Source organism: Antechinus flavipes, chromosome X (assembly GCF_016432865.1).
Source record: "Antechinus flavipes isolate AdamAnt ecotype Samford, QLD, Australia chromosome X, AdamAnt_v2, whole genome shotgun sequence".
Lineage (NCBI taxonomy): Eukaryota > Metazoa > Chordata > Mammalia > Dasyuromorphia > Dasyuridae > Antechinus > Antechinus flavipes.
The window spans coordinates 60094809-60166897 of NC_067404.1; positions in this window are offsets into that span (position 1 = coordinate 60094809).

A 72089-nucleotide genomic window follows, 5' to 3' on the forward strand; every position below is an offset into this window, starting at 1 on the left:
CGTGATCAAGCATAAAAATGGTAGAGCTATTGGGGCTCTGGAACACCCGTTTACTTTATGGTGTCAAAAACTGAGGCCCACTGAGGAAAAAGGATTTTTCTAAGATCACAGAGCTATTGAATGCCAGTCTAGGTTGGACCACCATCACTCAATCAGCAAGCTTTTATTGCCTACTACATTAGGCACTCTCCATGGTGCTGGGGATAGACAAAACTAAACCGATACCTGTTCTCAAGCAGCTTACATTCTTATCCAATTTCAGGGGCTCCAAATTTCTAGTCTATTTTTACTCCTGGACTGCTGGTAGTGACATGGCCAAGAAGAGAAGCCCCATTTTCTAAGACTTCCTTCTGGAATCTGGGGAAAGAGAACAGGGATTGTAGTGAACAACGCTTCACTTAAATGGAATGATGCTTTCATTCAAAACCATACTTTTGTTTGTCATCAACTCACAAGTTTTTAAAAATCAGTTCTGCTTTAAAAAAAGACAAAGAAAAAAGGACTCCATCTCCTGTGGGGCATTCTTTTGAAAATCTACCAAAAAGAAAAAAGTATGACTCCACAAACCATGCAAATGGAACAAAGTGTTTGTAATGGACAAGAGGAGAAGGCTCTTAGGGCTGGGACTCATTATTGATAAAAGAGAAGCAATCACTCCAAAGAAACCCAATGCTTTTGCAGCTGGTAAGTTATTGCTGCCTTGGGGCACATAAGCCATGGTGCCTGCCCATCCTAGGCTATCTCCTGTGGCTGATCGTTTTCCCCACCATGCATTTGGGAGCTTCATTCTGAAAACAAGATCCAGTGGCTTAAATTATGTCTACAGTCCAAATGATACATGGTATTGTAACACTAGGTTGGCAGCATCAACCCTTAACAAAATTTTCTTTTACCTGCCCCTTCTGTCTTTTATAGAGCATCATCTGTAGGGTCTCGTTCTCCCAAAGCTACTCCCTAAAGGCACCTAGTCCTTTCAGGATTGCTCCTTGAGGAGCACACCAAAGCCAGATCTCTGGAAAAGCTCTTTCAACTGTATCACACTCAAATGCTAGGGATGGTGGAGTATTTGAATCACTGAATCATATAATTTGGAAATAGAAGGAATCTTGGAAATAAATCCCCTCAATTTACCGATGAGACAACAAAGGCCCAGAAAGAAGTGACTTTCATGGGATTATCACAAGCTTTAAAGCAGCAAGGGAGCCTAGAGATATTCTAGTCCAGGCAATCTGTGAACTTGTTTGAAAAATATTTTGAAAAAAAAGTATTTTAATGTAGTTGTTTTCCCTTGTAATACAATGTATTTTATGTCACGTATTTAAGACATCATTCTGAGGAGAACATGGGCTTCAGAAGATTGCCAAAAGGGTCCATAACACCTGCTCTCATCTAACCCCCTCACTTTTCAGGCAATATTCATAGAAGATTGTAAGCTTCAGAGATAGAAGGCACCACAAAGATCATCTAGCCAAACTTACTCATTTTTACAGATGAGGATATGCAGGCTCAGGGAAATAATAATGTACAATGATTAATATTATTACAAGAGGCAATGAGGCTGGAGAGTTGAGCTCAGTCAAATAGTCTGGGGTTGAAGTTCTAATTCTGACATATTGGATATATGGGCCTAAACAAGTCACTTCACCTTTCAGTGCCCCAGGGAGATTTCTAAGAGTTGCAGAGCATGTGCTTAAACTGCATTGGTAAAGGATATTTCCTCACTGAGAGCTCTCTAAATCAACACAAGTCCAGTCCAAAAAAATTGTTATTATTAGAGACTGTATAGCACCACAGTGGAGAGAAAGTCAGTCTTCAAGTCAAGAAGACCTGGTCAAATAAATACCAAAACATAGGCTCATAGATCATAGTACCACAAATGGTGATCACGTCCAATCCCCTCATTTCAAAGAGGAGGAAATTGAGGCCCAGGCATGTTAAGTGATTTGACCAAGATCACACATATAATATGTGACAGAGATTCAAACTTAGCTCCTTTGACTTCCAATTCAGCTAAACCTAAAACAGAATTCATTATCTTTCCATCTTAACCTCAACTCTGTTCCTAACTTTCCTATTCCTACCAAGAATCACACCATTCTTTTATTCACTTTATTTCTACAAGCTGGGAGTCAACCCTCTCCTTTTCCTACTCCCCTACATTCCAAACTGACCTACCTGTTAAACAATTTTGTCTATTTGAAAAATAAAAAGATTTTGCACAAACAAAATTAACAAATCTGAGATAAGAAAGGAATCACTGGGGGTGGGGGGGAATTGGTATCAAATTTCTAAGATAAGGATTTGCTATCTAAGTTATACAGACAACTAACAGGAAATATAAAAAAGCCATTCCCCAAAAAATAAATGGTCAAAGGATATGAAGAAATAATTCTCAAAAGTGCAAACTGTTAGCAATAGTACAAAAGAATGTGTCAAATAATGAATAAGAGAAATGCAAATCAAAACAACCCTGAGGTTACACCTTACATCTAGCAAGCTGGCAAAAAGACCAAAGGCAGAAATAGTGTTGGAAAGACAGGTACACTAATGATTTACTGGTGAAATCGTTTTTTTCCTAGTGCAATGTCATCTCCTGAGGGCAAGAAGCATTTTCATTTATGTTTTTGTTAACCCTGTAGCCTTGTATCATGCTTGGCACTAAGTAGATGCTTAAATTTTTTTTTGTTGAGGGTTAGCTAGGTGGGGAAGGACCCGAGTTCAAATCCAGGTTCAGACACTTACTAGCTGTCTGACCCTGGAGGAGTCACTTAACCCTAGTTGTTTCCAGAAAAAATTTGGACATACTCTGAATTGGAATAATTGTTGAAAAAGATTATTTTCCATTCCTGCCTATAAGTGACAAACCTCAAAACTGAGACTCTAGAGGAGTCAATAGGAGAGGCTTCTGCCAACCTACTAGCATATGAGTCATCATGGTTCCTGATGGAGGTCAAATTTACAAGACCAGCAAGTGCTTAGATATGGAGAGGGAAAGAGAGGGAAAAGCTGAGGATGGCCTCAAGGCTATCACCTTAGGCAGTAAGAAGAATGACCAGAGAATGTAAGGAAAAGGTTGTGTTTAAGAGAAAAAGTAACGAGTTCCATTTTGGACATATATTTAGATGGCTATGGGAAACATAGGTAGAGATGGCAAGCAAGGATTTAGATAGGCAGGGCAGGGGAGAGATGAGAACTCAATAAACAGATATAGGAAGCATATGAAGGGAGATCATAACTGAACCATAGAAGTTAATGAAATCATGAAGAGAATCTACAAAGACACAAAAACAAAGTGCACAGAACCAATCTCAGCAGGTAGATGTGAGTAGCAAGTACATTTTAGACATGGGGAAAGAAGTACAAGGAGACAAGAAGGGACAAGATTAAGAAGTAGCCAACAGCCCAGTCTGATTAGAATATCAGGTATGGCGAGAGGAATATGATGAGTCCAATTGTTAAAGGGCCTTGGTTTATAATCAAAAGAATTCACATTTTATGCTACAAGCAATACCTTTTGATCAGAAAGTGACATCATTAGACTTGTGACTTAGAAGAATTGTTCTAGTAATTGGATATAAGGATTAGAAAAGAGAATGGCTGAAAGCAGGCAGACCAGTGGGGAGGCTATTATCCTAAACCAAGTAAGGGGACATGAAGCTGACCTAGGATAGGGCAGAGGAAATGTGAATCAGATAAATGACATAAAAGTATTTATTAATCTACACAAAGCTTTTGGCTTTCTTAAACCCCTCCCTCCTTCAGCATCTGTCTCTTCTAAGCTATTAGCTTGTATCTATCTACACAGTGGAAAACATAATGAAGACTGGACTGTTAATTTGATCGACTTAGATGACCAAGTTTGAAGGATTCTCACAATGCCTTTGAAGCCGACTGGACAGATCAAGGTATCAAAATTACTGCTCAGCCTCCATTCAGTTTGTGGCTGTTATGAATACCCTATCTCTGCATAGCTAATTGGCTATGCTGCTCAAAATAGATCGTGAAATCCATTCCCACATGAAGCTTTGGAAGAGACCATGGAAAAGCAGACACTAAAGCTGTGTCTATATGATGGCCCAATATTCAGTGGAAAAATAAAAAGTGCCGTCGATTGTCAATGTTATGTCTAGGCGGTGCCAAACATCTGGGTATTGGTAAACACATCCTGGCTATTAACTGAATTGTTTTTATTCTTCATTTAAAAAGCAGCACAGTGTGATACAAAGAGTATGAGAATAAAATTCATCTGTCCAGATTCTGGCCTCTGCTCTGCCATACTTTACAGCAAGTCACTGAGATACCCTGTCAAGACCATTTCATTTTCTTTTTCTCTTTATATCCTCAGCATCTGGCACAAAGAGGTACTTAACAAAGCTTCATATAAGTAGACAGAGTAAGACAGCACAGAAAAAATCAAAATCCTGGCTCTACTGCTTAGCTAGCCTGGTAACCTCAGACAAATCTCTTCCCCTTGGAACCTCAATTTCCTTGTGTGTTAAAATGGGGAGGATATTAGCCATGCCACTGACTACATAGGTTCCAAGGACATAATGGATGTAAAGTGTTCTGTAACCTCTACAAGTTCTACAGAAATGCCAGCTACCATCTGCAAAATAGTGGGAATCGTGCCTGATCTTCATATCTCACATCAAATAAGATCAGGGCTCTGAAGAGAGAATGGGGGTAAAGTAGAAGGCTCAGTCTTTGCCAAAATCAGCCTTTGGGGACATTCACCCTGCAGTAAGAAGCAGCAAGAGGTCGTTTCCAATAACAAGACAGTCAAAATGAAGAAACGCACCAGCTATTGAAGTTTCTGTCTTCTAACTCTACTATTACTTGAGTCTGTGCTCTGCACTAAAGATCCAAAATTTAGGTCGAATTTCTAAGTCTTTACCTAGTGACTGACCCTAATGATATATTAATTTGACCTTAGTGAACTGCCTTTACTCTTTGGTCCAGACAGTAGGGACAGAGGTGAGGGCTAAAGTAAATTTAACTGTGTATTTCCCAGAACTTCTGTGTTTGGAGCAGGCTACATATGGCCTGGAAACTGCCTTAGTCTGTAGAGGATAGAGATGCAGAGGTGCAGATAATTTTTTATGACATATTGATTTATTGTCTATTAATTCTATGACAAACTGTCTCCAATTATTCAAGCATCTACACTTGTGTGCACAATTAAGCCAAGGTCCTACAACTAATGTTTACTGAAATATGCTAAGTCCAGAATAGAGGGAGTTATTGGTTGGACAAAGTGATTCATATTAGGTAAATCTGCACAACTCCACACCCTCTGAATATCAAATTGGTTTAGATATAGAGAGAAGAATGGAGCTGGGGTTCTCTATCCCATGATAACCACAGAGAATTAGCATTGGCTGAAAAGAACATTATAGCCAGTGAGTATGGAACTCCTGAATGTACTTCCTATGGAATAGGAATAGGCTGGTGGATAGCAGTACCACCTGGTGGTTAAAGCTGAATTAAAAAAAAGTGATTTCAACGATTCTTAAATATTTCATAAAAATTTTGATGCATTCTAAATATTTTAATAAAATTTGTACAGACCCCTTCCCTCAGTCTAAAGCATAAAAGTAGATGTGCTAAAACTGTCACCAGATATGGGACTTTAGGCAAGTCACACTCTTCTGAGCTTTAGTTTCTTTCGTGAAATGATCAGATCTGTCAAGCATATTTCAAGAATCAAAGGAGATCCAGTATGTCAGTTTTATATGTTGTAAGGTCAATACAAATGAAAGAAGTTTCATGATGGTTGAAATGAAAATGATTCTGGTTATTCTTTTTTATTATAGCTTTTTATTTACAAGATATATGCATGGGTAATTGTTCAGCATTGACAATTACAAAATTTTGTTCCAATTTTTCCCCTCCTTCCCCCATCCCCTCCCCCAGAGAGCAGATAGGCCAATACATGTCAAACATGTTAAAGTATATGTTAAATACAATATACACACACACACATGTCCATACAGTTATTTTGCTGCACAAGAAGAATTGGACTTTGAAATAGTGTACAATTAACTTGTGAAGGAAATCAAAAATTCAGGCAGACAAAAATAGAGGGATTGGGAAATCTATGAGTGGTTCACACTCATTTCCCAGAGTTCTTTTGCTGGGTACAGCTGATTCTAATCATTATTGAACAAATGGAACTGATTTGGTTCATCTCATTGTTGAAGAGGGCCATGTCTGTCAGAACTCATCATCATATAGTATCGTTGTTGAGGTATATAATGATCTCCTGGTCCTGCTCATTTCACTCAGCATCAGTTCATGTAAGGTTCCCCAGGCCTTTCTGAAATCATCCTACTGGTCATTTCTTGCAGAACAATAATATTCCATAACATTCATATGCCACAATTTATTCAGCCATTCTCCAATTGATGGGCATCCACTCCATTTCCAGTTTCTGGCCACTACAAAGAAGGCTGCCACAAACATTCTTGCAATACAGGTCCCTTTCCCTTATTTAAGATCTCTTTGGGATATATACTCAGTAGTAACACTGCTAGATCAAAGGGCATGCAGAATTTGATAACTTTTTGAGCATAGTTCCAAGTCGCTCTCCAGAATGGCTGGGTATATTCACAACTCCACCAACAATGTATCAGTATCCTGGTTTTCCCACATCCCCTCCCACATTCCGCATTATCTTTCCCTGTCATTCTAGCCAATCTGACAGGTGTGTAGTGGTATCTCAGAGTTGTCTTAATTTGCATTTCTCTGATTAATAATGACTTGGAGCATCTTTTCATATGGCTAGAAATAGTTTCAATTTCTTTGTCTGAGAATTGTCTGTTCACATCCTTTGACCATTTATCCATTGGAGAATGGCTTGATTTCTTATAAATTAGAGTCAATTTTCTATGTATTTTGGAAATGAGGCCTTTATCAGATCCTTTGGATGTAAAAATGTTTTCCCAGTTTATTGCTTCCCTTCCAATCTTGCCTGCATTAGTTTTGTTTGTACAAAAGCTTTTAAATTATTTATAATCAAAATTTTCTATTTTGTGATCAATAATAATCTCTAGTTCTTCTTTGGTCATAAATTCCTTCCTCCTCCACAGGTCTGAAAGGATAGAGAGAACTATCCTATGTTCTTCTAATTTATTTATAATCTCATTCTTTATGCCTAGGTCATGAACCCATTTTGACCTTATCTTGGTATACGGTGTTAAGTGTAGGTCAATGCCTAGTTTCTGCCATACTAATTTCCAATTTTCTGGGCAGTTTTTGTCAAACAGTGAATTCTTATCCCAAAAGCTGGGGTCTTTGGGTTTGTCAAACACTAGATTGCTATAGTTACTGACTATTTTGTCCTTTGAACCTAACCCATTCCACTCATCAACTAGTCCATTTCTTAGCCAATACCAAATGGTTTGGTATAAACTTCTGCTTTATAATATAATTTTAGATCTGGTACAGCTAGGCCACCTTAATTTGATTTTTTTCATGAGTTCCCTTGAAATTCTTGCCCTTTTAATTTGGAACTATGCTCAAAAAGTTATCAAACTGTGCATACCCTTTGATCCAGCAGTGTTACTACTGGGCTTATATCCCCAAGAGATCATAAAGAAGGGAAAGGGATCTGTATGTGCACAAACGTTTGTGGCAGGTCTCTGTAGTGGCCAGAAACTGGAAACTGAGTAGATGCCCATCAACTGGAGAATGGCTGAATAAATTGTGGTATATGAATAATCTGGAATATTATTGTTCGGTAAGAAATGACCAATAGGACAATTTCAGGAAGGCCTGGAGAGACTTACACGAACTGATGCTGAGTGAAACCAGCAGGGCCAGGAGATCATTATATACATCAACCACAATACTATATGATGATCAATTCTGATGGACCTGGCCCTCTTCAGCAATGAGATGAACCAAATCAGTTCCAAAGGAGCAGTAATGAACTGAACCAGCTACATCCAGCGAAAGAACTCTGGGAGATGACTAAGAACCATTACATTGAATTCCCAATCCCTCTATTTTTGCCTGCCTGCATTATGGATTTCCTTCACAGGCTAATTGTACAATATTTCAGAGTCCGATTCTTTTTGTACAGCAAAATAATGTTTTGGACATGTATACTTATTGTGTACCTAATTTACACTTTAATATATTTAACATCTACTGGTCATCCTGCCATCTAGGGGAGGCGGTGGGGAGAAAGAGAGGAATAATTGGAACGAAAGGTTTGGCAATTGTCAATGCTGTAAAATTACCCATGCATATAACTTGTAAATAAAAAGCTATAATTTAAAAAAAAGAAATTCTTGCCCTTTTGTTTTTCCATATGAACTTTGTTGTTATTTTTTCTAGGTCATTAAAATAGTTTTTTGTGGTTATTCTTAAAACCTAGTATGCTTTAGACAATGGTTGCCATTCCCCTGCCCCCTGACAGGAACCAATTCATTAGGAGTGATTATTTTGGACAAACATAGTGCCTTCTATATGCCAGGCAGGCCATATGCCAATTGTTGTGGTACAAAAATTAAAGTGAAACTGCCCTTACCCTCCAGAGTGTTAGTACACATAGTGGGTAGAAGGAAAGCCAACCTAAGAGTCAAAAAGATCTATGTTCAGGTCCTGCCTCTGGATAAGTGACCCTACAAAAGCCACTGCACTTCTCAGTATCTTAGGTGCCAGTCCATGACTCTATGTCACAGAGGGGGTATCTGTCTGCTTTGGTAGAGGGGGTTTTCTCATCAGGGAGTTCCCTATATCAATGAAATTACAAGTCTAGTTTTTATTCCTGTCCCTATCTTTGACCTCAAGATGCCAATGGGAAACAGGAAAAAAAATATATATATATATTATATATATATATAATATATATATATGTATACACACACACACAAGCATATATATATATATATATGTATATATATATATATATATATATATATATATATATATATATATATATATATATGAAATAAATATTAAGTGATTTGTAAGAAGTTACTAAAGCAGGGGATAAGCTAAATAGCTGAGTAGATACAGCATCCGATTTGGAGTTAAGCTCAAATCTGACTAGTTACTAGCTGTGACACTGGGCAAATCACTTAACTGCCATCTGTCTCAGTTTCCTCATCTGTAAAACGGGAATAGTAACAGCACCTACTTCCCATATTTGATGTAAGGATCAAATGAGATAATGACTGTAAAATGCTTTGCACAGTGCCTGGCACACAGTAGGCAATCTATAAATGTTAGGTATCGTTACCTGTAATGTTCTAGTTGGTTTTCTGGAGGTCTTTGGACCAGCCTTCCTCTCAGTAATCATCGCAAAAATAGGCAGGTGGTAAAATCCAAATCCTTTATTATCTCCTTCAAAGTCTTGTTTCCTTGCCTGGGAACCAGGCTAGCTTTCTTGGAGGCCTTCCAGAATATTGGTTTCAATGGAGAAGCAAAGGAGGAGAGTCTGCCACCACGGTGGTGTGAAATGGAGTGAATCTGAGTCTGAGGGCTTGTGCACCAGCCACCACAAAGGTGGACCATAGAATGAATCTGTCTTCTCTGGCTGTGTCTCTGAACCCTTCTTAGTCTGTCTCTGGCTCAGATGGCCCTGGGTCTCAGTGGAGAAATGAAGGAGGATAGGCCAGCCACCATGGTAATGGGAGATGAAATGAATCTGTCTCCGAGTCCCAACCTGGCTGAGTTTGTTCCAGTTTATAGGCTCTATTATAATTAGATCATTTACAGTATAGTGAGTATAAACTAATCATTATATCACTAGGGAACCATTATTTGTTATAAGATTAAATCAATCATACTGAACTAGAGAACTATTACTCACCATACTAAATTAGGTAACCATTGTCTTATCAATTCCACTGAGTTAGCACCTTATAAGAATCCTTGTTTCAAGTACAAGAGTTCTGTTCCATAACAATTCCCACTATCATTACTAGCAAAAACTGCAGCAAAAGTCTCTTGCAGGAGGTAGCACTTGAGCCGAGCTTTGAAGAGACTTGAGGGTTTCCAGGGGAAGTTGGAGACAGGGAGAACATACCAACAATGAACACAGGAAATGGAACGTTCTGTATGGCAAATACCTTTTAGTCCAATCTGGCTAGAAGGATGGGCGAATACATGAGAGGAAGTTATGTGTTAATAAGCCTGTAAAGATATGCTAGAGACAGACTGTGAAGGTTCTCAAAGCCAAACAGATGGATTTATAGTTGATCCTAGAGACAACGGGGAGCCACTGAAACTTCTTGAGTAGGGTATAATGAGTGACATGATCAGACCTGTGCTTCAGGAATATCAATTTGTATCAACATTTCTATATATTATCAGCAAAACCCAGCAGCAAGAAATAGGAAATTCCACTTAAAACAGCTGCAGACAATATAAAATATTTAGGAACCCAGGAGCTATATGAAACACTTTTCCTACAAGTAAAATCATATCTACACAACTGAAAAAAATATCATTTGCTCATGAGTAGGCTGAACTAATATAATCAAAGTGACAATTCTACCTAAATTTACTTATTCACGGCCATACCAAACCACCAAAAATTTTATTTTATAGAGCTAGAACAAAATATCAAGAATTTTTAGGAAATTAATGAAAAAAAATGCAAAGGAAGGTAGACTAGTCATACCAGATCTAAAACTATATTATAATGCAGCAGCAATCATCAAAACTAGCCGGTACTAGCTAAGGTGGAATAGGTTAGTTACACAAGGCACAGTAGTAAATGGCTATAGTATTTATGACCAAACAAGAGAGACATAATATTGTGAAATACAAAACAGATAATTTTGATAACAATAAAGTTAAAAGTTTTTGCACAAACAAAACCAATGCAACCAAGATTAGGTAACCATTGTCTTATCAATTCCACTGAGTTAGCACCTCATTAGAAAGGAAGCAGAGAGCTAAGAAACCATCTTTACAGCCAGTATTTCTGATAAAGGCCTCATGTCTAAAACATAGAGAAAAGTGAGTCAAATTTGTAACAACGCAAGTCATTCTCCATTTGATAAATGGTCAAAAGATATGAACAGGCAGTTTACAGATGAATAAATTAAAGCTATTTGTAATCAAATGAAAAATGCTCTAAATCACTTGATTACAGAAATGCAAATTAAAAACTCTTAAGTACCAAATGCTAATTAAATAACTCTGGGGAACCACCTATCAAATTGGTTAATGTGACAGAAAAGGAAAATGATAAATGTTGGGGAAGATGTGGGAAAACTGGGATATTAATGCATTATTGATGGAGTTATGAACTGATCTGACCATTCTGGAGAGCAATTTGGAACTATACTCAAAGGGCATACCTTTTGATCCAGCAATATCACTACTAGGTCTATACCCCAAAGAGATCATAAGAAAGGGAAAAGGATCTTCATTTTCAAAAGTATTTATAATAGCTCATTTTATAGTAGCAAAGAATTGGAAATCAAGGGGATGACCATCAATTGGGGAATGGCTACACAAGTTTATAATGTAATAGAAAACTATTGTGCTACAAGAAATGATGAGCAGGTTGATCAAAAAAAAAAAAAGACAAATCTTAGACTTATATGAATTGATGCTGAGTAAAGTGAGTAGAACCAAGAGAATACCATACACCTTAAAAGCAACAATATGGGATGAACAACTAAGATTGACTTAGCTCTTCTCATCAATACCACAATGTAAGACATCATGATGAAAGATTCAAAAGACTCATGATGAAAAATTCTATCCACATCTAGAGAAAGAACTATGGAGTGTGAATGCAGATTGAAGGATACCATTTTTGCTTGGTTTTTTATGATTTTTCCTTTTCTGTTTCTTCCTTCATAACACAACTAATATGAAAAATATATTTAACATGATTGCACATGTATAACATCAAATTACTTGCTGTCTTGAGGAAAGGAGAAAGAGGAAGAAAGATTTGAAACTCAAAATCTTATTTGAAGGAATGCTTAAAACTAGCTTTACACGTAATTGGAAAACAACAAAATATTATTTACTAAAAAAAAAAGTATCAATTTGGCAGCCATGTAGAAGAAGAAAGGAGACTAATTAGGAAGATATTGAAATAGTCTAGGTTGGGTGCAGCTAGATGATGCAGTGGATAGAATACCAGCCATGAAATCAGGAGGACCCGAGTTCAAATCTGACCTCAGACACACACACCAAAAAATGTCCAAGTAGAACATTAATGAAAATTGAGAGGGGAATGAACAACTTATCTAAGGGAAAGAAGTGTTGAGATCTAAATCCAAATGCAAGTCATCATAAATGCTGAATTGTCAGGATTCTTGCTTTCTTTCTCTGGTGCACACAATCAGCAAACATTTAATAAGCATTTATGATGTGCCATTCACTGTCGAATTCTAGGACTACAAAAAAAGGGAAAAAGACATCCCTGTCCTCAAGAAACTTAGTGGGAAAGGCAATATGCATATAAAAAATTCATGCAAGATACATACAAGGATTGCAGGATACCATTTATCTAACTCAACTTCTCTCCCCTTAGTATCATGAATCAAACCCAATGTCCTAGAGTTCCTGATTCAGCTGAGGGGTTGGTCAGCAGGGATAATGCACCATTATTATCAATTTGGCTACCTAGATAGTCAAAGAATTGTTTCTATTAAGTAGGATTCATTGGTGCAAAGCAAGGAACTGATTACCAAATAGACTAAGCTAATCCATTCATAAAATAGAAAAAAAATCAGATTTCAAGTTGAGGGAAATGTGAAAGGATCTATTCCACCGACTCATTTCACAAGTTAAGAGATTCAGAGATAAAATGACTTGTCCAAGCGCCAGTCAGGCCATTGCTGCTGAACTTCAATGGCTCTGGAAGAGAAAGTGAGGCTGTCAATTTTGGACAATTCTGCCTTTTCTCAGTCCAATTCATGCACAAGTCAAGATACTAGCTCATGATGTCCATGGGCCTCTTCACAAAGGCTGGACAAAAGCAGGATGAATACAGAGAGGCTTGGAGAGACCTACATGGACTGATACTAAGTGAGATGAGCAGAATCAGGAGATCATTATACACTTCGACAACGATATTGTATGAGGATGTATTCTGATGGAAGTGGATTTCTATGACAAAGAGACTTTCAATGGATAAATGATGGACAGAAACAGCTACACCCAAAGAAGGAACAATGGAAAATGAATGTGAACTATTTGCATTTTTTATTTTCTTCCCGAGTTATTTTTACCTTCTGAATCCAATTCTCCCTGTGCAGCGCGAGAACTGTTCGGTTCTGCAAATATGTATTGTATCTAGGATATACTGCAACATATTTAACATATATAGGACTGCTTGCCATCTTGGGGGGGGGGAGGTTGAGGGAGGGAGGGGAAAAAATGAAACATAAGCGAGTGCAAGGGATAATGTTGTAAAAAAAAATTATCCTGGCATGGATTCTGTCAATACAAAGTTATTATTAAATAAAATAAAATAAAAAAAAAAAAAAAAAAAAAAAGGCTGGACAAAAACAGGAAGAAAACAGCCAGAGGTGAAATTAAAACTGAGATACTCTGCCTCAAAAGACCAAAAGTCATCATTTCAGCCATCATGTAGCCCAAAGTAAATTCTCACAATCCAATTATTGACTTAGCAAATAAACTTGAAAATAACCACTCTTGGAAGTTGCATAGCCCCAACTAGAGATTCACTTAGCTTCTGCGAGCAGTGTCCTTAGTCTGCAAAATGGAGATAATACCTCACAGATACCATCCAAAAACTGGTATTCTTTTTCAGAGGATCAACTAAGATAGTATAGAAAGTATTTTGCTTTAAATCATTATATAAATGTCAGGCATTAATAATAACAATAATAGTTTTTTACTTTCAAAATACATGAAAAGATAGTTTTTAACATTTACCCTTGCAAAACTTTTTGTTCTAAAGTTTTCTCCCTCCCTTCCCCCTACCACTCTCCCCTAGATGGCAAGTAATTCAATATAGGTTAAGCATGTGCAATTCTTCTAAACATATTTACACATTTATCATGTTGCACAAGAAAAATCAGATCAAAAGGTAAAAAATGAGAACAATAAAACCAAACAACAACAAAAAAGGTGAAAATACTTTATTGTGATCCATATTCAGTCTCCATAGTCCACTTTCTGAATGCAAATGGCTCTCCATCACGAATCTATTGAAATTGCCTTGAATCACCACATAATTAAAACAACAAAAAAAGTCAAGTCCATCACAGTTGATCATGGCATAATCTTGCGGTTGCTGCATATAATGCTCTCTTGGTTCCACTCATTTCACTTTGTATCAGTCTATGTAAGTCTCTCCAGGCCTCTCTGTAATCAGCCTGCTAATCATTTCTTATACAACAATAATATTCCATTACATTCCTATACCATAATTTATTCAGCATTCCCCAAGTGATGGGCAGACACTCACTTACCAGTTCTTTTCAGCTATTATTATTATTACTGAAGGAATAGATAAGTAAAATTAGTAGAATTGCCAATGTTTTATGGCTAAATTTTTTTCATTATCATATGAAATTAATAAATGAACCAGACTAACTCTTACAAAGTCTTGATTAGTTATTACAGTTAAGCTGTCAGTTTCTTTGTCATAACATAAAGATGATCAACCAATCAATCAGTAGGCATTTACTAAGCACCTACTATGTGTCAGACAATGGAACTAATAAAAACAAAAATCAGACATCCCCTTTCCTTGAGAAGCTTATATTCTTTTGAGGAAGATAGCCACATAAGGACATAAAATAAATGTAAGAAATGAAAACCTAAAAGTACATGTGTTCCAAAATCTCCCACTACTGCCATCACTTAGCATCCTCTCCTCCTTTGAGACTCACATTATTTGGCTCCTTCCCTACTGCTTAAAAACACTCAAATCTGCCACATATTTTAAAACCTTCACTTGATCCAACGATCTATCATCCTGTATCTCTCCTCTCCTCTCCTCAGAAAAAAGTCTTGAAAAAGTCATTTCCAACAGGTGCCTCTATTTCCTCTCAGCAGTTACTCTTTTAATCCCCCATGTAGTATGGTGTCCAGTCTCATTCAACTGAAACTCTCTTAATTGCCAAAGCCAATGGCTCTTTCTTATTTATAATCCTTGATTTATGTAAAGCACTACTGACCATCTTCTCTTCCTTAATACTCTCTCTTCTCTGGATATTCAGGATCCTGCTCTCTCTTGGTTAACAACTTCTGAAGTAAAATCTTTGCTGATTTTTCATCAATGTCATGCCTACTTAGTAATGGGTATCCCCCAAAGCTCTGCCTGGGTCATCTCCTCTTTCTTCTCTTTCTATAGTGATCTCATAATCTCTGTTGGGTACAATTATTTTCTTTATTCAAATAATTCCCAGATCATGGTATCTGGCCCTAGACTCTCTCCTAAAGTCCATGGTACATCATTGCCAGCTTCCTAGTGAACTCCTTAAATTCAACATGTCCAAAACTGAACTTATCTTTCCTTCCAAATCCTTTCTCCCTCTAATTTCTCTATTAATGTCTAGAGCAACATTATCCTAATCACATAGACTGACGTCATTCTTCACTCTTACTTATCGCACATCTCCAATTCCTTGCCAAATCTTGTTTTGTTGTCTATTACATTCCTCCACTAAACAGTCATCACTCTAGAGCCTTACAACCTCTTTCCTGGACCATTGTAATAGCTTCCTAATCTCTCCCTTTTTCAAGTTTTTCTCCACTCCATTCTACCTTCATTCAGTGCCAACGTGATTTTCCTAAAACACAGATCTGACTATATCAGTGCCATATCTGACAAACTCCAGTGGCTTCTTATCAAATCCAGGATCAAATAGGGCATTTCAAATCTTCACAACTTAGTGGACTCTCCCTCTTTGAGGTCTTTTCCACACCTTTGACCTACCTGCCCCCCACTCTGAAAAGTTCTTCCCCAAGTTTCTAGTGACTTCCCCTCTAAGATCATCTTCTACTCTGTATGTATTTTATTTATTGTCCATTAGAATATAAGCTCTTTGAAATCAGAGGCCAATTTTACTTTCCCTGTATCCTCTAGTTCCCAATACAGTGCCCAACACAAAAAAAATTCCTAGATGTTCTGAGAACCAATACAGAAATTTTAGATAAGACAGGCACATAGGATTATAGCTATAAAGCTAGAAAGGACCCTAAAAGTCATCTAGTCTAACCCTTTTATTTCAGATGAGTAAACTGATGCTCTGTGAGGTGAAATGGCTTGACTAGGGCCATATAGATACATAATTTGAACCCAGATCCCTCAATATTAAATGCAGGGCTCTTTCTACTATAGAGGCCATATAATGTCTGAGTATTTCTGCTCACAAGGCACAATAGAGGATATTAATTTGTACCATCCGGGGCTATTTCCTCTCCTCCCCACTCCGCCCCATCCTCGGTTGAAAACTAAAAAATGTGACTATACTTGGCCTGCTCACGGCTGCTTTCCTTTGGTCTGATAAGGAATGCAGAGGTTTGGGGGGAAGCTGAAAAAATAACTGTTTTTGCACATTCCTTTGTTTCAGAACAGAATATACTGAGGACTCATTCCATCTTTTCAGCTGTGGTCTTGGATAAGTTTTTTTTTTTTTTCTGTTTAAAAAGCAATGTTTCCTTGGGAACCCAAAAACTACAACCTATGAATTTGAGATAGTGTACTTTTAGCAGGACAATGAGGTCTGACTAATCCCTTACTGCCCAAGCCTTGAGGGTTGTCCCCACTCCCTGTAATAACGAGTCCATCTTAGAGGCTTTGGAATTTGATGCAGTTGTCTTAATGGGAAGGACGTGGTGACAGACTCCTCGGCAAAGGGATGGGTCATCCATTATGAAAACTTCAGTTACCTAGTGCCGTGCTACACTGAAGGTCCTCACAGTGAGTGTTATATCATTTGTTATTAATTCCATCACCTGTGCCAAAAAAAATGAATCTTATTTCATGCATCCGATTGTTTGGGCACCGAGTGCAACAAAACATATGGGTCTTGTTTGAAACCATTCCAAATCATAGAGGTCCATGTGCAACTGATAAAGACCAATTTACTGAACTTGGGGGAAGGGAAGACTGATCTCAAGTCCAATCCAAGAAGGACGCCCTATATGTTTTGTAAGTGCTAAACTCAAGGGAAATTACTTCATCAAAACTTGATCCAGACCACAGTAATGAAGACTATGATGTAGCCAATGTTCAACTCTGTTGACTTTACGGTACTGGAATTAATCCATCTGCATTGCAGCTCAATGAAATCATTTCCAGGCTAGAGTGACTCTGAGGCTGACTTCATCTCTTCAGGTCCAGATGCCGAACTGCACAGTCCAGAGAGTTCATGATGTTACTGACGTGCCATTAACTTTCGAGCAGTGACAGCTGTCTGTCTTCACAAATGGAAAGTGCAACTCCAAAACCCAAAAAGATTTTTTCAGTGTCATTCTGCAGGCCTGATACTGACCCTTTGATAACACATGTGACAAGAAAAGGGGGTAGGCTGATCATATCAGGAGAGTGAAGATTGATAGAAAGGTGAACGGTGTTCAGTTGCTGCTTTGATATTTTGGAAAGTGAGATATGATTCCAACCTATCTGTAATACCTTCTCAGTCTGGAAGATTCTTGTTAATGTCCAACCAAAAACCATGAAGGAAGGATCCACCCAATACACGGAATGCCTTCTTCTGGTTCTCTGCTTATTGCATGTATGTGTATCTTAACCGGGAATGGTGATGATGGGTAACACTGCTCTTAAGGTTAGTAAAATTTCATTTTAAGTGTCATCTTGACTGTCTGATCCCAGGGAAATTACTTGATCTCACAGCACCACCCCCCACCCCCAGCAATTCTCTAAGGCTGTAAGTTATAGAATAGTTGTTAATCTGTACTGGTTTAGAGACTCTCCTCATGGGAGTTACCTAAATCAATGAAATCAATGGTCTAGACAAAAAGAATACTTAATATGGTGATGTATATATAATGAGCACTTAATAAATGCTTGTAGACTGAATGAAAAATACCTCAGACAATTTGCACTACTCGCCACCAAAAAAATACAACAAAACAAGGAATTGTCTCGCATGTGGCATGGGTCCTCCCTAGTGGATTCAGGGAAGGCCTTGACCAGGTATCACACTAGCTGAGAGGGAATTGACTGTACCAGAGGTGGGAGGGCTAGCACCACTGAAACCTCTGAGAGAGAGAAGTTCTGAAGTGCTTGGGAGGAAAGTATGTTGTTAACCTGTATATGCCAGAGAAACATGAAATGCTATTACGATTATTGAGTGCCCACCCTGAAACAAAACCAAATACTAAATTGGGTTCATCTACCACTCCTTGTTGCCAAATGCCACAATGAAAACTTTTACCATACTAAAAGCACCTTAACAACCTGCACAGGCTAGAGATAAGATGTTTGAATGAAGTCAGCATTTTTTGCCAAGTTTCTTCAACCCATTCCTATGAAACAACTTTTAAAAGTTCATCAAACCAAATGTTGAGTGGAAAAACCAACAAAAAGTCTTAATGAGCCATTTTTTCAGCCAAAGACAGTTTGGGGAAATAGCAAGACGGGTCTGCAAAATCTAGAGTGGGGGCTGTTTGGAAGCATGATGCCACAGAAGTAGCACTGGAGGCTATGGGATGAGAGGGAGCAATGAGAGACAGCAGCAGGAGGGATGCAATAGAAGAAGGGTGAAATGAGAGAAAGAACAGGGATTATCTCACACAAAAGCAGCATACAAGGAGTTTTCACAATGGAGAGGAAAATGGGAAGTGGAGAACAGCCAATTTTTGAACCTCACTGTCATCTGAACAGAATAGAAGAATACACACACACACACACACACACACACACACACAGAGTTGGATATACAAGCTCATCTTATCCTACAGGAAAGCAGAAGAGGAAGGGACTAAGAGGAAAAGAGGAGAGTAATAAGAGGGTTAGTAAATTAAGGGAGGCAGTGGTCAGAATCAGATTTTTAGGGAAAGGTAGGGGAACCAAAAAAGAGGATAAAAAGAAAATTAGGATAGAGGGAAATACATAATAACTATAACTGTGAAAATGAAAATGGAAGAGACTAGAAAAATAAATGAGAAATCAGAATCCAACAATATGTTATTTACAAGAGACAGACAAACAGAAAAACACAAAGAGTTAAAATAAAGGGCTGAAACAATCTATTATGCTTCAGTTGAAGTAAAAAAAAATAGGAGTAATAATTATGATCTCAAAGTAAAAGTAAAAAATAAGAGAGACAAGCAAGGAAACCACATCTTGCTAAAAGGTACCATAGTCAATGAATTAATATCAATATTGAACATATATGAATCAAATAGCATAGTATCCAAAATTGTGAAAGAAAAGTTAAATGAATTGCAGGATGAAAGAGATAAAAGAACTATACTATTGGGGAAACTTCAATTTACTCTTCTCAGATCTAGATAAATCTAACCAAGAAAGTGAGTAAAGGAGATAAACAGAATTTTAGAAAAATTAGATATGATAGATCTCTGCAGAATATCAAATGAGCATAGAAAGGAGTATACCATTTTCTCAGCTGTATATGCACTTTAAAAACCTGACTATATATAGAGGCATAAAATCCTAAGAAACAAATACAGAAAAACAGAAACATTAAATGCACACTTTGGAACCAGAGTGAAATTAAAATTACATTCAATAAAGGATCTTTGAAGAATAGATTAGAAAGTAATTGGAAATTAAATAATCTAATCCTAAATAATGAGTGAATCAAAAAACAAATTAGAGAAACTATCAATAATTTCATTAAAGGTAATGACAACAATGAGACAACACACCAAAATTTGTGAGCTACAGCCATAGCACTACTTGTGGGAAAATTTATCTCAACACATGTCAACATAAGATAGAAAGAGCAGATTAAAAAAAAAATTACCACTATCCAAAATGAAAAAGGCAAATACACAGCAAGTTAAGATGAAAAAAGCAATGATCAGCAGTTATTTTGCCCAACTAAATGCCAATAAAATTGATAATCTAAATGAAAGGAATGAATATTTCCAAAAATATAAACTGCCCAGATTAACAAAAGCGGAAATAGAATGCTTTAAATAACTTTATTTTAGGGACAGAAACTGTACAAGCCATAAATGAGCTCTCATTGAACAAATACCCAGGCGCAGGTGGATTTACAAGCAAATTCCCCTAAACATTTAAAGAATAATTAATTCCAGTGCCATAAAAACTGTTCAGAGGGAAAAAAGGTAAAGAAGCAGTCCTACCAAATTTCTTATATGACACAAATCTGTTTTATTTATTTGTTTATTTTGGGTGAGGCAATCAGGTTAGGTGACTTGCCCAGGGTCCCACAGCTAATACATGCTAAATGTCTGGAGCCACCTACCTGCCCCACGAAAATGGTTTTTATATCTAAAACGGAGAGAAAAAAACAGAGAAAGAAAACTATGAACCTATTTCTCTAATGAATATTGATGTAAAAAAATCAAATACTTGCAAGAAGATTACAACGATATATTACAAAGCTCATATAGTATAACCAGATGAGACTTATACTAGAAATTCAGGGCTTGACTCAATTACCAGGAAAACTATCAGCATAATTGGCCATATCAAAAACTAAACCAATAAAAATCATGTGATTTTCTCAATAGATGAAGAAAAAGGTTTTGACAAAATACAAAATATAACAAAATAAAAACACTAAATAGCACAGGAAGCAATGGAGTTTTTCTTTTTTTATTATAGCTTTTTATTTACAAGATTTTATATATATATATATATATATATATATATATATGCATGCATGCATGGGTAATTTTTCAGCATTGACCCTTGCAAAACCTTTTGTTCAAATTTTTCCCCTCCTTCCCCCACTCCTTCCCCAAAATGGCAGGTAGACCAATACATGTTAAATATGTTAAAGTATATGTAAAATACAATATATGTATACATGTCCATACAGTTATTTTGCTGCACAAGAAGAATCAGACTTTGAAATAATATACAATTAACCTGTGAAGGAAATCAAAAATGCAAGTGGACAAAAATACAGGGATTGGAAATGCTATGTAGTGGTTCACACTCATTTGCCAGAGTTCTTTCGCTGGGTGTAGCTGGTTCTATTCATTATTGAACAAACAGAACTGATTTGGTTCCTCGCATTGTTGAAGAGAGCCACATCCATCAGAATTGATCATCATACAGTATTGTTGTTGAAGTATATAATGACTATTCATTTCACTCAGTATCAGTTCATCTAAGTCTCTCCAGGCCTTTCTGAACTCATCCTGCTGGTCATTTCTTACAGAACAATAATATTCCATAACATTCATATACCACAATTTATTCAGCCATTCTCCAGTTGATGGGCATCCACTCAGTTTCCAGTTTCTAGCCAATACAAAGAGGGCTGCCACAACATTTTTGCACATACAGGTCCCTTGGTGGAGTTTATTATATTATATTACCAACAAAATACAGAAAAAATAGAAAATTCACTTAAAATGACAACAGAGAGTATAAAATAGGAGTTTACTTGCCAAGACATAACCAGGAACTACAAGAACACAATTATAAGACATTTCTCACACAAATAAAGATAGATCTAAACAACTGGAGAATTGTTCATTGCTCATATACAGGCTAACAAAAAAATTATAATACTATTTAAATTAATTTACTTATTCAGTGCCATATTAAAGAATCAGAGAATTATTATGTAGAGCTACGAAAAATCTTAAATTTCATCTACAGGAACAAAAAGGTCAAGAATATCAAAGGAATCAATAGGGAAAAAAGTAAAGGAAGGTAGCCTAGCAAAATCCAATCTCAAATTATACTACAAAGTGTTAATTATCAAAATAATTTCTTGCTGGATAAAAAAAAATAAAGCAGTTTACCAAATGAATAGATCATGTACCAAAAGAATAGATTAGGTGCAGAAACACATGAACACAGCAGCCTAATGTTTAATGAGCCCAAAGATCCCAGCTGTGGGCAAGAACTGCTGGGAAAACTGGAGAGTAGTCTGCAGAACCTAGGCACAGACCAACAACTCATGGCATACCAATATAGAGCTTAAAATGTGTATGTGATTTAGACGTAAAATTATAAGTAAATTAGGGGAGCATGGAAGAAATTACCTGTCAAATCTATGGAAAGATGAAGGGTTCACAACCAAACATAATTTTTATTACATTAAATTAAAAAGGTTTTGCATAAAGAAAACCAATGTAGACAAAATTAGAAGAAAAGCAGGAAATTGGGGAGGGGGGTTGCCATGAATTTCTCTGATAAAGGTCTTATTTTTCAAATATATATAGAGAGAACTGGGTCATATTCATAAAAATAGGAAGCATTCTCCAAGTCATACAACTCAAAGAATGTGAAAGCGCAGGTGAAGAAAAAAATTAAAACAATCTAGTCTATGAAAAAAAATTGTCCTAAATCATTAGAGAAACTAAATTTTATCAAAATTTGAAAAACATAACAGTAGTTTTTGTTGTGGCAAAGAATTGGAAACTGAGAAAATGCTCATCAACTAAGGAATGGCAAAATAATTTAAGATATATGAATGGGATGATAGTACTATTTCACTATAAGAAATGACAAAGGAGATAGTTTCAGAAAAACCTGGGAAGACTTACATAAGCAAATGCAAAGTGAAGTGAGTAGAACCAGGAGAAAGACCTACAAAATAACAATAATATTATAATCAGCTATGAAAGACTTAGAAACTCTAATCGATACAATAATTCAATGTAACTGCAAAAGAACTAATAATATAAAATGAGATATACCTCCAGAGAGAGGATCAATTGAGAGTACATCCTGGAGCATATTTTCTTGGGTTTTTTTATTTGGAACAATGTTTTTTTTTAAATTTTTATTTAATAATTACTTTATATTGACAGAATCCGTGCCAGGGTAAAATTTTTTTTTTTACAACATTATCCTTTGCACTCGTTTCTGTTCCAATTTTTTCCCCTCCCTCCCTCCACCCCCTCCCCTAGATGGCAAGCAGTCCTTTATATGTTGGATATGTTGCAGTATATCCTAGATACAATATATGTTTGCAGAACCGAACAGTTCTCTTGTTGCATAGGGAGAATTGGATTCAGAAGGTATAAATAACCCGGGAAGAAAAACAAAAATGCAGATAGTTCACATTCGCTTCCCAGTGTTCTTTCTTTGGGTGTAGCTGCTTTTGTCCGTCATTTATCAATTGAAACTCAGTTAGGTCTCTTTGTCAAAGAGATCCACTTCCATCAAAATATGTCCTCATACAATATCGTTGTCGAAGTGTATAATGATCTCCTGGTTCTGCTCATTTCACTTAGCATCAGTTCATGTAAGTCTCGCCAGTCCTCTCTGTATTCATCCTGCTGGTCATTTCTTACAGAACAATAATATTCCATAACATTCATATACCATAATTTACCCAGCCATTCTCCAATTGATGGGCATCCATTCATTTTCCAGTTTCTAGCCACTATAAATAGGGCTGCTACAAACATTTTGGCACATACAGGTCCCTTTCCCTTTAGTATTTCTTTAGGATATAAGCCCAATAGAAACACTGCTGGATCAAAGGGTATGCACAATTTGATAATTTTGGGGGCATAATTCCAGATTGCTCTCCAGAATGGTTGGATTCGTTCACAACTCCACTAACAATGCATTAGTGTCCCAGTTTTCCCGCATCCCCTCCAACATTCATCATTATTTTTTCCTGTCATCTTAGCCAATCTGACAGGTGTGTAGTGGTATCTCAGAGTTGTCTTAATTTGCATTTCTCTGATCAATAATGATTTGGAACACTCTTTCATATGAGTGGTAATAGTTTCAATCTCATCCTCTGAAAATTGTCTGTTCATATCCTTTGACCATTTATCAATTGGAGAATGGCTTGATTTCTTATAAATTTGCGTCAGTTCTCTATATATTTTGGAAATGAGGCCTTTATCAGAACCTTTAACTGTGAAGATGTTTTCCCAGTTTGTTGCTTCCCTTCTAATCTTGTTTGCATTAGTTTTGTTTGTACAAAGGCTTTTTAATTTGATGTAATCAAAATTTTCTATTCTGTGATCAGTAATGGTCTCTAGTTCATCTTTGGTCACAAATTTCTTTCTCCTCCACAAGTCTGAGAGATAAACTATTCTATGTTCCTCTAATTTATTTATAATCTCGTTCTTTATGCCTAGGTCATGGACCCATTTTGAACTTATCTTGGTACATGGTGTTAAATGTGGGTCCATGCCTAATTTCTGCCATACTAATTTCCAATTATCCCAGCAGTTTTTATCAAATAATGAATTCTTTTCCCAGAAGTTAGGGGCTTTGGGTTTGTCAAACACTAGATTGCTATAGTTGACTATTCTGTCTTGTGAACCTAGCCTTTTCCACTGATCCACTAATCTATTTCTTAGCCAATACCAAATGGTTTTGGTGACTGCTGCTTTATAATATAATTTTAGATCAGGTACAGCTAGGCCACCTTCATTTGATTTTTTTTCATTAATTCCCTTGAGATTCTCGACTTTTTATTGTTCCATATGAATTTTGTTGTTATTTTTTCTAGATCATTAAAATATTTTCTTGGAAGTCTGATTGGTATAGCACTAAATAAATAGATTAGTTTAGGGAGTATTGTCATCTTTATTATGTTCGCTCGGCCGATCCAAGAGCACTTAATATTTTTCCAATTATTTAAGTCTGACTTTATTTGTGTGGAGCCTTTTTTATAATTTTGCTCATATAATTCCTGACTTTCCTTTGGTAGATAGATTCCCAAATATTTTATGGTATCAACAGTTATTCTGAATGGAATTTCTCTTTGTATCTCTTGCTGTTGGGTTTTGTTGGTGATGTATAAAAATGCTGAGGATTTATGGGGATTTATTTTGTAGCCAGCTACTTTGCTAAAATTATGAATTATTTCTAATAGCTTTTCAGTAGAATCTCTGGGGTTCTCTAGGTATACCATCATATCATCTGCAAAGAGTGATAGTTTGGTTTCCTCATTGCCTACTCTAATTCCTTTAATATCTTTCTCGACTCTTATTGCAGAGGCTAGTGTTTCTAATACGATATTAAATAATAATGGTGATAGTGGGCAACCTTGCTTCACTCCAGATCTTACTGGGAAAGGTTCCAGTTTTTCTCCATTGCATATGATGTTTACTGATGGTTTTAAATATATGCTCCTGACTATTTTAAGGAAAAGTCCATTTATTCCTATGCTCTCAAGTGTTTTTATTAGGAATGGCTGTTGGATTTTATCAAATGCTTTTTCTGCATCTATTGAGATGATCATATGGTTTTTGTTTGTTTGGTTATTGATATAGTCAATTATGCTAATAGTTTTCCCTAATATTGAACCAGCCCTGCATTCCTGGTATAAATCCTACTTGGTCATAGTGTATTATCCTGGTGACGATTTTCTGTAATCTTTTTGCTAATATTTTATTTAAGATTTTAGCATCAATATTCATTAGGGAGATTGGTCTATCATTTTCTTTCTCTGTTTTCAGCCTACCTGGTTTAGGTATCAGTACCATGTCTGTGTCATAAAAGGAGTTTGGTAGGACTCCTTCAATCCCTATTTTTTCAAATAGTTTATTTAGCATTGGAGTTAATTGTTCTTTAAATGTTTGGTAGAATTCACATATAAATCCATCTGGTCCTGGGGATTTTTTCTTAGGGAGTTGATTGATAGTTTGTTCTATTTCTTTTTCTGAGATGGGACTGTTTAGGATATTTACTTCTTCCTCTGTTAGTTTGGGCAGCTATATTTTTGGAGGTATTTTTCTATTTTATTTAAGTTGTCGAATTTATTGGCATAAAGTTGGGCAAAGTAACTCCTAATTATTGCTCTAATTTCCTCTTCGTTAGTGGCGAGTTTTCCCTTTTCATTTTTAAGACTAACAATTTGATTTTCCTCTTTCCTTTTTTTAATCAGATTTACTACGGGTTTGTTTATTTTGTTGGTTTTTTCATAGAACCAACTCTTAGTTTTATTAATTAATTCAATAGTTTTTTTACTTTCAATTTTATTGATCTCTCCTTTTATTTTTAGAATTTCAAGTTTAGTGTTTGACTGGGGGTTTTTAATTTGTTCCTTTTCTAGCATTTTTAGTTGCAAACCCAATTCATTGACCTTCTCTTTCTCTATTTTATACAAATAGGCCTCTAGAGATATGAAATTTCCCCTTATTACCGCTTTGGCTGCATCCCATACATTTTGGTATGATGTCTCATTATTATCGTTTTCTTGGGTGAAGTTATTAATTATGTCTATGATTTGCTGTTTCACCCCATCATTCTTTAGTATGAGATTATTTAGTTTCCAATTATTTTTTGGTCTACTTCCCCCTGGTTTTTTGTTGAATGTAATTTTCATTGCATCGTGGTCTGAAAAGGATGCATTTACTATTTCTGCCTTACTGCATTTGAGTTTGAGGTTTTTATGTCCTAATATATGGTCAATTTTTGTATAGGTTCCATGAACTGCTGAAAAGAAAGTGTATTCCTTTCTGTCTCCATTACATTTTCTCCAGAGATCTATCATATCTAGCTTTTCTAGTATTCTATTTACCTCTTTGACTTCTTTCTTATTTATTTTGTGGTTTGATTTATCTAATTCTGAGAGTGCAAAGTTGAGATCTCCCACTATTATAGTTTTACTGTCTATTTCTTCTTGCAGCTCTCTTAATTTCTCTTTTAAGAATTTAGATGCTACACCACTTGGTGCATATATGTTTAATATAGATAGTGCTTCATTATCCATGCTACCCTTTAGCAAGATATAGTGCCCTTCCTTATCTCTTTTAATTAGATCAATTTTTGCTTTAGCTTGATCTGAGATCAGGATGGCTACCCCTGCTTTTTTGACTTCACCTGAAGCATAGTAGATTTTGCTCCAACCTTTTACCTTTAACCTGCATGTATCTCCCCGCTTCAGGTGTGTTTCCTGTAAACAACATATTGTAGGATTCTGGCTTTTAATCCATTCTGCTAACCGCTTCCTCTTTATGGGGGAGTTTACCCCGTTCACATTTATGGTTAGAATGACCAATTCTGTATTGCTTGCCATCTTGTTAACCCCGGATTATGCTTTTCTCCCTTCTTTCCCCTTTCCCCCCTTCCCAGTATTAAGCTTGTGAGCACCACTTGCTTCTCACAGCCCTCCCTTTTTAGTATCCCTCCCCCCGCCTTAGAGTTCCTCCCCTTATCTTACCCCTTTCCCTCCCAGTTCCCGTATTCCCTTCCGCTTAGCTTATTCCTTCCCTTTTCACTTTTCCCTTCTCACTTTTCAATGAGGTGGGAGAAGTTTCACCATAGATTGAATATGTCTTAAGATTTTTCACTTAAAGCCAATTCTGAAGGCAGTAAGATACCCACTATATTCATCCCCCTCCATTCTTTCTCTCAGATATAATAGGTTTCCTATGCCTCTTCATGAGATGTACTACCCCCACTTTACCCTTTTTCTGGTACAATGTCCTTTCCACATCAATTTCTAGAACAAGGTATACATGTATTCTTTATACATCTATATAGTCAAAATATAGTTCCCAAGATTAATCTTTACCTTTTTAGATTTCTCTTGAGTTCTATATTTGTAGATCAAACTTTTTGTTAAGTTCTGGCTTTTTCATTAGAAATAGATGAAATTCGCTTACTTCGTTGAATGTCCATCTTCTTCCCTGGAAAAAGATGCTCATTCTCGCTGGGTAAGTTATTTTTGGTTGCATACCAAGTTCCTTAGCCTTTCAGAATATCATATTCCAGGCCCTTCGATCTTTTAATGTGGATGCTGCCAGATCCTGGGTGATCCTTATTGTGGCTCCTTGATACTTGAATTGGGTTTTTCTAGCCGCTTGCAATATTTTTTCCTTCGCCTGAGGGTTCTGGCATTTGGCCACTATATTCCTTGGTGTTTTGATTTTAGGATCCCTTTCAGTGGGCGATCGATGAATCCTTTCAATGTTTATTTTTTCCTCTGTTCCTATGACTTCTGGGCAGTTCTCTTTGATAATTTCCTGGAAAATAGTGTCCAGGCTCTTTTTTTCATCATGTTTTTCTGGAAGTCCAATGATTCTCAGATTGTCTCTCCTAGATCTGTTTTCCAGGTCTGTTGTCTTCCCCAGAAGGTATTTCACATTCTTTTCCATTGTTTGATTTTTTTGGATTTACTTGACTGATTCTTCTTGTTTCCCTGAGTCATTCAATTCCAATTGTTCAATTCTGATTTTCAGTGAAGTATTTTCTTCACTCACTTTTTTAAAAATCTTTTTCTAATTGTCCCATTGAGTTCTTTTGTTCTGTGGAATTTTTTTCCATTTCGCCAATTTTGTTTTCCAGTTCACCAATCCTATTTTTCAAGGATTTTACTTCTTATGACCAGCAGGATGAATACAGAGAGGACTGGCGAGACTTACATGAACTGATGCTAAGTGAAATGAGCAGAACCAGGAGATCATTATACACTTCGACAACGATATTGTATGAGGACATATTTTGATGAAAGTGGATTTCTTTGACAAAGAGACCTGAGTTTCAATTGATAAATGACGGACAAAAGCAGCTACACCCAAAGAAAGAACACTGGGAAACGAATGTGAACTATCTGCATTTTTGTTTTTCTTCCTGGGTTATTTATACCTTCTGAATCCAATTCTCCCTACGCAACAAGAGAACTGTTCGGTTCTGCAAACATATATTGTATCTAGGATATACTGCAACATATCCAACATATAAAGGACTGCTTGCCATCTAGGGGAGGGGGTGGAGGGAGGGAGGGGGAAAAAAATCGGAACAGAAACGAGTGTCAATATAATGTAATTATTAAATAGAAAATTAAAAAAAAAAAAGGATTTTACTTCTTTATCCACTCTCTCTTTAACTGACTTCTCCAGGCTCTTTTGCCAAGCCTCCCTCTCCTTTTCCCATTTTTCTTCTAGCTCCCTTGTGAGAGCCTTTTTAATTACTTCTATGAGGTTCATCTGTGCTGAGGAACAGATGATCTCCTCCTTTGGGGATTCACCTGGGGACTGTCTGTTTTTAGTCTCCTCAGGATTTAGAGTCTGCTCTCTATCTGTATAGAAGCTGTCAAGGGTTAAAGTCCTCTTCAGTTTCTTGCTCATTCTGTCTAATAATCAAAGACAAACTAGCAAAGAAAAACAGAAAAAAACTGGAGTCTTTCTTTGGGGGAGGGGCTGGGTGCGTTACCGAGCTTCCTCTACAGACTGCGGGGGGCAGCAGTGAGGCACTAGCCCTACTGTGTTGCGCCTGCGCTCTGAGATCCCAGAGCGTGCTGAGTCCCTGTGGGGGGGGGGGAGGGGGAGGCGGCCAGGTCCCGAGAGACTCCAGCTGTTTGGGGTTGTATTCTTCACCCCCGGTGTTTTTAGCTTCTCTGCTGGGCTGCTGACTTGCTTCCGGAGCAAAGTATCTAATCCTGTAGCGAAGCTCTCCCCGCAGAGACTGCTGCGATCACTCCCCTCCCCCTCTCCAGTCTGCTCCCGTGCTCTCACTGCCGCTGCCCGCCGCCTGCGCCCGATCTAAAACCGCCCCAGCCCTCCAGTAAAGACAGACCTTTCTTGGCGAATCTCAAGGATGGCTTCTCTTGGTAACTATTTGTGGGTTTTTTTTCAGTCAAGCATTAATTCAGAGGCTTGTAATGAAATGGATAGTGAGAGAAAGCGTGGAGCTACACAATTGTGTGCCTCCTCTCCGCCATCTTAACCGAAAGTCCTATTTGGAACAATGTTAATGAAGAAATATGCTTTACGTGACTTCGTGTCATGTATCATGGATATAATATTTCTTGCTTTCTCCATGGGTAGGGGAGCGAGTAGAAGAAAGGAGATAATTTAGAACTGATTTTTTTTATTTTAACAAATAAATGGTAAGATAACATTTAATTAAAAAAAAAAAAACAAGCTCTAAGGCAGATTTAAAGTCTATTGTTGCCGCAACATAGTTACATTCAACAACCATAACCCACTTCTCTCCATCACCTTATCTATACACAAAGATGGCCATATCTGTGATCTTGCTGTCTGCTATAAGTGTTCCACTTTCTTATTTAAGAACTCTGAATTTCCTTTACCTGATCATAATCTTTCTGTCTCTCCCTATGCCTGATTTCTCCTAACCCTATTCTTTTTTTTTTATTATAGCTTTTTATTTACAAGTTATATGCATGGGTAATTTTACAGCATTGACAACTGCCAAACCTTTTGATCCAATTTTTCCCCTCCTTCCCCCCATCCCCTTCCCCATATGGCAGGTTGACCAATACATATCTAACCCTATTCTTTATCTTAATTGTGGCATTCCATCTGTTTATGTTACCTCAGACCATTTCCCCTGCTCTATCCTCTCCTCTCTACCCCATCTTTAACCATTGGAGAACCAACTGGTTTAACTCCAAACTATTACTCTATTTAGAATTTTGTTACCTTATCAATCGTATCTTGTCACATCCCAAACCTGGATTATCCCTACCATCTGCCTACATTATTTCAATTCATATTCTGCTGAAGAGAATGGGAAGAAGTCACAAAATTGTGCTCTGCCCATTAAAAATTTAATTAATTAACATCAATTGGGCTATCATCACAGCAAAACAATTCTAATGTTTCCACCTAATTAAAAAATGTCTTCTCTTTTGAAGTTTCCCATGGTCCCTTCTTTCCTCTAATCCTCCTAGCTGAGAACCTTATTTCACGGTTCATTTTCAAAAACTGGAGCCAATGACCAGGAAAGTTCTTCTTCCCACATAACTCTAACATCATCTTCCACTATCTTCTCCTTCATTCCAGTATCTGATGACTCGATGTGCCTTCCACTTGACAAGGCCAACCTTTCTATATGTACCCTTGATCTCACTCTTTCCCATCTTCATCAGAGCATCCATCATCCCCATTTAATCTATCTCTATCTACTGATCTCTTCTCTGTTACCTATACTCTCAAGTTTCTCCAGTCTTTAAAAAAACTCACTAGATCCTGTCATCCTATAGCTCGTACTAAACTCATCAAAAAGCCATCCTGGTACTTCTACTTCCTTTCCATTCACTATTTTAAACCCTGTGCAAACTGGCTTCCACCTTTCATAATTCAAATGCAACTGTCACCTACAAGGAAGCTCAGTCTATGGGAGGGGCAAAAGGAGGAAGACTATAGAAGAAAGAATAGACATATACAAGGGTAAGTATGACATAAATTAGAATGTGATGAGGAAAAATCCAGAACAAATACTTTGAGAAATTTGAGGAAAGAGATTGCTTTCAGACAGACAAAACAACTTGCTGTCAGGGAGTAATTTAAAGAAAAAACAAAACAGCCCTGGACAATGAGAATTAGTGTTCAGAATGATGACCTCCCCAAGGCAAAAATCCCCAGCTATCAAAAAACAGATTCAATTATGTTACATGGATTAAACTCAACAGGGTAGTTCAATCTTTTAGAAAGATCCTAAACAACAAAAGCAAAACCAAAATAGATTTTCTTGTTAACCCTAAGTTAACTGAAACATGTGCACCTCTCAAGCTGCCAGCACAGAGAAACCAGTACAGGGCCTGAGGAACATTAACCCAGCTGGGGGGCTGAGGGCTGGAGATGGGCTCTGGCAGTGTCTGCTCCCACCTGAGTTACAAAATAATGGATATTTAGGCACAGATGGTGCTAAGGAGTAGGGCTGGTATACCTTTCAAACTCATTGTCAGTAGTGATGCACAGTGTTTGGAAGAGATTGGGAACAAAGGCCAAATGAGATTCAAATAAATGGAATAGCCATATAAGCTAACCAATATGCTTTGTACTCTTGTGGCTTTATGATGTGTGTGCCTGGATGCTTAACCAGCTGCAAGAAGACAACCAGAAGCACATGTGCTAGGTGTCTGTGTCCTGGGGGTCTCTATGAGGGTGTGTTTGTAGGCTTGGGCTGCTGCTTCAGAACTCAGGCAAACTGTTTCCCAGGCAGCTATGCTGGGAGACATGCTCAGATGCATGTAGTCCTAAGCAGCTTGATTGCTACTCACCCAATTCTATCTAGTGAGCTCACTCCATTGTCCCTGATGAAGGAGGTCTGAGATCTGACACCAGAACACAAACAAATAAGATTCCTTTTGACTTTCAGTCTTCTATACACCCTGCAAATATCCCTAAATGACTAAAGTTTGGGAAGCAGCAGAAATCAATTCAACTTGGAAAGTCCTTTGTTAATAAACTTCAGTTAACTCCAAAACATTCACGCCAAATCTTCTGGTAATATATCTAGTCAAGGTCAAAATTCTATGTTGTGTTACCCCTACCGGCACTCCTATCGTCTTGCTTAAACCTTGTTATGTAATTTAATTATGCATGTTTAATTTACTCTTTAAAAAAGTACACGTGGGACTAGTGAACCAAATTAAAACAGAAACACTATTAAGCTAACTGATGCAACTCGAATTTGATTTAGAATACTGGATGATACTTGAGAAGTTCTTTGTTTTTTTTTTTTAAAGAGCTAATAAGTAGAAAAATATTTTTCCATTGGTAGCAAGTGAGATGAGGCAGGTCTTCTCTCCCTGTCCCTTTTTTATTTAAGATATTTTAGAATTGATCACATCCTTGAAGTCAGAAGTAGTAAGAATAAAAAGTGTATTTCTTAGTTTCATAGATTATTTTAGAATAGGAAAGAAGTGTAATTTCATGTAGCCCTGGAGCTCTTAATCATTTTGCATATCCTGGACCTCTTTGGCAGCTAAAAGAAGCTTATTGACCCCTTTTCAAAATGTTTCTAGAAACATCAAATAAAACGCAAAAAAACCTAATTATAATGTAATGCAATTAATAATTAAAAAAAAAAACTAGGATCCCAGGTTAAGAATCTGTAACTTGGCCATTTCCATAATTACACAAATAAAAAAAAAATGAAGCCCAGAGTTAAAGGAACCAAGTTTGCCCAGCTTGTTAGCAGCAGAGCTGAGCCCGGATTACAGGTCTCCTAACTCAAATCCAGTGTTTCTCCCACTATGCCATGTAGTCTCACTTCAGTACTTATTAAAGTCCATATTCTACAATTACAGAGCCTGTCAAAAGTGTGTCTCTCTCAGATGTGAATGAGGTAGTTTATTTCAAACATGAGATATTTCAAATGACTGATGTGTTAAGAGGACAAAACTGAAAATGGCAAAGTTGCTGGGAGATGGGTTCTTAACCAGTACACTACTAGGATTTTACCATTCAATAAACCTGGATGTATAGCTGGCCTGTGTATAGGCTGTATATCCTCTGTATATAGGCCCCTATAATCAATCCAATCTTTTATTCGGGCTTTTTAAAAATTCCATTTGACATGAAAAAGCATATTAATGTAAGGAAGCACTGGGTAACTTCAAAAGATAGTGAGCTCTTCTTCATCATTGGAAGGCTTTCAAAAAACAACAACAACCCTGTTGGCTTTGCAGTATAAGGAAGCCTTGTTCAAGTAGCCAAGTTCATCTTGGACTAGATGGTCATTGAGGTCCCTTCCGAGTCTGTATGACCTCCCATGCCCATCTTCTGTCTACATTCTGCCAAGGGAACTCAAGGTACATCTATCCCCAACCCCTGTAGATTTTGCAGGTACCACTTGCTTCCGTGCAGCCCATGGTGTAGCAGAATATCAGTGTAAAAACAAATGCCCAACGAGCCTGTGGCTCACATACCTCCTCACATCCTACTCCCCTCCCCATGTTCATCTGTTTTTTCTATTCCAAAGAGCAGGCACCTCAAAGTCCCCTTTCCCTTTTATTTGGCTCATCACCCAATGCAGCTGAAAACCAATGCAGCTATTTTTGGTCAATCATCTTCACTCGGTCTTCCTTCTGTTATTGAGAGGATACATTTTTGTCTTTGCTTTCCCGGTCAATGAATAAATATTTAGTAAGTGCCTACTATGTATCTTCTGGCTACGTGCTAAACAATGAGGATACAAAAAGAGAAAAAAGACAATTCCCACCCTCAAGGTGCTCACAATCTAATGAAACAAGAGAACACATATGCACAAAAAAGTTACATACAGAATAAATAAGAAACAATTAAAATAGGAAAAGCACTAGAATTAAAAAGGGTTGGGGAAAGCTTCCTTGAGAAGACAGGATTTTATTTAGGATTTAAGAAAAGCCAGAAAGGTCAGTAGTTGGAGCAAAGGAAAAGGATGGAGAAGGTTCCAAGCATAGGGGAAAGCCAGAGCTGAGAGATGGAATGTCTTGTTTGTGACACCAGTGCTGTTGGCTCAAAGGGTACATGTTGGGGAGTAAGGTGTGAGAAGACTGGAAGGGTAGGAGGGGGCAAGACTATGAAGGGCCAAACAGTATTTTGTATTTGACTCTGGAAGTCATAGGGGACCAAGGGAGCAGAGCACTTGATACTCTACCTGGCACTGAGTAAGCACTTAATAAATGTTTATCAATTGATTAAGATGTGATAAAGCAATTAAAAATACACAATATTGATTTTTCAGAGCATAATGACTCTATAGAGTGAAACAATTTCCAGGTGGATCTCAGAGGAAACATAAAAACATTCACATTCATTTCTAAATTGACCCCAAATAAGATCGGTTTAGAATGACCGGTGATAATAATAATGAATATAATTGTTTACAGTTTCCATACACAGCTGTAGCTGAAGCCTGGCACTTTCACCTATTCAGGTTCCTGGAGCTGTGTTCTCACCCTGTCATCATGGGGAAACATGGGTCCACACCTTTTCTCATCCTCCCAGATCTCCTTTTGAGTAAAGCCAAATGACAATGAGTCTGTTCCACCCATTAAAAAGAGCCAGACCCTTTTCCCCCACCCTAATGTTTTGAGATAATGATTTCATGCACCTCTTTCCCTTCCAGGCTCATTTGTGGTTACATGGCTATGGTGACCTCCTGATGGTAAAAAAATCCAACAAGAATTTCCTCAAAGAAGATTGCTCTGTTCCCAGCATGTTGTTGAGGAGACAATTCAGAAAGGGGGTCTCATTTCTCTGGCTGAATTCTCCATTCCTAAACTGCTGTGGCTTCTCCCTTTTAAAATTTTAATTTAATTTTGCTTTTTAATCCCACTTTCAAGGCTGTTTTTCAGCTCTCAAAATGGCTTTTGTGGCATTGTGCCTCACTTGTCGACATCATTTGTCCCTCCTTTTCCTCTTATTCAGTGAGGACCTCTCAGTGCATTCATCTTGCAGAATTTACACCCTGGCCAAATTGTCAGATGCTAGAACCTGAAGCTCTCTAGTATATTTTCTATAGCACAGCAGAACTGCTGATTCAGTGATGGAAGTCAGATTCAACCTGGAAAATTGCCTCAGTAAGATAAGCTGGGTCCATTCCATGTAATGGAGAAAGGATGTTTTCATTATTCATTCCCTTGATATAGCATTGAATGGATTCAATCGTATGGTGAGATTTATTCTGATAGGAGATGGTCCCATGCAGAATGCAAAGAGCACTAGGATTAGAATTGGAGGACATGGGTTTGAATTCCAGCTCTGTCACTTAATTCCTTTGTGATTTAACTTCCAGTCTTTGGTTTTTCCCTCTGTTCAACAAGGGTGCTGGACCCAATGAGCTCCAAAGTAAGCTTCCATATTTAAAACCATGTTCCTATGATACTATGGTAGCAACATGACAAAAAACATACAGTTGGGTGGCCATTCATCAGTTAAAAATAGAAGTCCACTCACCCAATTGTTTGGGAGTGAATTTATATCTGGTTGGTACTCGATAAATGGAGGGTTGAACACAGGCACACTTAAGATCTAAACAAGATTTTTCATCATTATGTGTAAAAAATAAAAATCTGGGAAAGTTAATATACCAAGGAGAACAGAGAATTAGGAATGATCTTGGTGGGACATGTTACATACATAAAAACAAACAAAAAGCAGGAAAACTGAAAGGAGACCTCCAAATCTAGCTTAATAAGTTTGGAAGAACAATCTAGGAGTTTGGAACTACAAGGGACCTTAGATGGAAGAGTTCAATCTCCTCTGTTTCCAAATCCAGTACTCTTTTCACTGGAGCATGCTGTTAAAAAGACAATTATCTACTGTATTCCAAAGAGATCATAAAACAGGGAAAAGGACTCGCATGTAAAAAATGTTTGTGGCAGTCCTTTTTGTAGTTGCAAGAAACTGGAAAATGAGTGGATGCCCATCAGTTGAGGAATGACTGAATAAGTTATGATATACGAATGCTATGGAATATTATTTTTCTATAAGAAACGATCAGCACGATAATTTCAGAAAGGCCCAGAGAGATTTACATGAACTGAGGCCGAGTGAAGTGTGTAGAACCAAAACACTGTACACAGCAACAAGATTATGTGATAATCAGTTCTGATGGGCGTGACTCTTTTCAACAATGAGGTGAGTCAGCCCAGTTCCAATAGACCTGTGATGGAAAGAGTTATCTGCATCTAAAGAGAAGACTGTGCGGACTGAATCACAACATAGTTTTTTCACCTTTTTGTTGCTGTTTGCTTGATTTTTGTTTTTTCTCTCATTTTTTCCTTTTTGAACATGAAAACATGCAACATGAAAAATGAGGAAATATGGATAGAAGAATTGCACATGTTTGATATATACGGAATAACTTGCTGTCTAGAGGAGGAAGAAGGGGGAAAAGGAAGTGAGAAAATTTTGGAAGACAAGGTTTTGCAAAGGAGAATGTTGAAAACTATCAGCCTCAGAAAAATTTCTGGTTGGGATCATTTCACTATACTATTTATGAAAACGATTATGTAGGTTTTCCTGGTGGGACAAATGGTATATTGAATTTAGTATGACCATCTACAACTGAAAGCTACAGTAAAACACTTATGATGTCATCTAGAAACAAATGAGTAAACTTTAACTAAAATAACTCTCTCTGTATTTAGGACTGCATCAAACAATTGTCTTCGCACTTGGATCTACGAAATCATTTTGGTCAGCTTACCAGGGGGTTGTTTTCCCTGATTGGTTACTAAAATAATTAGAAGACAGCACCTTCATGAACCAGGGCTGAAGTGGATAGAGGAAAATTGAGGTTCAAATTATTCCTGTGACACATACTAGCTGTGTGACTCCAGGAAGTCGCAACCTCTTTATCAGTTTCCTCATCTATAAAATGGGGATAATAGCAATAACCTTGCAGGACGGTTATAAAGATCAAGTGAGCTAACAATGTACGTAAAGCAATTTGCAAACTTGTAAGTGCTATGCAGAATGTTAGATATTGTTACTGTTATCGTTAATTATAGATCTTGACCTTTCTCCATTCTTCCATAGCTACTCCCTCCTCAAAAACTTCTAAAATTAAAGAATATATATACACACTTAGCTGGGTCATCAAAATTCATGTTCACACTTCTTTAGTATATTAAGGTTTGGAAAGCATTTCAAAGATATTTTTTCTTTTTTTAAATTTATTTTGTAATAACTTTTTACTGACAGAACCCATGCCAGGGTAAATTTTTACAACATTATCCCTTGCACTCACTTCTGTTCCAATTTTTCCCTCCCTCCCTCCACCCCCTCCCCTAGATGGCAAGCAGTTCTATATATGTTAGATATGTTGCAGTATATTCAAGGATTTTTTTCATTTAAAAGTCACAACAAGCCTGTGGACATAGATGGCATCATTATCTCCATTACAGATGAGAAAATTGACACATAGAATAGTCAAGTGAGTTTCCCAGGGATTGGAACAGCAAGATTTGAACCCAGATCTTTCTACCTTAAGTATATTATGCTCTCTTCCACACGACATGCCTCTCAGGGTCATTCATGTCTCATAGTATCAAGATTTTTCTGTTAGTCTTCTCCCCAGTCAAGGAATTAATGGGTACTGAAGAGAGGCTGTTGATACTAGAAGAACACAATACTCTCTAGGAATTTTGTTTTCTATATGATGGAAGACTGTAAAGCCCTGTAAGCCCTCATGGAAAACAACCTGACCACCCCATTTTGGCTTGGGAAAGACCTGCTTTCCACCTTTCCCTAGGGTGGTAAGAAGTTGAGGGAAATTCATGATATCAAAGACAGGGGACCTCTAGGCGTCTGTCTGTTGTAATTGACAAGTGCCTTACACAAAAGCCACTTACGAATTATAACCTGGCAGAATTGTCATAGAAGGACTAAGACTAGAACCTGAGGAATATAAGAGCAAGTAGGTGATACACATTTAAGAAAACTAGTCAAGAACAAAGTTAAAAATCTCACACTTATACTTTATTCTCTCTAGGCCAAAGTATCCCACAATTGTGTGCTATTTTGAGTTGTGTGAGTCATTTAATTTGCAACTTCTTCAGCAGGTCCCAGAGGTCATGAATTAAATGAAACTAGAAAAGAAACCCAGGCTATGTGGATTAATCACAAGTGCAGAGCTCTTCAGGGGAACTCAAGCAATAACATTAACCTCTATCCTCCAGCTGCATCCCACACAATCACAACAGTGACTCAACACAGACAGTTAAAAAGGCCTGGGGAAATCCATTCTGTACATGACAACTGTCTTCGATGGGGGAAAAAAACAAAGGAAAAAATGAAACTCTCCTTACTTTATGAAAACCCTTAGAGCTAGAATTCTCAATAGAAGGAACAATTTAATCTCAATTGCTCCTTGAAGGTCCCAAAGTCTAATCAGAGAAAGAACATTTCAGTTCAACAAATGACACTGTTGTGTGCTCGTGTTGTCCTATATCAAATGTTTTATATTCTAGGGGGAAAAGTTAAGAGGGAAAAAATTCTTGCGACCCGAATACTTTTTCTAACATCACAGGAAATGTTTAACAAAACTTCTTCAAGAAGGATTGGATGGACACAATGACCAGTCCATGGATAATGGAGAGAATGCTGGATCTGCAGATAGGAAGTTCATATCCTGACCCTGACACTCACCAGCTACTAGACGTATATCTATGTATAAAGATGTTTAAGTCAGAGCCTTAGAAAATATGATCTGATGATTCAGGCCAGTTCCAATGATCTTGTGATGAAGAGAGCCACCCACAACGAAAGAACTGTGGGAACTGAGTGTGGATTACAACATAGCATTTTTACTCTTTTTGTGGCTGTTTGCTTGCATTTTCTTTTCTTTCTCATTTTTTTCCTTTTTGATTTAATTTTTCTTGTGCAGCAAGATAACTGCATAAATATGTATGCATATATGGGATTTAACAAATATTTTTACCACATTTAACATATATTGGATTACTTGCCATCTAGGGGAGCGGGTGAGGGGAAATTGGAAAACAAGATTTTGCAAGGGTCAATTTTGAAAAATTAACCATGCATGTGTTTTGAAAATAAAAAGCTTGAAAAAAAATTTTTTTAAAGAGTGTGTGATCTGAGAGGGAAAAGGACCTACCTGTGCAAAAAATGTTTGTAGCAGCTCCTTCTGTATTGACAAAGAATTGGAAAATGAGTAGAAGTCTATCAATTAGAGAATGGCTGAATAAATTATGGTATATGAAAATAATGGAATATTATTGTTCTATAAAAAGGATGAACAAGCTGATTTTAGAAAGCCCTGGAAAGATTTACATGAACTAATGCTGAGTGAAACAAGCAGAACCAGAAAAACATTGCATACAGCAACAAGACTGCAATAATCACCTATGACAGACTTGCTTCTCAATGATTCAGTGATCCAAGGAGATCCTAGTAAACTTTGGACGGAAAACACCATCCAAATACACAGAGAGAATTATGGAGACTGAATGTACATCAACATATGCTATACTCCCTTTTTTTCTTTTGTGGTTTTTCTCTCTTGTTCTGATTTTTTCTCCCAAATAAGAATATATGTAAAAATGAAATGTACATGAATAACCAAAAACATGTTGTTTCTACATGTAACTGGGGAAAATAAAAATTTTTTAAAAGAAAGCATGATTTGCCATAATTTAAGGTTATTGCCACACTAAAGTCATACTTTGATGATATTTTTTAAAATGTCATCAAAGGAATATGCAATTGAGAAGAAAGTGATTCCACTTATATAGCCAAAAGCCATTGCTGAAATGCTAACAATGTCAAGAGAACACCAAAGAAGGCCTGAAGTGTGCTAGGCAGCCTAAGTGTAGCACACTTCTGGAAGGAGAGGGCCAAAAGTTGCCCAGATCAAACAATTTATTGATGCATCATCATAAGGGATATACTAAAAGTGAAGAGGTCACAGAATCGCTGAAGTATTGAAGAACAATTTTTTAATCAAAGTTCTTCAGCTAGAAGAGTTGAGTACATAAGATCCATGATAACATTAAGACCTGGTGGTAACAAATATTCAAAGTATTAGCAAAAATATGAATCAGATTTTTATCTAAATTGATTAATTTTGGCTAAGATGTTTTAATTTGAGGAAAACTGACAAAGATGGACTGTAATTAAGATATATTAAAGGTCAAAGAAATCATCACAGAATAGAGAAAAATTTCTAACTCTACATTATTTTAGACATGGTACAAAGAATACTGCATTTTGGGTTAGAAAATCTGAGTTCAAACTATGAATCTGTAAACTCACTAGATATTGGATGCTGGGCATGTCATCAAGCCTCTCTATGCCTCAGCTTCCCTATCTATCAAAAGGGTATAATATCTGTACTACCTGAAGTCAGTGTAGCTTAGTAGACAGAATACTGGAATTGGAGTCATGAAAACTCAAGTTATAATCAAGTCTAACACTTAAGCAGCTGTGTGACCCCTAAGCAAGTACAATTCTCTGGTGTGAATAGGTATTTCCATTATGGAAGTTTCTCATGGTCAAAAAGATGACAGATCCTTTGGATATTCATTATTTACTGACCCGAGGGGTTGTTATAAACATCAAAGGAGATGATAGCTATAAAGTACTTTGTAAACCTTAATCCACTATATAAATGCTAGTTATCATCAAAATTATTTCTTCCCAGGAAACCTTGTTTCACTGGCATTGTTCTACCATCAAAAGCTAAGAATCCCTTCACATGTTCTTCTACACACCAGATTCAAGAGTTATCCAACTTTTTAAAAAGTCATCATCAAATTCTGACATTCAAACTGTTCCCCAATTTGGCTCCCATATACCTTTTCAGCTCTACCTCATAGAACTTCTCTTCACATACTCAAAATTCCAGCTACACTAAAATATACTACTCTCCTTGTCCTATTCTCTTCTAGCCCCCCATCATCTTCCCATAATACCATCATGTCTCCCTTTTCAAACAGATAATTAACTCTCTATCCTTAAATTCCTACCCACTTTTTTCCTACATCTTTTCTTTATCAGCCACACTCTCTTCTGCCCAATAGTTCCCTGAATGAAGGTCTTTCCCCTTATTTGATTGTAATTTCCCTGAAAGCAGTTTGTGCCATAGCCATACAGGAGACATATGCCTTTGTATCCCCTGCACCAAGAATTAAACACATCAATGCTTAATAAATGTTTGTTTAATTAAATCACTGAGTGGTCAGTGACCTAAACCTTTGTGGATTTAGCTAGGTTGGCTCTCAAAGGACAGAAATATACTCTGTCACAGCCTCTGAGAGGGCATAGGGTCACTTTCATACCATGGTGAGCTACTGGAGGATGTTGGGAAAGGATATTTAAAGGCATGTTTTAAAAAAAAAAAAACCTTTATAAATAAATTACAGTAAATATCACTCTGTCACATTGCTTCCTTTTCTGGCTAATGTCTTTCATATCTATTAATGCAAATCTTTAACTTTTTTTAAAAACATATATAACTTGTGTTCAAAATAACCAAGATGGTGGAGTAAAGTCAGGAACTCACCTGAACTCTTCCAAATTCACATCCAAACTACTATAAAATAATATCTCAAAATGAATTCTAAAGTAGCAGAACCAACAAAAAGATGAGATGAAACAATTTTCTAGCCCAAGACAACTTAGAAGGCCTTTCCTACAGACCTGTAGGAAAGACTTATCTCACTCAGGTAAAGGGAAAACATAGTAACAGCAGCATCTGGACAAGCCAGCAGCATGCTATGCCCCAGCAAAGGAGCTGTAAGACTCCATGATCCAGGTACAACACGCCGGCTGCAAACATTCCCACTCAGTGCAACAAATCAGTTGGAAGGTGCCATGAACTCCAAAGTCCTAGCACAGCAAACAAAATTTTTTAAAAATTTAAAAATGGAGAAAATGTGAAATATCTCACTGGAAAAACGACCTGGAAAACACATCCAGGAGAGGTAATTTAAGAATTACTGGATTACCTGAAAGCCATTTTAAAAAACTGGACATCATATTTCAAGAAACTGCTTTGATATTCTAGAATCAGAAAATAAAATAAAAATTGAAAGAATCTGCCTCTCTCAACTCCTGAAAAAGATCCCAAAATGAAAACTACCCAGAATATTATAACCAGAATCCAGAACTATAACACCATAATAGCAACATTGTACTATGATCATCTGTGAATGATTTAGCTGTTCTCAATATAATGATCCGAGACAATGCCTAAAGAAACTTGATGAAAAATGTTACATACATCCAGAGGAAAAAAGCAGAGAGCAGTACAAAACATACTATTTTTCACTTTATTTTTCTGTCTGTATCTTTTTCTTACAACAAAACTATATAAATGCTTTTTGCATGACTACACATATATAACCTATATCAAATTGTTTATTTTTTCAGTGTGCCATAACAATAAAATACCTAAGTATAATGACTTGATTTAATAAGATCACTTTTGATCACAAGAAAAAGATGATAAATGTTAGAGGGGTAAGGGAAAACGAAAACACTAATACATTGTTGGTGGAATTGTGAACTGATCCAACAATTCTGTAGAACAATTGGATTATCATACTGTGCATATGTACCCTTTGATCCAGCAGTGTCTCCACTGGGCTTGTATCCCAAAGATATCATAAAAAAAGGAAGGACACCCACATGTGCAAAAATGTTTGTAACAGCCTTTTTTGTAGTAGCAAGGAACTGGAAACTGAGTGGATGCCCATCAGCTGGGAACGACTGAATAAGTTATGGTATGTGAATGTTATGGAATGTTATTGTTCTATAAGAAACAATCAGCAGGTTGAGTTCACAAAAGCCTGGAGAGACTTAAATGAACTGATGCTAACTGAAGTGAGTGGAACCAACAGAACATTGTACACAGCAACAACAAGATTATGTGATGATCAACTGTGATGGACGTGACTCTTTTCAGCAGTGGGATGATTCAAGCCAGTTCCAATGGAATTGTGATGAAGAGAGCTATCTGTACCCAGAGAGAAGACTGTGGGGACTGAGTATGGATCACAATGTGGTATTTTCACCATTTTTATTGTTGTTTTCTTGCTTGCTTTCTCCCCCTTTCTTGTGTTTTTTCCCTTTTAATGTGATTTTTTGTGCAGTATGACAACTATGGAAATATATTTAGAAGAACTGCACGTGTTTAATATATATCAGACTGCTTGCTAGGTTGAAGAGGGGAGAGGAGAGAAAGGCAGAACAATTTGTAAAACTAGGTTTTGCATGTCTGTGCATGTAAAAATAAAATACTATTAAATAAAAATAAATACCAAATGAAAAAATTAATTGGGTTCCTTTGTTAAACTAAAAAAGAAAGAAAGACAAGGACTGAGAAAAGGCCATTAAAGAGACCAATGGTGACTTTGGAGAAAGTAGTCTCAGTTGAATAATGAGGTCAGAAGCCAAACTGGGGTGATGGGAGGGGAATGAAAAGGGAGGTAGTTAAAAGAGAAGGACAGGAAACAGGTGGACCACATGTAAATGGCTTTTTTCAAGGAATATAATGGAAAATAGGAGGAAACATACATTATGACAGCTAATAGAGATACATGGATCAAGTGATGGTTTTTTTAAGAATGGGGAGGTATGGGTATATTTAGAAGCAGCAGGGAAAGAGCCTATAGCTGGGAAGAGAGTAATTATAACTGAAGATAACTGTGGAAAAAATCTGGAAAAGCTAGGACGGGATGGGATGTCAAGGGAATATGAAGAGGGTATGAACATGAAGAGTGACTGATCTTGATAAGAAGAGATGTCTCCTCATAAAAGACATAGTAAGGGTGATGTCAAAGGGATATAAAATGAAAAGGAAAGAAAAGGGAGTTCTCAACAAAATGCTTCAATTTTTGATGAAGTATGAAGTGACATCCTCAACTGAGGCAATGGGGGGAGAGGTTATGAAAAATTTCAGAAGAAAGGGCTCAGAACAGCTACTGTGGCAAAAAGACATAGAGAATCGATTAAAGAAGCACAGAAGTATTGCCTTGCTACCACAAGTAACCAGTTGAGAGTGTTGATGATAATGATAACTAGTATTAATATAGAACTTTGAAGATGTACAAAGAATTTCACACTAATTATTTTACTGAATCCTCATGAAACCCTTATGAGGCAGGGGCTATTGTTACTGCCAGTTTAGAGATGATGACACTACGGGTAAAAAAGGTCAAATGGCTTACCTAGAATCACACAGCTAGTAAGTATCTAAGGAAGTATTCAAACTCAGGTCTTTTGGATTCCAAGTCAACATTCCATCAGATAAACCAAATTTGTAGTGGATCCAGTCAGCCAAGTTTCACATTTCCATTCAGAGCACGAGTTGAAGAGGAGAATGTGGGTTGTAGGGTTAATCCAGGGTTGGGATTCAGCAAGATATGATTAGTGGTGGGACAAGGAAACAAAAAATTTGAGAGGAGACGAGAATAGAGAGTTAAGTTGAACTCGTTCACCAAGGAAAAAGAAACAGTAGCCAAAAGAGGCTTGGGAAAGTACTGAGGGAAAGAGGGATTGAAGGTTCAGGTGAAGACAAAATAGGTTTAGGAGCAGTGAAGCAAAGGGAAAAATGGAAGAATAAAGGATTATGATCAACTAAAAGAAATTCAGGATTCTTGAATATTTGTATATAATGGCAAGATCAAGGTTAAGACCATCTCTGTGTTTATCTAAGATTAGATAGAGGAGATTATGAGAATTGGGCTAATTGAAGAAGTGGGACATTAGTGTACTGATCATATATCTGCTTACAAATTTTTCTTTCTAACCCTCATTTTTCCTTCTTAGCTATAGCTGGCAAATAACCTCCCACTTTCCTCAATCTGTTTGTGAATTTTTATATTGAGATGATTTGCCAAGGCAATTCTGAAGCATTAGGTACTTGTCAAAACCTATTTTCTGCCAAGCTGCTCTCTAGATTTGCCACCAATTCTCATAGAACAAAGTCTCTGTGTTTAAACACCAGATTGCTGTGCATATTTGCTTATAGGTCTTGCTTAATCTATTCCACTAATGCTCCAATTTCCATTTTTCATCCAAGATGAGATTTCCATAATTACTCATTTGTAAAACAGTTTAAGATTCACTAATACCAAGTCGTCTGCCTTCCCTACTGATTTCATCAGCAGCTTTGATACTGTTCCACATGTCAATTTATTTATTTTACCCATATCAATATACTACAGCCCATTAGCACAAAGGTCTTCAGTTCAAGCCAAGACCAATGAGAACCAATCCAATAGCGCTGCTGAAATTGTCTCCCAGCCCAATGTCTTCTCGACTCTATTACTTGCCCAAAGACATGGCCAGCTCAGTTAATGCAAGCCAAGCCTGGACACTGAATAGGCAGACAACAACAGAGTTCCATGGGAAGAACCCAGAAATTCACAGCCTTAAGTATGAACCCTGAGAATCACTTCACCTCCCAAATAGAATGAGAGGAACAGGATGCATGGCCTCAGAAGTCTCTTTAAGCTCTAGAGCTGGGCTCTTATCATGTGCATCTATGCAAAATCTTTGTTCTCACAAGAACCCTGGAAGACCAAGAATACAAAAAGGTCTTTCTGAAGCACCTTCCCCCAGAGTCAGTTCAATCCACATTAGCCACAGTCCCATTTGGAATGGGAACTCACCGCCAGTACCTTGTGAAGAGAGAAGGGGGAACAGGATCAAGCAAGTTCCAAAGACTTCTACGTGCCAGAGTCCACACTGCTTCAGAGGCTTCAAGGATGAATGGGAAAGCCTCCTTACCGTGAGTATAAAAAGACAACCTGGAGTGACTTCACTTCTCACAGTTCCCACTTGTGTCCCCTTCCTCTGTCTCAGGACCTCAGGTTCTTCCTCTGTAAAATGAAGTAGTTGGACTAAAACCACCAAGGTCTCTTCTGGTGCTGGAGTCATCATTCTATTAATTAGCAACCAAGTCTTGGTCATGACTAATACATCCAGTCTTCAGTGGGAGGCAAACAACTTCAGTCTAGGCCCAGACAGCTTTCACTTGGGGGCCACCTATAATTTGGGCTCTCTCCTGCCAGTCCCTAAGGCAGCGAGAAGATGGTAGAGAAGGGGAAGGGGTTGTGAAAACTTGAAGCCAAAAAGACCTGGAGGTTCAATTCTCAATTTGACATTCTACTAGCTCTGTCACAATAGTTAAGCACTTCTCTGAGCCTCCATTTCTTCTGTAAAATTAGGGAAATAAGACCTATAGTACTTATCTCATAGGATTGCCAGGAGGTGGAGCTAGAAGTAGAAGCATCATGATGGAGTTGATAGAGAACTGGATTTAGAGCTCTGAAGCCCCAGGTTCAAATTTCACCTCAGACACCGACTTGCTGTGTAACCCTGGACAGTTGCTTAATCTCTCTATGCCTCAGCTACCTCATAGGTAATCATGGCCTGACTTTTGTTCACCTCCTTTCTCTCCCCATCTCCTGCTCCTCAGCTTCTTAAAAGGTTCGTTCCAGCTCCAAATCTAGGATCACAGGATTTTTAGTGGCAGGGGAACAGGAGATAGGGAGAGAAAGGGGGCAAAGTCAGGCCAAGATTTCCCTGGCCAGCACCTGGCTCTAGGGCCTTCCAGTTAGGCCCCATGTTGCCAAAAACAAATCCAGAGGTGGGGCTCACAGGGAAGTCACTTTCCCTTTTTACCTTGTTTTTACATTACTTTCCAGAGAGAGCTGGTTTTTTAGGGTAAATCCCTTGTTAATGGGCCTGGGATTTAGATTTATAGCCCCTGAAGGTGTCCAGCCCCCCAAGCCAGATGGTTATTTTCTAATTTTGAACTGTTGCACTGGTTTTTAAATCTGAAGCAAACTATCTTCATCTGTAAGCTAGGAAAAGCCATAAGTTAAACTGGGTTTCTTACTAAATCATTGGCTATTTCTCCTCATCCTTTACCCAAACACAATATGATTTTCTATTTACAGTTTGTAACTCAGTGCAGTCAAAAGGAAACTTTGGAAACTGAGATAATACCACAGAGACAGACTTTCCTGTGTCCCAGGATGAAATCACTCTGAAAAGTTAAATCTTTTACAACCTTAAGATGCACGTTAATTCCTTTTATTATGACCACAGTTCACAAAACTTCTAGTTTCAGTTGGACAAGTACCACTTAGAAAGTATTTGTATTTCTTGCATGTTAATGAGGGTGCTTGTATACCTGAGCTTCTTAAAGTTATTAATATTAGTTTGTCTTATTAGGTGACTATCCAATCACTTACACTTCTTTATTGCTTTAAAATTAAAACCAGAAAATAAAGACATGGCCTCCCTGTGGGGCTAGTTTCAAAAGCATACTTTTCTCCAGTTTTAAATCGGGAGTCCATGAGGTTTTCATTTCATTTAGAAAAAATATATAGTTCTTCTAGGGAGCTGACATCACCTTTTATAGAAAGGGTTTCACATGATTTTCTAAAAAGATATTACTTTACACATCTGTTGACAGTTGTTTGTATTGGCAGGTCTTCTAAAATATTAAAGCTATCTCCTTTTTGCTGAATTTAAAAAGTTACTTTCAAACGAGGCACTTAAGCAACAGACAGAAGAGTAATTAGAAAAATATTGTCCCAGGCCAGAGACAAAGTTTCCTTCAAAATTGCCCGAGGTGACTCACTTAAGCTCTCTGGGCCTCAGTTTCCTCACTTTTTAAAAGAAGGGGCTTTACTATATGGCTCTAAAGGTCCCCTGCGGACTAAATCTATGATCTGATCTTCTTTTGTAGGATTTCGTTACAAAACAAAACGCGCAGCTCCCAGAAGCATGTACACATTACCAGAACGTTTATGTTCTAAGGAACTGTAGATTGGTCAACTTGAACCACAGGTCCCATCAATGAACAGTGTCACAGAGACCGTTAAGGAAACAGATGACAACTCGCAGGTAGTTCACAATGGCATTCAGGCAGAGGAATTCAGAAAGATTGCCGCAACTGTGGCGAGTCAAGGGAGAGAGCTCTGGATCTTCTTCCAGCCCTGGAAGATCCTATCTAGACATCTGATTCACCATAATGCTGAAGAAATGGGCACTCCACAGATTCTTCACCCAATCCTACAGATTAGGAAACTGAGATATAAAGAAATGGAATGCCCGCGAACATGGAATGGAGAGGGTGATGAGATCGCGCTAGTGGGTTTTAGCCTCAAGTGGCTGCAAGAGACTACAAGAAGAAAGCCAAACCTATATTTGGGAGAGGGAAGGGGAAGAGAAGGCAATCTAGCTATCCCTCTGGCCTGAAACACAATCTGCCAGACCTACAAAGAACCCAGCCCTGGAGACAACACATGCCTCAGCTGCTCATTACCTCCTCAGAAGTTCTGAAGCTTAGAGAAAACAGAGGAAGCAAAATGTGGAAGCAGAAATCAATCAGCACACCCCTAAGGCAAAAATTCGCCGTAATTTTCTTGTTGGACACTTCTTTAGCTGTTATCACAATCCTAATTAGTGATATTTATTCTATAGGGCCAGGGACAGAGACCAGGGATGTGATCTTATTGGTATAAGTAATTCCCATGTGAGGAAACTCCCTCTTCCAAAACAAGTCAGTATCTTCTCTGAAACTTAAAAAAGTTTTAGTTACAAGGTGGCATGGAAAGGCTGACTTATGAAGAGTCACACAGCCGGGATGGGTCTGAGGCAGGATTTATAACCAGGTCTTCTGGACATTGGGTCTATTTTAATATAAGGGTGTATACATATATATTGATATACACATGCACACACACACACATATATATGTACACACATAAATATCTATATATATGTAGATATATGCATACAAAGAGATATATCTAACAAAGAGACATAATTGCTCTAAGACTTGGATACTGCTTTACATACATTATCTCAGAACCAATCCAAATAAGTGTGTGTGTACATATAATCATATAAAATGCCTACTATACACAAAGTACCTCACTATGTTGGGTACTATGGATGAAAAAGAAACAAAAAACTGGGCCCTAATCTTAGGGAGCCTAAATTCTATGGAATACCCCCAACAAGTGCATATAATTCTTTGACAGATAGGATGAGAACATCTTCCATTAATTAAGGGGATTGAGAAAGGCTTCTTCCATGAGGTAAAACATGAATGAAGTTTTAAGAAGCAGCAGGGAAGAGGAGGGGCATTGCCTGGGCAAGGGCAGAAAAGTAGAAGATGGAGTACCAAGATGAAGGAACAGCAAGAAGGTCAGTTTAGTTGAAATGTAGAGTACATGAGAGGGAATAATGGACAGTAAGACTGGAGAGGCAGATTTTAGCCAGATTGTGAAGGCCTTTCAATACCAAGCAGAAGAGTTTGCATATCTTATCCTGGGTAGAATGCTGTTGTATTTTAACCTAGAGGCAATAGGGAGCCAATAATAGTTCTTGAGTAAGAGCAATCAGACTTGGGGCTTTTACAACAATCCTGAAATAAGAGATATAGCTGTTACTATCTTCATTTTCCAGGTAAGAAAACATGGATCACTAAAGGGAAAGTGACTCATCTGAGGTGAGACATTTATTAAATTGATATGGTAAGTCTTGCGTATAGATCCCCCTGGCTCCAAGTCCAGTACTCTATCCACTCTGAAAGGCTGGCTCTTAGTCATTTACTATCTTCTGCTTAGTCCTTACACAAAATAGGTAAAGCTATTTGCTGAATTGGAATGTGAGTATAAAAATGAAGTTGCACTGCAGGAGCATGGACAGGCCAGAATGAGCCTTGTATCTTTCATGACCTGCTGCCACAGGGTCCCATTCTCAGAGATCCATTGGGTACAAATCCTCCCACAATTTTATAACTGAGCAACGAAGCACTTTAATGGCTTACATAAGCTCTTACAACCTGGATGAGGATCAGAGCCCAGATTTGATACACCTTCCACTGAATTATTTTGGCTCAATGTTCCAACACACAGATCCTTTAAAAATAATTTCCTTTTCCATTAACCTATTCTTAAAAAATGTCAGATCATAAACTAAAGATGTCTCAAAGTAATTAGATTAATATGCATTTGTTAAAAATAAGCTCATGAACTGAAAGGTGTCCTGAAGAAGAAGAAGAAGAAGAAGAAGAAGAAGAAGCAGCAGCAGTTGTGCTATATATTTTTTTTTGCTTTGGTAGAGCAGTAATAAATGTATTTAAGTGCTAGAGTCAAATAGTTAAATGAGGCCAGTCTTTCCCAGTCCACCCAGAGATTAGTGTTCCCTCCCTCTCTCCTCAAAATGTCTCATATTAACTTCCCTGAGTACATGCTGTTTCCCTCGACAGAATGTAAGATCTCTAAGGGTCACTGTATCCTCAGAATAAAGCATAATGTTTGGCACACCAGTAAGTGCTAAATCATTTGTCAGACTGCCTGGAAATAAACTGAAAGATAAACGTGAGAACCTGATTTTCTTTAGTGTCAGAGAAGCAAAGCTGAAGGGACTTTAAAGATCCTCAGACCCAACTGCCTCATTTTACAGAGGAACGTTGCTATACTATAAAGAATGAACCATCACACCATAACCACTAAGAAGAAAATATCTGCAAGATGATGCATTCATCACAAAGTAAAAGACAAATAATGCTCCAATGCTCCAAAATTTCCAGAATATTTTGGAAACAGGTTGGTCAACAAGCATTCATTAAGTGTTTAGTATGGATTAGGCACTAAGTTAAACTCTAGAGATACAAAGGAAAAGCAAAAACAGCCCATTACCCCAAGCAGCTACATTTTAATAGAGGGAGACAATACGTTAATGAATAGGTACATACAAGACATAGAGAGGAGAAGGCAAGTCACCTTAGAAAGAGTAATTAGCAGGTGGAGGTCCCAAAAAAGGCTGCCAGCACAAGGTAGCAATTAAGCTAAGTTTTAAAGGAAGCCAGGGAAACTGCGAGGCAGAAGTAAAGGAAAAAAGCACTTCAGGCCTAGGGGACAGCCAATAAACACGCACAGAAAAGAAAAATAGAGTATTATGTACAAGTGATCACAAGTAGACTGCTGCAACTAGATCAGAGAACAGTAAAGTTCAAGAAAACCAGAAAGGTAGGAAGAGATCAAACTAGGAAGGACTTTAAGTGCCACATGAGACTGTATAGTTGATTCTGAAAGAAAAAGTGAGAAACTGTAGATCACTGAATAGGAGGATAACAAATTACTTTATCAGCTAGGTAAAAGACAAATTGGAGTAGGAAAAGGCTAAAAAGACATGGAGACCAATTAGGATGCTAGTCAAGGCAAGAAATGATGAAGGTTTGAACTAGGGCAGTGACTATGTAAGTCTACTATGTAAGTGCACAATAGAGGATGTTGTAGAGAAAGAATGAAGAGCTAAGTTCAATATCAATGTCACGAACCTATATAGTTGGGGAATACTCTCTTTTTAAAATACATAAAAATTTTGAGTTCCAAATTCTTTACCTTCCTCTAACCCCTTTTTCTACCCATTGAAAAAGTGAGCAATATAATATCAATTATAGCCATGAAATTATGCAAAACGTTTTCATATTGGCCATGTTGTTTTAAAAAAAAAACAAGAAAAATAAAGAAAATGAAAAAAACATACTTCAGGTTGCACTCAGAGTCTACCAGTTCTTTCTCTAGAGATGGATAGCATTTTTCATCATCAATCCTTCAAAACCATATTGATCTTGGATCATTGTATTGCTCGAGATAGCTACATCTTTCATAGCTGATCATTATAATATTGCTGTTACTATGTTCAATGATCTCCTGCCCACACTCACTTCACTCTGTATCGGTTCATATAGATCCTCCCAGGTTTTTCTGAAAGCATACTGCTTTTTTTTATTATAGCTTTTTATTTACAAGATATATGCATGGGTAATTTCTCAGCACCGACAATTGCAAGACTTTTTGTTCCAATTTTTCCCCTCCTTCCCCCTACCTCCTCCTCCAGATGGCAGGTTGACCAATACATGTTAAATATATTGAAGTATAAGTTAAATACCATATATGTATACATGTCCATACAGTTATTTTGCTGTACAAAAAGAGTCAGACTCTGAAATAGTGTACAATTAACCTGTGAAGGAAATCAAAAATGCAGGCGGGCAAAAATATAGGGATTGGGAATTCTATGTAGTGGTTCTTACTCATTTCCTAGAGTTCTTTCACTGGGTGTAGCTGGTTCAATTCATTACTACTCTACCGGAGCTGATTTGGTTCATCTCATTGTTGAAGAGGGTCCTGTCCATCAGAACTAATCATCATATAGTATTGTTGTTGAAGTATATAATGATCTCCTGGTTCTGCTCATTTCACTCAGCATCAGTTCATGTAAGTCTCTCCAGGCCTCTCTGAAATCCTCCTGCTGGTCATTTCTTACCAAACAATAATATTCCATAACATTCATATACCACAATTTACCCAGCCATTCTCCAATTAATGGGCATCCACTCCATTTCCAGTTTCTGGCCACTACAAAGAGGGCTGCCACAAACATTCTTGCACATACAGGTCCCTAAAAGAATACTGCTTATCATTTCTTATAGCACAAGAGCAGGCCATCACAATCCTATACTATGATTTATTTAGCCATTTCACAATTGATGGGCATCCCCCCTTGGTTTCCAAATTTTTGACACCACAAAAGAGAGCAGCTAGAAATATTTTTGTACATATAAGTTCTTTTTCCTTTTCACTAAACTCTATGGGGTACAGACTTAGTAGTGGTATTGCTGAATCAAAGGGTATTTCACAGTTTTATAACCCTTTGAGTATAATGCCAAATTGTTCTTGAGAAGGATTGTTGGTAGGGCAGCTAGATGGTGGTGTGGATAGAGCACCAGCTCTAATGTCAGGAGGATCTGAGTTCAAATCCAACCTCATACACTTTATACTTCCTAGCTGTGCAATCCTGTGCATGTCACTTAACCCCAATTGCCTTGGGAAAAAAAAAGCCAGAATAATTGTTCTTGGAGATCAATAGAGTACCTATTTTCCACAATCCCTCCAGCATTTCTTATTTTCTTGTCACATGAGACAATCTGACAGTTGTGAGGTAGTACTCAGAGTTGTTTTAAATTTACATTTCTCTAATCAATAATCATTTATGGCATTTCTTCATATGTCTATTGATAGCTTTAGTTTCTTTTTCTGAAAACTGTCTGTTCATATCTTTTGACCACTTAACTGGTAAATGACATATGTATAACTTTCACTCTATTTCCTATATATTTGAGAAATAATTCCTTTATCCTATGGAAGTACTCTTGATAGAAATAGGGAAGTTTGGAAGAAAAATATATCTGGGAAGAAAGAATTAATTTAGTTTTGGACAAAGATAACTAACAGGTCACTGGTGAATCAGGACAGGATCTCTGTAGAGAAAAGTAGGACTGGATATATAAATCTGGTAATCATCTGCATAAAGATAATAATTGAACCCATGGGAATTGATGACATTCCCCAAGTAAGAGTACAGGGGAAAAAAGAGAAGACAGCCTAGAACAGAGCCTTGGAGGACAGTCACATTCAATGATAAGGATCTGAGCAAATCAAAGGACCCTGAAAAGTGTATGACATGTACATGTATAAGGAGGGAACAGTGTCGTAAAAAGGCAAAAAAAAAAAAAGAGGATCCACGAAGGATTCTAGATTTTGAGGTAAAAGAGACCTTACGAGGCCAATCCCCTCATTTTACAGATAAGAAAACTGAGATACAGTAAGGTTAGATGACTTATCCACTGTCACCCCCAGCTAGTAAATATCAGAGCCAGAATCATCCCAACTATAGGTATAGTGACCTATTTACTATATCATATTGACAAGGTCATCCACAATGTCTAATGCTGCAAAGAGGTCAAGAAGGGTGGAGTCTGAGATGATGTCATCATATTTAGCAATTAGGTAAGAGAAGTTCAGTACAGATAACAATGGGCCTCTTGGTACCTATCCAATGTGTTAAATGGGGACCTTTCTTTGGTTCTCTTGACATCACAAGGATACAAGTGGAGGACAGAGACCATGCATTTATTATCTCTCACTCCAACCAGGTGACCAGCCCATCTTCTTGTTCCAATTATTTATATCTTTGATGACATCTTTTGTAATTCCTTTTCTGTAATGTTTTGCAACTTGCTCACACCCACCTTGTGCCTTGCCACTGACCTTTGGGTGATTTTCCACTTCAACTCTTTGGAGACTATAGTATTACACAACATCACTGGAAGAATATTGGTAGTAAAAAAAAAAGGGGGGGGGATTGCTTCAGAGAGAAGCTTGGGGTCATTAAAAATAGCACTGATTTCCCCAAAGGCAATCCAGCTCAATTCATTCAATTCAAGACCCAACTCACTGTCTGTTTGCAGCATCTGTCCAAGATAACTATTCTGATGGATAAGCTCTACGAGTTGTCCATCCAACTTCATATCACAGTCTGGACAACAACAGGCATCTTTTATTCACTTGGTTTTTCCTGGATGGATTACACCAAACTTATTTTTTGAGTGTTCATGGATCTCTTCCAGAAGACTGCAGCGTTCTAAGGCTTGTTGCAATCAGCACAATGTCATCCACAAACAGGAACATCTGGAGCACCTCACCCTCTATAGGGAATCCCTATTTGGCTTGCAATTCTATGCTGGATCTCCTCCATGACAGTGGAGAACACCCTTAACATGCATTATTTTTATGCCTAGTCTGATATTGAGTTACAGGATCACTAAGAAAGATTATCTTTGTTGTTCCTTCTTTCAAAGAATCAAAACTTTGAATTTTGACACGTGCATGGGAGAAGAACCATAGTAGAAGATATGGTATAGCATGGAATATCACTAGCAAAAGTATTCTTGCCTCCTTCAGATACCCTCACCTCATTCTTAATAACCCTGAAGTGTAAGTAGATCATCATAACATTTTTATGAAGGTAGGGCAATCGACAGGTAGGTAGAAAGTTGTTGACCTTCCCACATTTGCCTTTTTGAGGCAAGAAGCAGACCCAAGATTTTTTTCAATCACCTTCACAACTGTTGATTCTAGCAAAGACTTCCTATCTTGTCTTTATTCTTTTTATAGTGCCATTTCTATCTTCCCTTTATACACAGGTATGTAATATCAGAACCCAAACATGGCTGCTGCACCACCCTAGATGGTGAGAAGAATCAGAGGGATTGTAATTTGTGCTGGTAAAGGATGCTCCTACTCCAAGGTAATACCAGATGCATTAGGCTTTGATGTAAATTGGTAAATCTAAACAATATACACTTTGCTTTTACTACGTTATATACCTAATTAAGTTTATGTGACCTTTTATCAGGTATATAATCCTCAAGTCTGAGGCTTAAGGCTGGGACTATGCAAAACTGGGAAATCAGTGAAGTGAGGGAAGGCTTCAGCCTAGTGAGTCTATCTGCAAGACAATATTGAATGAGCTTCACGGAAAACTTTGAAAGCACCTTGAAATAAGTCTTTGTAACAAATGATGGACACAGAGTACAAGAAGACTAAGAAACCTATAACCATCTCTTCTTGGCTTCTCTCCCCCTCCCCTCCCTCCCCCTCCCCCCCCCCAAGTAAGCAAAAGAGTTTTTTTGCTCTGGAAATACCGGTGCATCATATCATCTTCAAGCTAATCGTCAATGAAGGGCAGTGGAAAACTTCAAAGAGAACAGTACACCAGTTCTTTCCAATTAAAGTAATCTAGTCAAATTGACCCAAACCAGATATTTCCTTTAATTTTAAAAATTATAATGCCTCCTCACTTTAATCTTCTAGCTGTATAATGAAATCAGAGTTACTGCCACTAAGAAGACTGACATTACTGAATCAGCTCCAAAGCAGAGCTTTGACAATACAGTGACAATTGAGCTGAATGCTTCTCCAGATGTTCCAACCAGGACTAGCACCATCCTCAAAAGTTGAGGGGATAGGGAGATTTGCATTCGGATGCAAAACATCTGGATCCTTTTGAATAGAGTGCATGGACAACTGCATTTGCATCTGGACTCACCCACACAGAACTTAATGGCAAAGTGCTACCATGTGGAGTCCAGGCCTAGTCCTGTGGTGTAGACAGTCACACCTGAACCCAAATTCCTATGCAAGTAAAAATACGTCTCCTGGATTTCATCTATACAGGAATGTCAGTGGGACTTATGACAAGGTTAGATATTGCCTTGATGCTACCTGAAGTCATTTTAACATGTGCCACCCAAGAAACACGGAATGAAAAATCTAGGGATCAAAGGAACTAGACCTAGAAGAGATGACAACAATCACCAGGCCTAAGGCCCTCATTTTCCAATGGAGCAAACTGAAGCCCAGAAGAGGAAAATTACTTATTTGAGGCTAGAAAGTTAGCCACACAGATTCAAACCTCAAAACTTGTGTTTCTTCCGCTAGATGAGGCTGCCAGCAGGAAGGCTCTTTTCTCTTTCTTTGATAATTGCACTCTGAGAGGAAAAATCCTATCCATACCCAGAGAAGGAACTGATTGCATCTAAATACAGTTCAAAGGATTCTCATTCACTCACATTCACATGAATTCTCTCATACCTCCTCCCCCCATTCTCCCTCTCCCTCTCATCCTCTCCCTTCCCCTCATCCTCTTCCTCCCTCTCCCCCTCCCCCTCTTATTTTTCTTGAGGGTTTATTTTTTTAAATACTGACTTTTATGGGAATTTCTGCATAACTTCACATGTGGTTTCTTAACTGGAGGGGGCAATAAAGGAGAGAACTTAGAACTCCAAAATTTTTAAAAAATAAATGTAAAAAATGGTTTTAAATGTAACTGGGGGAAAAATTAAATCAAGTGCTAAAAAAAAAAGATAATTGCACTCTGAATAATTAGAAGGTTTTTTGGTGAGCACAAAATGTGAGATGAGCGAGTTGGCTGGCTAAGTTAGATTTCATCAGTGCTAAAGTAGAAGGCTGAGGAATCTGCTCTAGTTCAGAACTACACAGTGAGCAATACACTCTGAAGCTCTTTACAATTCAGTTCCAGTCTTCCTTTCACAACTTATGGCAATTTGTTTCTTTTCATATACAGTACTGTCAAACCCAACTGGCCCTCTCACTGGTCCCCAGGCTCCCTATGAGCCTCCTCCTATACCTCCTCATCTCCACCTTTTAGAACCTGTACCTCCTTTGAAGACTGAGTTCATGTGCCACCTCTGACAAAAAGCTTTTCCTGATTGATCCCTTTAGGTGTTAGTCATCATTCCCTCCATAAATTCTGAAGTATTTAAATATTCATTCCCGATACCCCTTTTAGTCAGGGACTGTTTACGATTTTGTCTTTGCATCTGCAGTGCCCAGCATAATGCCTGACATTAATAAATGTCCATGGCAGTTTTTCACTTAGAGAAATAATGTCAAACAAATAGAAAGGGGGGGTCATTAAACATAAGGATATCATCAAGTTGCATGACGAATTAGAAAATCACATACTTATATTCTCTCTGTTCTACTAAATTTTCATTTATTTTGCAGATATTTCTCAAGTAGTGATAAATGGTCAAAGAATATTAACAATTTTCAGATGAAGAAATTAAAATCATCTATACTCATATGAAAAAAATCCTCCAAATCACTATTGATTAGAGAAATGTGAATTAAAATAACTCATATCTCTCAGATTGGCTAATATGACAGGAAAAGATAATGATGAATGTTGGAACAGATGTGGGAAAACTGGAACATTATTGTATTGTTAATGAAGTGGTAAAATGATCCAACAATTCTGGAGGGCAATTTGGAATTATGAGCACAGGGCTATAAAACTGTGCATACTCTTTGACCCAGCAGTGCCATTACTGGGTCTGTATCCCAAAGAAATCATAAAGGTAGGGAAAGGACCCACATGTCCAAAAATGTTTGAGGCAGCTCTTTATTAGGTGGCAAACAATTGGAAAATGAGTAGATGCCCATCACCTGGGGAATGGCAGAATAAGTTATGGTATATGAAGGTAATGGAATATTATGGGTCTATAAAAATGACATACAAATCAATTTCAGAAAGGCCTGGAAAGATTTATATGAACTTATGTTGAGCAAAAGAAGCAGAACCAGGAATACATTGTACATAATAACAGCAAGATTGTGCAATGATCAGCTGTAACAGACTTAGTTCTTCTCAGTGGTTCAGTAATCCAAGGGAATCCCAATAAACTTTGGATAAAAACACCATCTGCATCCAGAGAGAGAACTATGGAGATTGAATGTAAATAAACACATGCTACCTTCATTTTTTCCCTCTTTTTCTTACAGAATCTTTCTCGTTACCCTTTTGTTCTGACTTTTCTTTCCCAACATAATTCATAAGGAAATGTGATAATGTATATGTATACCAGAAAAAATAAAACAATAAAAAAAATTTCCAATTAGATAATAACCTAGTGATTCTGATGCACTATGGGATGCTTTATGCATTCATAACTGTCACTGAAATCTGGAATAAATACCAACAAATTCTCAGTCTCCCTCTGTCTAAGGACCACTAGTTGCTTACAATCATTACTAACACAACACAATATCCAAAATTGTGCCTCTATTTTACTGCCTTGCTTCCTGACCAATCTGATCTTTAGATGGGTACTACCTACAAACCACAAGTGATGATGGGTTACAATCACTAGCTGTTGGGCTGCTTATTAGTTCAAACATTTTTTGACCTCGATCCATGAGGCAGCATGGGATAATAGATATGGCACTGGACTCAGAGGAAGGAAAAGTTGAACTCAGATTTTACCTTATACACATAAAAAGTGTGACCTTAGGCAAGTCACAACCATTCTAGGCTTCAGATCCTCATCCATAAAGTGAATAGGTTGGACTCAGGCCTAAAAAATCCTTCCAACTCCCAAGTATCCAACTTCCTGGATACTTTTTCTTCTCTGGATTTTTGTTGACACTTCTCTTCCTATCAGTCTGGCTCCTCCTCGGTTACCTTTGTTAGATCTTCATCTATGTTCTTATGACCCTGTCCTCAGACTGCAACACTTTCCATACACTGATTTCATTGGACAACACCTCTTCTATAGCCCTGAGCTCAGAACTGTCTTTGGTGAGCAAATGTCTTCCTCCTCATTTCTATAAAAACTCCCAATATTGCAAGGTCCTGCTGATTGTCATAGAGAAAAGATATTTGACAAATTTTGAGCTAGGCAATGTCAAAGTCGTGAAAAGAAGACTAATCTGGCTCCTTGTTGAGTGAACCTGAGCAAGTCACCTGATCCCTCTGAGCTTCAACTTCCTCATCTTTCATAAGAGGCTCAACATACTTGTAGTACTCAAAGAGTCTACTACCTACTAGTACTCAAAGAGTCACTGCAAGGTTCCAATGAGAAGCTTCAAATGATCATTCCAAACTTTGAAGTACTACATCAATAGTATCTAGATTTATTACTACGCTAAGGTGTTAATGACTAACAGTATCTTGATGTTCCCTGGAGCATCTGCTTTCTAATGCAGGAGTCTTGGAGAGTTTGTGCCAGAATCTCATAATCTCAAAACTGGATCCTTTCTCTAACATCCTGAACAACTGTTAATCCAGGAGGGAGAAAGGGAGGGCAGCTGAGTGACTCAGACCATTGTTCCCAAGGCAGTCCACTCCATTTTAGGACAATGCTGTTAGGAAGTACATCCTCACATCAAACTTATATGTGTCTGTTTTTAATTAATTGGCTCCCCATTCTTTCTGCCCTCTGAAACCACATCTAATCTCTCTTCCAATCCATAGACCCTCAGCTAAATGAAGACAACCATCATAGCCTCCCTGAGCCCTTGATTCTTAAACATCCCTAGTTCCTTCAGATGCTTATCACAGGATTTCTAGGTTCTCTAATCATTGTGATCATGCTCCTAGGAGCAGTTTACTGCATCCTAATGGGAAAAAAAAATACCTAACAAAAAACTAAAGTCTTCATCTAAAGTAATATCAAGCCAGGTAATGGAGGCATCTCAAATCCCATCTTGTGACAGTTTGCTCCATCTATCTATCATGGTCATCATTATCATCGTCATGGGCATCATCATCATCACCCGACCAGCTGCCTTTCTATTCTTTTCCTCCTTTAGCCCACAGAGTGGGCACTTGGCTGGTGTTGGTGACAGACTAGCTGCAACACCACAGCCCATCATGGTCAATGAGTCCTGACTACATGCTGGCTAAAATTAAAAACAAAACAAAAACTTAACCTCTCCCTCAAGCATATGAAAATGAAAAGCACAAGACCAGCCCTATCTTAAAGCATCCCCCCCTTTTCCATGTTCCTACAATAGCCAACCTGACATGTGCTGTGCATCTCCCATGTGGATGATATCATACAATTCAATGGTTTCAATGATGAATTAGTATAATTTTTTAATCCAGCCTGTCAAGGTATTGACACAAGCCTTTGCACTAACTTGAATTGCACACTCCAAGTAAAATGAATTTCTTTATTAAATCAGTTTGGATTTAATTACTGTTGGAGAGAAAGATTTTCACTGCTGAGAAAATAGTCTTTTTTCTATTAAGGAATAAGGGTTCATAACTTTGGAACTCCCCGGGAGCCAAGATAGACCCTAGCCTGAAATGCTTAATATCTAAGGTACCAGAGCTCAGAGCCATCCATCGCTGCCTATCATCTACCAAGATCAGAAAGCTTAAGGTCACATATCACTGAAGGGCTAAATTTGTACATGTTTGAATACATACGTGTGAAATGTGTTGTATTGAGTTAAATTTCAAACAAAGTAATGTGATCTCATTTTCCCCTCTTCCCTGGTAATCAAGTCTTGATGAATGGAAATCCTGCAATTTATTGAAATGAAAATTAGAATTAGTGAAAAATTACAATTAATGTCTCTTCTGGTCAGACTTGAGAAACCCATGCACAGCAACACTCCAAGGACTTATTATTATGACTGTAGTCCTTTCACTGACATGGAGCATAAGTCCTCTATAACAATGGGTGACTTGCCTTTGAAAGTTGCTTGGCTGAACAACCAACCCTGTGGCTGACCTGGACAGAGGCTGGCTGGAGGCTGGCTAGAGGTTGGGTGGTCTTGGGATAACAAGCATGCATGTGCACGCACACACACACGCACTCCTTCTCTGGCCCATATCCCAAGCTCTTCTATTGTAATAGAACCTGCTAGAGCCTGGGTTCCCCAACAAAGTCTCTGAGAGCTCAGGTCATCTACAAGTCATAATGAGGCATCATTAGTGAAAAACAGAACAACGTATGATGCAGGGATCAAGCCATTATTTGTCCTATTCCCTCTTGAAACGGCACTTTGATAAGAGATGGAGAGCTAAAATCCCTAATCCCAGAGCTCACAATGGACACTTGTCTCATGAGCCATCTTCTGTGCTTTGAATATACCTCACCTTCACCTACATGTCTAAGTTCCTCTCCCCCTGAAAAAAATGTAGCTCAGGCATCATCTTCTGCATATACTCATATGTGTACCTATTGTCTTTCCCATACTCTTAATGGTCAGGACCTGTTTAATTCATCACATTTATACCCAATTCCCAGCAAGGTTTCTGGAACACAGCAGGCACTTAATACGCCTGCCATTCTGATAGGAAACTTTAGCCTTATCTTGCCCAGAATCAGGTCTCCTCCTCACTTCCCAGACGCCAATGCCAAACTATACTCCCTCAGTTAGTACCCCAAAGGTTTGCATGTGGTATCTGCTCCCTCAATATGTATTGTCTGCTCTCTTTAGGATGTAAGTTCCTTGAGGGCAGGTACTGGCTTGTTTGTATTGCATCCAAAGCACCATATGTTGTATGGCACACAGGAAGCACATAATTCTCTATCACTCTTTTCCCAGCACCTGGCACAGAACTTGGGAGACAGCAGATACTCAACACGCTTGTTGAATAATTACTGATACGAGCTAGCACAAAGGAGAAATTCCATCGTTTTAGATCACATGGAAGCAGAAAATTTTAGAACTAGAAGGGACATTAGAGAAGGGACCTCTCTCATTTTGCAGATGAGAAAACCAAGGCACACACAGAGAAAGGAACTTACCTGATCACACAAGTAAATAACAAAACTGGCATTTGGACTCAGAGCTTGTGATTCTAATTCTAGCACTCAGTTATACTTCTAGGATCACATAGAGACAGCCAGGGGAAATTAAGCAAAAGTTTGATTCCATTAGCTAAATAATTTAAGAGTACAAATTATTTTGCCAGAATAGCCTGGGAAATGACCCATTTTATGCTTTTCTTTGGGTGCAATAATGCAATCAATTTAAAAGGCTTTCCTGTTTCACCATCTGATCTTCACTGGATGATAGCTGGGTAGGACTATGTGTGTATTGCATATACATGTGCATTTCAGCAGGCATGAAAGAAAATAAAGTAGACTATATAACTTTTTTTTTCTTTTTCATGGATTGTAATTTCACTCTCTGGTGTTAACATCCCCTTCCCTGTAACCTTCTCCTACCATTCTCTGGCTAACAGAACTGCAAGGAGTATGTGAATTGTCACCTAGAAGAGTTTCTGTCAATTTAGTGCTTCTGAAATTTTTCTATTATTACATATTCTTTAATAATTAAAAATATATAATCAATGCTTGCTGGAAATGCAGATTCCCCCCCTCACTCTTGGGAAAACTTGTATTTGCTCTAATCTCAACTCTTATTGCAATAGAATATCATCATAAAACTAAGAACAATGAATTGATAAAGGATAGCCTGCTGCTGGAGGATACCATTAGGAACACATCACGACCTTGTAAGAAATGTGCCAAAATTCCAGCCTGCCCTCACTTTGAGTGAGAATGATATCCTTGATAACATTTTCTCCTCCTCAGAGGTCCATGGAATCCAACTGAGTCCTACAGATAAGAATAGTCTGTGATAAATGAATAAATAAAAACAACTCATCTTTTTTAGCACCAATATTCTTTGAGTGATATATGGTTATAATTCATGGAATAATACTGTGTGGAAAACTGGGGCTAAGGACCACACAAAGGGCAATGGAGATGCTCACTGTAGGCAGGAACAGCAGTGCTAATGGGCACAAATGGCAACAATGTATTACCAAAGAATTCTAAAAGAGAAGCCCCATTTCCTTGATCTTGATCAACTCACTTCCTTCTTGGGGCTTTCAGTTTCCCTCTTCTATAAAAGGAGGAGATTGAACTTAATGGAATCTAAGATCCTTTCTAGCCAGAGTAGCATCTACTAGCATCTAGTAATTTGGAGGGCAAAATGGAAAAGTGGCAAGATCACTGGCTTTGGAATTAGAGGAAATAGCTTTAAATCCTACCTCTGAAGTCTACTACCTGTTGGGCTAATCACTCAACCATTCTCACCTTGGTTCAATTGTGAGCACTACTATTTAAGAAGGACATTGATGGGCTGGATAGTTTTCAGAGCAAGGAAACCTGGGTAGTAAAGGGACTTGAGTCTGGGCCATATGAGGGTCATTTGAAACTAATCATTTTCAGCTTGGAGAAGAGAAGTCTCAAGGGGAACACAAGAACTGTTTTCAAATATTTGACAGACTGTCATGTGGAAGAGAGATTAGACTTGTTTTGGCTGGTCCCAGAAGGTAGAAGCCAGAGTAACAGGTGGAAGTTTGAGAGAAGGAAAATTGGGCTCAGTTGCAGGAAAAGCTTCTGTCCAAAACTGGAATCTGTCATTTCAAGGGGAGGAGGAGTCTTCTGTTTTTGAGTATGTTATAGTGGAGCTTCCTTTCACATGTGGGTCATACATAGCTTTGGGGATCCTTCCAAATTTGAGATTCTGGCTGTCTGCCTTGCCCCCCAGCCCCTCCTCCAAATTAACTAAAATAATCTCTCTTTCTCTTTCAAAGGTCAGCTCAAGTTACCACCTTGGAGAAATCTTTTGTAAGTCACTTGTTTAGCCCCACTACAAACCGCTGGGTATACATTTTGCATATAACTTGTAATTATTTACCTGTTGGACACTAATACATTGTTGGTGAAATTGTGAATCCATCCAACCATTCTGGAGAGCAATTTGGAAGTATGCTCAAAAAGTTATCAAACTGGGCATACCCTTTGATCCAGCAGTGTTTCTACTGGGCTTATATCCCAAAAAGATCATAAAGAAGGGAAAGGGATCTGTATGTGCATGAATGTTTGTGGCAGCCCTCTTTGTAGTGGCCAGAAACTGGAAACTGAGTAGATGCTCATTAATTGGAGAATGGCTGGATAAATTGTGGTATATGAATATTATGGAATATTATTGTTCGGTAAGAAACGACCAACAGGATGATTTCAGAAAGGCCTGGAGAGACTTACACGAACTGATGCTGAGTGAAACCAGCAGGGCCAGGAGATCATTATATACTTCAACCACAATACTATATGATGATCAATTCTGATGGACCTGGCCATCTTCAGTAATGAGATGAACCAAATCAATTCCAATGGAGCAGTAATGAATTGAACCAGCTACACCCAGCGAAAGAACTCTGGGAGATGACTAAAAACCATTACATTGAATTCCCAATCCCTATATTTTTGCCTGCTGGCACTTTGGATTTCCTATACAGGCTAATTGTACAATATATCGGAGTCCGATTCTTTTTGTACAGCAAGATAACGGTTTGGTCATGTATACTTATTTTGTATTTAATTTATACTTTAATATATTTAACATCTACTGGTCATCCTGCCATCTAAGGGGAGAGGGTGGGGGAAGGAGGGGAAAAATTGGAACAAAAGGTTTGGTAGTTGTCGATGCTGTAAAATTACCCATGCATATAACTTGTAAATAAAAAATTATTAAAAAAAAAAGAAAGAAAAAAATTATTTACCTGTTTCCATATTGTATCTCTCCAGTTAAAATTAAGTTACAATATGAATAGTCCTCCAAAAATTGCAAAATATTACCAACCATATGAAAGAAAACTACAAATCACTAGTAAGGAGAGAAATGTATAACAACACAGCAACCTTGAGGTTTGACAGCATACCTAGAAAACTGGCAAAGATAACAAAAACAGGGATAATAATCAGTGTTGAAGAAGTTGTGAAATATGGGCACATTAATGCACTGTTTTTAGAGTTGGGAATTGATGAAACCACTCTGGAAATCAATTTGGCATTATGCAAATCAAGTGACTAAAACGTATATACCCTAGGACCCAGAGAATCCACTGTTAAGGCTCACACGCCTAGGAGGTCATTAATAACCGCCCTTTTAAAAAAGACTTCATATACACCAAAATATTTATGGTGGCACTTTTTGTGGTAGCAAAGAACTAGAAACAAAATAAGTATCCCATCAATTAGGGAACAGATCAACAAATTTATGATACATTTATGGAATGAAATATTACTTAGAAACAAAATAAACATAAAAGTACACAAAGACTTCTATGAATTGATTCCAAGTAAAATAAGCAAAACCAGGAAAACAATAAGCCTAATGACTACAATTATGCACATGGAAAGAACAAATGGCCACAAAACAAATGAAACCAAAAGGTCCAAAATCACAAGGAACAAGCTTAACTTTTAAAAAGAGACATGAAAAAATAACTCCCTCTGCTCCTTTGAAAAGGTGAGGGGTAGAGATAGAAAGGGTCTCCGGGTGTGAAAAAGTGCATACAACTGTCTGATTTCTTTCAACATAATCAGAATTACTGGGTTTTTCTTCTATTTTTCTCTGTGAAATATTATCAGGAATGACTCTCTCTAGGAGGGATAGGGGAAAGGACAAGGATACAAGGGAGAATCTAAGCAATACTCCAAACAACGCCAAAACAAAAAAAGTCCTAATTAAAACAGATAATCAAAGAAATGATGCTTCGATAAAAGGTACCAGAGACAATTAAGCAATGTGAAAAAATTTTAAGCAACTTTCTCAGATAAAGGCCTCATTCCTCAAATACATAAGCAACTAAGTCAAATTTATAAAAATCAATCCATTTCCTAGTCGACAAATGGTCAAAGGATATGAATAAACAATTTTAGAAGAGATAAAAGTTATTTTTAATCCTATGAAAAAACGTTTTAAATCACTAGCGATTAGAGAAATGAAAATTAAAACAACTCTAACGTACCATCTATCAGAAATGACAAATGCTGGAGGGGATGAGAAAAAATAGGTATACCAGTGAACTGTGGGTGAAATTCTGAACTGGTCTAACTATCCTGGAGAACAACTTGGAATTAGGCACATATGACTATAAAACTATAACCCAACAATTCCACTACTAGGTCCATTCCTCAAAGAGATCAAAGAAAAGGGAAAAGTACCCATATATACAAAAATATTTATAGCAGCTCTTTTTGTTATGGCAAAGAACTAGAAATCATGGGGATGTCCATCAAATGGGGAATGGCTGAACAATGTGGTATATGGTTGGGATAAAATACTATTGTGCTATAAGAAATATCAAAAAGAGTGATTTCAGAAAAACATGGCAAAACCTATATGAACTGATGTAAAGTGAAGTGAGAAGAATCAGAAAACCACTGTATGCACTACTATGCAGCACAGTAACAGCAATGCTATGAAGATATTCAACCATAAATGACTGGCCACTTTGATCAATACAGTGGTCCAAGACTGAAGGTTTCATGGTGAGGAAAATGCAATTCATCTCCAGAGAACTGATAACTCTGAGTACTAACTAAAGTATAATTTTCTCACTTGGTTTTTCTTGCTATTTTGTGATATGGATAATAAGGAAACATATTTTTGCATGATTTCACATGTATAATTAATGTCACATAGCTTGCTTCTCAATGAGTGGAGGGGGGTAGGAGGCAGTGAGAGAATTTGGAACTCAATATTTTTTAAAAGAATGATAAAAACAAATAAATAATAAAATTGGAGGGGAGAGTCTCAATGAACTAGATCTTCCTTTCTCAGTTGTTGAGACTTACTACAATAAAGATATTGTACTGTAGAGGTATCATAAATACTCAGTGGTAACACAATGGAAATCCAGACCCTCTACACAGCATTTAGGTAGGCAAAATTTCTAAGACTTGCAGGTTGTTAGTCAAACATTCTGGGAGTGATTTCTCAAGACAACAGATACCTTTCAGATCATTTTGGTTTGCTCACTATCAAAATATAAGGTGGAAAGGGTATGCCAGATGTAGGCAAAAGGAAGAAATTACAAAGTGCTGATTTAGAACATTAGGGAATATTAAGGCTGCAAAGGGTGGGAGGTGAAAGAGCTGTGTTTAGCTGCATAACTCACCATGGGCCTCTGAATATTAGGTTCCTCTGAAACGTGAGGAAGGGTTCCAGAAGCTATGTAATGAAACTCATACTTTAATCAATCAGTATGCATTTATTAAGCACTCAGCATGTGTCATACTCTGAGCCAAGCACTCAGGATGCAAACAGAAAACCAAGACAATCCCTGTTTAATGTTTGTTCGAAGATAACCATATCTATAACTACAAACAGAATAAACATAAAGGAAATAAAAACAGAATCATTATAAGATTGTTTGAGAGAAAGAGATTGGAAATCAGAAACAGCATCCGGCAGAAGGTGGTTTTTGAGTTGTCTTAAAGAGGAATTTCTAGGAGGTAGAAGTGAAGAAGGAAAATGAGAAGTCACAGACACTGGAGATGAACAGCTCTATGTGAGGAACAGAGAGGTCAGTTCAAATAAATCACAGGATATGGGAAGAAGAGTAAGATACAAGGCCAGAAACATAGGGTGATATCAGGTCTTAAAGTCCTTTAAAAGCCAACCTAGAGGATGATATATTTGATCCTAGAGGCAATAGGGAGCCATTAACAATTTTTAAGTTGGAAAATGATGCAGCCAGTTCTGTACTTTGTTAGCTCAGTAGAGGATGGATTGGAGAGGTGGGGGGGAATACCAGGAAGAAAGACTCTGAAACAGTCCATGTGAGAGGTGATGAGGGGGTGGTAGATGAACAACAGGACAAAAAGGGGACATAAGCAAGAGATGGGAAGGTAGACACGAGATCTGCCAGTGGTTTGGATATGTGGGATAATGAGGAGTCCAGGATGACAGAGAGACTGCAAGCCTACATGTCTGGAAAAATTGAAGTGCCTTCACTTGAAGAGGCATGCCCCACACACTACATCCCAAAAGTTTGTTCAAATTGTCGTCACTTGAAAAGTTCTTCACCTGGAAATTATGGTATCCTGAAGCAGGAAAGGAATTAGACATTCTGCTGTCTGTATTAACAGAATGACATGTTCTGGGCTGCCCCAACTGCTTCCACTCTGGGAGGATTTTCCATATTGTTTCTCTGTCCCTGCTTTTCTCTTGGCTCTTGTTTGGGCTTTGGGCCTGGGGGGGAGGGGAGGGGGACAAGACTGGTTTTAAGATGTCTTCAGTCACATTACCACTCCTGTTGCCGGTAGCCTGAGAACCTATAACCCCTACTTGGTCTAAGAGTACCTAATAGCTTTGTTGCTACTGATTGTGGAGCCAACAACATCCCCTGGCAGAGCTTCCCTGAGGGTTCTCTTCCAGGGGGCCCAGTCCAATAATCTGAGTACATCCCTTCTCTTCTCTGCATCTGTTTACAGCCTCTTTTAAAATCCAGCTCAGGTTCTGAGTGAAGGCTAGTTGCTCTAAAGCTGGCTTATCAAGCTTCCTTAAAGAGGTCTCAATGGGCCAAGTACTACCCAGGTGATGAGCTTCATCCCTTCTCAACGGAATATCATCAATTCCAAGATCTCACCCAACCCAACATTGTCAAAGAGTCATGTGCGTGTGTGTGCATGTGTGTGTGCGTGTGCGTGTGTGTGTGTGTGTGTGTGTGTGTGTAAAAGGCTGGAAAGAAAGAAAGTAGAATGAAAGACAAAAAAAGCTGGAGGGAAAGGTACTAACCATATGAGCAAGGTCCCTTAGGGAAAGCATAGATAATACAAATTCCCATAGCTCTTTAAACACATAATGCTCTTTCTTCACAAACTCATGGTGGGAATAAAAGCTATTCTTACCTTTCTTTTGTAGATGAGACAGCTGAGGTTCTGAGAAGCGGCTCACCCTGGGTCACAAAGCAAATAAGTTGCAGAGTTGAGATTCCAATCCAGTGCTCTTTCCACTCCCCAAATAAAACTCAAGTATTAATTCTGGAAAGGAATGATAGTGCAAAGAATAGGAAGGATGAAAGATCTCACAAGTATCAGGGTCAGGGAAAAGACTGGGAGAAAAAAAGGAGACTGTGGGGCCTGAGGCAGAATTTAGAAGGAAAGAACAGGACAGCCAAGGAGGAGCAGCAGCCAACCTACAGGTGGGCGAGAGAGCATAACCTCTCAACAGATTATGGTACCTCCTTCATCGGCACTGCTTCAAGAAATCAAAGGTAGACAATGATGGTCACTACTGAGGGAGGGGAGGCAGATCAGCCCAAAATCAGGAGATCAAAAGAGTCCAAGGGAATAGCGCAATACTATACCTACCAATTATTTTAGTATATGACATTTAACAAATATTTATCAAGCACATAATATGTACAAAGCACTAGAATCATTGCTGGAGAAACAAAGATACAAAGTCACAGTTGCTGTCCTCAAGTAGCCTGCACACTAATAAGGGGAAACATAGCAGAAGGTCCTCAAGATGTGTATTTGCTTATGGATGGCACTGTGCTAACTGTATCAAGACTCTATGGAGGACAGCTAGGTGGCTCAGTGGATAGAGCACCAGCCCTAAAGTCAGGAGGACCTGAGTTCAAATCTGATCTCACTTAACACGTCCTAGTTGTGTGACCCTGGGCAAGTCACTTAACCCAAATTGCCTCAACAACAACAACAACCAAAAAAAAAAATCAATGGAAAGCCTCCTAAATGAGAATTGCCTGAAATTTTGTGATCTAACTACTCAAATGGGAAAAACCCAGTGGATGAAGAATACCTCCTGCTCCACGTATGGTAAACTGCTAAAGAGACAACCTATAGAACACTTTCATTTCTGTGTGTGCTTATATGTACACACATATAAGAAGGCATGTATACGTGATACCACACATCTGTCTTGGACTGCCATTGGACAATGAGCTGGGCCCAGAATTGATCAGAGGAAGAGGACCCTGGATCACCTTTGGAAAACTGTCAAGTACCATGAATGAATCCAAGTTTCTTCCTGAAACAAAAACTCAACTTTTAAATACCAACATTCTTCCAGTGCTGTTGGATGGCTCCAAATCATGAAACATCACAGTCTCGAAAGACCTGAAGTCAAGAACCAGCCAAAGGTCAATGGAGATACACATGTGGATATCAGCCAATTGTAATGTATTACAAACAATGAATTTACACTGGAGCAATGTAAAGAAAGTTATCAAAGAAATGTATAACAAGCAGACCTCTTACATGGCAAAAACCAAGGCTAAGTTACGGACATCATATTGGTATCCATGCTAAAAGAACTTGAACCCCTCCCATGGCCCACACTGGGGAAAATTCACAGGAAGATGTGGACAAGGATCACACAAGATGGAGACACAGAGATGGGCTGTGACCTGTATTACTGCAGGGAACACCCATATCAGTGAGATCACACATCCCTAAGCAAATTCCGGCTAACTAAGTGCTAGGCTCAGCTGTCTATCCACTACCCAAGGACTGCAAGTCACGTCAGCACCCTCTAAATGTCAGTTCTTTGGGGCAAAGTAAGTCTTGGTTAACCTGCCCCGGTGACTTATGACCTATGCCTTGGTGATCCTGCCCTAAATCAATGCCTCGGTGATTCATCTGGAAGGTGGCAACTAAACTGAGCCTTTCAGAAAGAATGGGATTTCAACAATGATGTGGAGGGGAGTATTTTCAGACTCGGGGTACAACCTGGGAAAACAAAAAATTGGAAGAAGGAAGAAATCACAATCTCTCAGCTTCAATTTTCTTCTCTGGGACATGGGGATTATAATAATCCTTGTATATTACAGAGCTACTGGGGGGATCAAAGAAAACATTGTAAGGTAAGGATTTTGGAAATCTTCAGAGTACTATACAAATAAAATACATGCTATTGTTATTTAGACTATAATAATAACAACAATTCACATTTGTAGAACCACGTTGAGAGATAAGTGTTTGGCAACTCTGCTCTAGGCATCAGCTTCTTAAACTGTGGTTTGCAACCCTACGTGAATTCTCAGAACTGAATGTAGGGGTCATGCCATTATGATTTATTACCTGTAAATGTTTAATCTGTAAGCCTACTTTACATATCTGGGGCCACATAAAAATTTCTCAGGCCAAAAAGGTCACGAGTGGAAAAAAGTTTAGGTGGCCCAAGCTAGGCAACTCTCTAAGACAATACACTTTCAAAAGGAGGCCGACACAAATTCCTCAAGGAAACATAATATTTTCTACAACATCAGTTAAGTAGAAGTGATTTGTGAAGACACAGGAGTCCAATTTGGGACTTCTCCTGACTTATAAATCTCAAAAAGATGTGAAAGGAAAGAACTCATAAGTAACAAATTTTATTTTTTGAAAAAAAAAAAAAAAGAGAGATGACAAAGCAGGAAAAGCACTTATAAATGGCCCTACAAAGTACCAATCTGATGTCAGTAATTCATGATGCCAAGGATGCCCAGCACCCTCATGAGTTCAGGAAAAAAATGCTTTCCAAGAGCAGGTTTGGAAAATGGGCAATGAGAAGATTGCCTCGATGATGGGGCACACTGATAAGGACTAACCTAAACATGAAGGAAAGATGAGAAATGCTCCAAACTCTGTTTTCATTTTATGCACATTAGCACATGGTCTCCACAAGCTTTTCAGGGCAGAGTTCATTCCAGATTGAATCTTGGTTTTGGGGGGGTTTTGGTTTTTTTTTAGGAGCTCCAGTTCCGTATTTATATTATACATAAATATGAGACCAGAGGTTCATAAAAGTTCATTATGGGAAAAATAAACTGGGGAATGAAATTAAAGCTGTGCTTTG